Here is a 72,089-nt window from a genome sequence, read left to right as displayed (position 1 = left end):
TTTATTAGCTATTTAAATCTTCTGTTTAATTAAAATTTGGTCAAACTAATCATTATTTAAAAATCACATTCTTACAGGAAAAAGATGAAATCATCATCCCTTTCTATAGTGAATTGTAAGTGAAAAATATTTGGCTTAAACCAGAAAAGAAAAGAAAAGCCTGCCCCATAGACAGCCACCAAGTCTCTTTTCCTCTCCTCTTGGATCATTGTTTTCTGGATGGATATTTAGGAGCAAAGATATAATTAATTGAGGCAGTTGCTAAGGAAATTTTCTGTAACCAAAATTTTAGTGCTGGAAATTTTCCAGAGACCATCTAGCCTAACAGGAACTGAGGCTCAGAGTATTTAAATGATCTACAAGTTTATACATTCAGCTTTTTAAAGAACCAGGAATACAATCCAGGTCTCCTCTAAGTAAAGAATTCTCTCCACTTTTACATTTTCCAGGAGTTAACTGGTATTTCATAGTATGAAGCAACTGCTTGAGCAAAACTTGGCACAGCTCAATTATTGTCTCTTCCTCCTTTTGTAGATCCCAACCTGAATGAAAATACCATCTACCTTGCCAAAGACCTTAAAGTCATCCCAAGCTCCTTCACCCAATAAATCCAACTGGTCTCCATGTCCTGTCAATTCAAACCTGCCCCCTCTTCATGATCCTTCCTGCTGTCAATCTACTTTAGGTCCTAATCATGTTCTACTTTGATTACTATTGTAATTCCCCTACCTCCAGTCCCTCCTCCTTCAATCTAACCTCCCACTTCCTCTAGAATGAACTTTCAAGACTTCAATTCTGATCATTATCTGCCAGTTTGAAGTCCTCCAATGGCTAACCATTGCTTTAAGGATATGCCTAAATTTGTTTGTGTGACATATCAGATCCTACATAATCTAGCCCCGATCTGATCTCCCATCATCATCCGATTTGTGCCCTTCATGCAGCTTTCTGAACATAACATGCTGTCTCTTGTCTCTATGCATGCTGATAGCTCTCCTTAGAATACACCTAGATAATTTATTCTCACCTTTCAAGATACTCCAAAGTGAAACTTCCTCTGGAGAGTCTTTACTAGCATCCCTCCAACACCTGGAGGTGTTAGGTGCCTCACTTCTAAGTTCTCAAAGCACCTTGAGCACAAATCAATCACAAAATTTACCCAACTAAATACAACCATAAATTTACATGTCTGTCTGTGCTGGTTTGGATGCATTATGTCCCCCAAAACGCTATGTTCTTTAATGCAATCTTGTGGGGGCAGACGTATTAGTGTTGATTAGGTTGGAAACCTTTGAGTGTTTCCATGGAGATGTGACCCACCCAACTGTGAGTGGCATCTTTGATTAGGGTGTGACCCCTTGATTGAATGTTTCCATGGAAATTTCGCCTCACCCATTCAGCATGGGTCTTTGATTTAACCACTGGAGTCCTATATGAGAGCTCAGAAAGAAGGAGCTCGTTGATGCAGCCTAGAGAGACACTTTGAAGATGGCCGTAGAAAGCTCACACTGACACTTTGGAGAACACCATTTTGAAACACAACCTAGGAGCAAGCAGACACCAGCCACATGCCTTCCCAGCTAACAAGTTTTCCAGATGCCAATGTCCTCTCTCTGGTGAAGGTACCCTATTGTTGATGCCTTACCTTGGACACTTTATGGCCTTAAGAGTGTAACTGTGTAACCAAATAAACCGCCTTTATAAAAGCCAATCCATTTCAGGTATTTTGCAAAATGGCAGCATTAGCAAACTGGAACACTGTCTCTTCTACTTATTTTTAATTTCTTAAAGGTAGAGCCCTACTTCCATCTCTGCCTCACTAGAATCTAACAATAACTGAAACATTATTTGTCTGCAATAAATATTTGTTGAATAAGTGAAAGAAGTATTAAAAAATTAATAAATTAAAGAATGAAAAATGAATGAATATCTGTAATTCAAATAACACAGAAATAGATATAAGAAGATAACTATTATATGGACAGATACCAGAGAAACAATTTTATTATGCTGGCCCAATAGAGCAAAAAAAAAAAAAAAAGGAAAGATTTGAGTCCATGTATTATCCACTCAAAAATAGAAATACGTATGGATGAGAATCTTTTTGTTTTTAGTAAAACTTCACCTACATTTTAACTGCTTTGATCTTTAGACTAAAAAGCTTTTTCAGAGTGCTGAGGCCCTCAACATAAAAATTTTCAGGTTTTAAACTCATGGCCATGAGATCTCACTTTTACCCTTTTGATCAACTAATGAGATGTTCACTAGGGCCAGACATCTCATGAATAGACAATGTGGAAGCACATCTTCTGTGATTGCTGCTGTAGGCTATCATCAGTGCAAGTGCTGTAAAACTTTGGTATGAACAAATTCTAAGTAATACTAACAGAGTAATAATATATAATCCAATAATGCAATGGAAAAGAGCATTAATCAAAAGAAAAGGATGTGGCCCTCACCATTTCAACCTCTAGCTAAATGTCACAGGAGTTCTTCCTCTGATCTTTTCTTGTAACCTTTTTAAGTACTAATTATTTTTTTAATGTTCTACAAATATAAATACAGGTTTGCATTGCCCTTCCTATGCTGCATTATAAGGCATTAACAAAACAAAATAAATTTGATATTGAAAGTTTAATTAAGCAGCTTTTGCATACTCCTTAATAGGCAATGCAAAACCTCAGCAGGTGTACTATGAGATGAACTGATTTTTCATGAATAATTCATTTTTTTAAAAAAAGCATTTCTGCTAAGATACAATTTGCAATAATGTTTTTCAGGAGATATCAGTGAATATCAGCAGCTGTCATTGCCAATTTGTTTTTGTTCAGATTCAAAAGGTCACCAACTTGACACAATGGAAACTAGAAATACCCTTTTCCTTTTTTCCCATGTCAACATATTATGCTCCATATTTTCTATCTGCAATTTTTTTGAGACCTGAAGAATAAGAAATTTTATTGTACCTAATAAAAATGATTTAGGGAGTGACATCAACATGACAACATAAGACATCCCCTGGAAGAGTATTCCCTCAGAATCAGCTAATAAAAGGGCAAATCCCACTTGTTTAGAAATTTGGAGGATGATAAAGACTGGAGAAGGAATCCACAAATGCTGAATCAAAGAAAAAGAAGAAAAATCTTCAAGAACAGGTAGGACAGTTCCATCCCAGACCCACCAGTCCACAACCCTTGCCCTCACTTGGTCTTGCACAACTTGGGAATCATACCGAGTGTGCCAGTTTGAATGTATTATGTCCCCCCAAACACCATTATCTTTGATGTCATCTTGTGTGGGCAGACGTATTAGTGTTAATTAGATCGTAATTCTTTGAGTGTTTCCATGGAGATGTGCCCCACCCAACTGTGGGTGATGACTCTGATTGGATAATTTCCATGGAGGTGTTGTCCTGCCTATTCAGTGTGGGTCTGAATTAAATTACTGGAGCACTATATGAATCAGACAGAAGGATCAAGCTGCTACAACCAAGAGGAACACTTTGAAGAAAGCACAGGAGCTGCAGATGAGAGATATCTTGAAGATGGCCATTGAAAGCAGACTCTTGTTCCAGAGAAGCTAAGAGAGGACAAATACCCCAAGTGCAACTAAGAGTGACACTTCTGAGGAACTGCAGCCTAGAGAGGAACGTCCTGGGAGAAAGACATTTTGAAACCAGAACTTTGGAGCAGACGCCAGCCACATGCCTTCCCAGCTAACAGAGGTTTTCCAGACACTGTTGGCCATCCTCCAGTGAAGGTACCCGATTGTTAATGACTTACCTTGGACATTTGATGGCCTTAAGACTGTAACTTTGTAACCAAATAAACCCCCTTTATAAAAGCCGATCCATTTCTGCTGCTTTGCACTCCAGCAGCATTAGCAAACTAGGACACCGAGGCAGGCTGGCCCAGGTACCCTCCACCAAGGACACAGGATATAGAGCCACTCACAGAAGCAAATTAGAACCCCACATATATCCAGGCACAGGGACACAAGTCCGCAGAAACCCAGGGCAGAAAACAAGCCGCTGATTCGTGCTGTGTGCTGCATACAAAAGGACCTCCAGGCTGGACCAACTAAATGCAAAACGTCCTTTTCAGACGTGACCCACGTTTTCTAGATTGACCCCTGTTCTAGTTTGCTAATGCTGCAGAATGCAAAACACCAGAGATGGATAGGCTTTTATAAAACGGGGGTTTATTTCACTACACAGTTACAGTCTTAAGGCCACAAAGCATCCAAGGTAACACCTCAGCAATCAGGTACCTTCACCGGAGGATGGCCAATGGCGTCCGGAAAACCTCTGCTAGCTAGGAAGGCAGCTGGTGTCTGCTCCAAAGCTCCGGCCTCAAAACTGCTTTCTCCCAGGACGTTCCTTTCTAGCAAGCTTGCTTCTCTTCAAAACATCACTCCCAGCTGCACTCTCTTCCCTCTCTCTGAGTCAGCTCATTTATATAGCTCCACTGATCAAGGCCCACCCCGAATGGGTGGAGCCACGCCTCCATGGGAACATCTCATCAGAATCATCTCCCACAGCTGAGTGGGGCACATTCCAACAAATCTAACCAGCACCAAAACCTCTGCCCCACACAAGACCACAAAGATAATAGCATTTGGGGGACACAATACATTCAAACCAGCACATTCCACACCCTGGACCCCAAAATGACATTATCTTTCCAAATACAAAATACAGTCATTTCATCACAATATCACAAAAACTTAAATCATTTCAGTAACAAAAGTTAAGTACAAAATCCCATCAAAATCAATTTAGGCGTGGTCAGTCCTAAGGCATAATTCCCCTCTAGCTGTGGATCTGTGAACTTAGAACAAGTTATATGCTTCCAATATACAAAGGAGGGACATTCATAGGATAAACATTTCCATTGCCATAAGGAGATACAGTAAGGAAAACAGGGTTAACAGGAGCAAAACAGTTCCTAAAACCTGCAGGACAAACTCCATTAGATTTCAAAGTCTGAGAGTCATTAACAGAATAACGTTGCATCCTTGGGGCTTGAGAGAGCAGGAGCCTAACCTTCCCAAGGGCCTTTTTGGCAGCTGTTTCCTCTCCAAATGCTTGGGTGAGTGCTCCAACATATCCACACATTGGGGAGACCACCTTCTCGGCCCCACCCTCCTCAAACATTGGGGCAGCTCCCGGATTCCTTTCCATCTCCAAAGCACACACTCAACCCCTTCAGAACAGTGGGGTGGCAGCCAGGCTCTCCCCAATTCCCTGGAAATGTGCTCCAACCTCTTTGGGACCTGAGGTGGCAAAACTCTTCCAGAGCATCGAGGCGGAAAGCCCGCCCTCGACCTCCAGGGCAAACTCACCCTTTCCATACATGTGGGCTGCTCCGCTCTCCCAGCCCGAGACCTCTTGACTCCAGACCTCAACCTCCATGGCTCTGTCTTTAAAGAAATTTTTCCTTTAATTTTTTCCTTGTCTGTCTCCTCCAGTCCAGACCAGCAATGGCTCTGTCTATAAAGATCTCGCAAAAATTCTGTTGGCTTTGCATGAAGCATACAGGGGTCAAAGCCATCAGACAATAGGACTTTCCACAAATCCTTTCTGGATAATTCCATCTCCAATCTTGGCTTGTACTGAAATGGCGGCTGGTTCCATGTTTGGTTACATCCTCACATTGGGCTGTAGCTTCTGGGATTCCACCCCCTGGAAGCTCATAATTTTCCAACTGATCAGCTTCTGGTCTCTTTGAACCCAAGAGTTCAGTTCTAAGTTTATCTCTCTCCGCTCGCATTTTACTATAAGCTGCAAGGAGAAGCCAGGATACATCCTCCACATGTAGTCTGGAGATCTCCTCAGCTAAATATTCCAGGTTATTGCTTTCAAATTCTTCCTTCCATCTGACACCAGGACTCAATTTTGCCAAATTCTCTGCCACTTTAAAACAAGGATGGCCTTTCTTCCAGTTTGCAACAACACATTCATCATTTTGTTCAAGGCCTCGTCAGAAGTACCTTTAGAGTCCATATTTCCACAGTCTCATCAAAGCAGTTTTGGCCTTTTCTATCAAGCTCCTCACAACTCTTCCAGAAACTCCCCATTATCCATTTAAAAAGCTGTTTCAACATGTTTGGTATTTGCAAACTCAGCAGCAAAAGCACCCCACTTCTCTCGGTACCAAAATCTGTTCCAGTTTGCTAAAGCTGCAGAATGCAAAACACCAGAGATGGATAGGCTTTTATAAAACAGGGGTTTATTTCACTACACAGTTACAGTTTTAAGGCCACAAAGCATCCAAGGTAACACCTCAGCAATCGGGTACCTTCACCGGAGGATGGCCAATGGCGTCCGGAAAACCTCTGCTAGCTGGGAAGGCAGCTGGTGTCTGCTCCAAAGCTCCGGCCTCAAAACGGCTTTCTCCCAGGACATTCCTTTTCTAGCAAGCTTGCTTCTCTTCAAAACATCACTCCCAGCTGCACTCTTCTTCCCTCTCTCTGAGTCAGCTCATTTATATAGCTCCACTGATCAAGGCCCACCCCGAATGGGTGGGGCCACGCCTCCATGGGAACATCTCATCAGAATCATCTCCCACAGCTGAGTGGGGCACATTCCAACAAATCTAACCAGCACCAAAACCTCTGCCCCACACAAGACCACAAAGATAATGGCATTTGGGGGACACAATGCATTCAAACTGGCACAACCCCATATCACTCCCTGGGGGCAGATAATCTAATGGGGAAAAAACAAGAGGCAGAAAAGACTCATAGAAAAACAAAGTGGAGGAGGGAAGGTTAAGCTGAACTACCATAAGACAGGAGGGTCCCATAATTTAAAAATGTAAGGCAAAGGGTTATAGAGTAAGGGGGAAATTTTAAGCAAATTATAGAAGCTGGGAAGAAAATTCTAAATAAAAACAAACAGCACAGATCAAGATCCCCAGAGAAGAAACAGAAGAAATGAAACCTTTTCCTGGAAGTGAAAAAATGCACAAAAAGTGCAATCTTAAAAATTGTACCACATATCCAAGGTAAGCACTGTATCCTCAATATACAACTCTGCTTTTTAATTCCTCTATGAGTCAGAAAACAACTGAAAAAGAAAAAGGCATATTTCCTGATAATAGACATGCAAAATATAAAGTGGTAAAGTGGGGCAAAAGCAACATAAAGAGGAGAAACAGAGGGATATGGCAGCAGAGAACATGTATGCTATTAAAGCTAAATTGGTAATTTTTCAAGTTAATAGGTTATAATGTAGGTTGTGTAATAAAAACTCCAAGGTAACCACAAAAAAAAGGTATTTTAAAACATACAGGTTTTGACAAATCAAGTTTAAAAAAAAAAGCATACAGAAACAGAAATGAGAAAAGCATCAGATACATCACAAAAGATCAACTATATAGAAAAGAAGGTTGCAATACAGGAAAAGAGAGACAAAAAAATAAAATAAAAAGATAAGACATATAAAAACCAAAGGATAAAATGACTGAAGTAAGTGCTACTTTACAGTAATAACATTGAATGTTAATAGATTAAACTCTCCGATCAAAAGACAGAGATTGGCAAAATGGATTAAAAAAAAAAAACAGCATGACCCAGGTGTGTGTTGTTTATAAGAGACACCTTAGACCCAAAGACACAAATATGTCAAAAGCGAAACGATGGAAAAAGATATTCCATAAAAACAGTAATCAAAACAGAGCAGAGGCAGCTACATTAACATTGGACAAAATAAGTCAAAAGCTCTTATAAGAGACAATGAAGGACATTATATATTAATAAACAGGGCAATTCATCAAGAAGAAATAACAATCACACATATTTATGCACTTAACCACAGTGCCCCAAAATAGATGAGGCAAACACAGGCAAAACTGAAGGGAGAAATAGACACCTCAATAATAAGAGTTGGAAACTTCAATATGTTACTCTCTTCAACAGAGGATCAATAAGGAAAAGTTGAACTGGAATAGTATGATAAATGAACTAGACCTAACAGACACATACAGAACACTGCACCTCAAAACAGCAGGATATACATTCTTCTCAAGTGCACATGGATCATTCCCTGGGGTAGACCACATGTTAGGTCATGAAACAAGTCTCAATAAATTTAAAATGATTGAAATTATACAAAGCAACTTCTGTGACCATAATGGAATGAAGCTGGAAATCAAAAACAGGCAGACAACTGTAAAATTCACAACTAAGTGGAAGTTAAATAATGCACTCTTAAACAATAAATAGGACAATGAAGAAATTGCAAAGGAAGTAAGAAAATATCTAGAGATGAATGAAAATAAGAACACAACATATCAAAACTTACAGAATGGAAAAAAAGGGAGGGCTGAGAGGGAAATTTATAGCCCTAAATGCTTACATTGAAAGGGAAGAAAGAGCTAAAATCAAAGACCTAACTCTACACCTGGAGGAACTAGAAAAAGAACAGCAAACTAAACCCAAAGCAAGCAGAAGAAAGAAATAACAAAGATTAAAGCAAAAATAAATGAAAATAAGAAGTAAAAAATAATAGAGCACATTAACAAAACCAAAAGTCAGTTCTTCAAAAAGATCAATAAATTTGGCAAACCCTTAGCTATATTGACAAGAAAAAAATAGAGAGAAGATGCAAATAAATAAAATCAGAAATGAGAGGAAGGATATTACTACAGACTGCATGGAAATAAAAAGGATCAAAAAAGGATGCTATGAAGAGATGTATGCCAAAAAATTAGGCAACCTAAATGAAATGGACAGATTCCTAGAAACATACAAACAACCTAAACTGATTCTAGAAGAAGCAGAAGAACTCAATGGATCAATTATAAGTAAAGAGATTCAATCATCAAAAACCTCCCAACAAAGAAAAGTTCAGGACCAGATGGCTTCAGAGGTGAATTCTATCAATAATTCCAAGAGGAATTAATACAAATCCTGCTCAAACTCTTCCAAAAAAATTAAACAGGTGAGAACACAACCTAACTCAGTCTATGAGGCCAACACCACCCTAAAACCAAAGCCAGATAAAAATACTACAAGAAAAGAATATTTCAGACCAGCTTGTCTTATGAATATAGATGCAAAAATCTCAAAAAATGCTTGAAAATCAGATCCAATAGCACATTAAAAGAATTATACACCATGATCAAATGGGTTTTATCGCAGGTATACAAGGGTGGCTCAACATAAGAAAATAAATTCATATAATACACACATTAACTAAATGAAGGAAAAAAACATGATCCTCTTAAATGATGCAGAAAAGGCATTTGTCAAAAACCAACATTCTTTCTTGATAAAAAAATAAATAAAACTCTTTGAAAAATAGGAATAGAGGGAAACTTCCACAGTGTGATAAAGGGCATATATAAAAACCCACAGTTAACATCATAGTCAATGAAGAAAGACTGAAAGCTTTCCCTGTAAGATCAGGAACAAGACATGCAAACCCACTGTCATCACTGTTATTCAACATTGTACTGGAAGTTCTAGCCAGAGCAGTTAGGTAAGAAAAAGAAATTAAAGGCATCAAAACTGGAAAGGAGGAAGTAAAACTTTCACTACTTGCAGATGACATGCTCCTATATATAGAAAGCCCCAAAAAACTGACAGCAAAGCTCCTAGAGCTAATAAAGAAATTCAGCAAAGTGGTGGCATACAAGATCAACATACCAAAATCAGTAGTATTTCTATTCACTAGCAATGTGCAATCTGAGGAGGAAATCAAGAAAAAAAAATTTCCATTTACAATAGCAACTAAAAGAATCAAATATCTAGGGATAAATTGAACCAAGGATGCATAGAAAACTACAAAATATTGCTAAAGAAATCAAATTAGACCTAAATAAATGGGAAGACATTCCATGTCCACAAACTGGAAGACTAAATTTCCTTAAAATGTCAATTCTACCCAAAATGATTCAATGTAATTCCAATCAAAATTCCAACACCCTAATTTTCAGAAATGGAAAAGCCAATTATCAAATTTATTTGGAAGGGTAAGGAGCCCTGAATAGCCAAAAGCATCTTGGAAAAGAATAATGAAGACTTCCTGACTTTAAAGGTTATTACAAGGCTACAGCAGTCAAAACAGCATGGTACTGGCACAAGACTCAATATATCAACCAATGGAATCGAACTGAGTATTCAGAAATAGAACCTTGCATCTATTGCCAATAGATTTTGGACAAGGCTGCCAAGTACACTTAATGGGGAAGGAAAAGTTTCTTCAACAGATGGTGCTGGGAGAATTGGATATCCATATGCAAGAGAATAAAAGAGGACCCTATCTCACACCTATACAAAAATTAACTCAAATGGATCAAAGACTTAAATATAAGAACCAGGACTGTATAACTCCTAGAAGAAAATGTAGGGAAGCACCTTCAGGATCTTGGTTTAGGCAACAGTTTCTTATACTTTATAACCAAAGCACAAGCAATAAAAGAAAAAATAGATAAATGGTACCTCATTGAAACTAAAAACTTTTTTGCACTGAAGGACTTTATCATAAAAGTGAAAAGACAACTTATTTAATGGGAGAAAATATTTGGAAACCACATATTTCCAAATATTTGGAAAATATTTTGGAAACCTTCTACTAAGTATACACCCAAAAGAATTGAAAGCAGGAATTCAAATAGATATTTGCACATGGATATTTATAGTGGCATTGTTCACAACTGCCAAAAGATGGAAGCAACCCAACTGTCCATCAACCAAGAAATGAATAAATAAAATGTGGTATATAAATACAATGGAATATTATTCAGCCATAAAAGTAATGAAGTCCTGATACATGTGACAACATGGATGAACCTTGAAGACATTACACTGAGTGAAATAACACAGACACAAAAGGACAAATATTGTATGATCTCAATGATACAAAATAACTTGAATAAGCAAACTCAGAGTTAGAATCTAGAATATTGGTTATCAGGGGCTGTGTTAAGGATAGAGAATGGGAAGTTAATGCTTAATTTGTGCAGAATTCCTATTTAGGTTGATTGTAAAGTTTTGGAAATAGATGGTGGGGATGGTAGGAAATTATTGCAAGCTTAATTAACAGCACTGAAATACATGTGAATGTGGTTAAAAGAAGAAATTTTAGGTCATATATATGTTACTAGAATAAAAATTACAAGAAAGCATGACTGTGTAACACAGTGAACCCTATTTAAATGATGGACTATAGTTAATAGTTCAAGTATAAAAATGTTGTTCTGTGAATTATAAGACTAATACCTGGTGTTAATAATAGGGTGGTGTGCTGGTTTGAATGTATTATATCTCCCAGAAAAAGCCATATTCTTTAATACAATCTTGTGGGACATATGTATCAGTGCTAATTAGATTGGAATCCTTTGAGTGTTTCCATGGAGATGTGACCAACCCAACTGTAGGTAACTGATGAGACAATTTCCATGGAGGTGTGGCCCCACCCATTCAGTGTGGGCCTTGATTACTGGAGCAGTATATAAGCTCAGACAGAAGGAGCAAGCTTGCTACAGCCAAGAGGAACATTTTGAAGAACGCATAGGAGCTAAGAGTAGCTGCAGCTGAGAGACAGTTTGAAGATGGCTGTTGAAAGCAGACTTTTGCTCCGGAGAAGCCAAGAGAGGAAAACACCCCAAGAGCAACTAAGAGTGACATTTTGGAGAGAAGCTGAAGCCTAGAGAGGAACATCCTGGGAGAAAGCCTTTTTGAAACCAGAACTTGGAGCAGATGCCAGCCATGTGCCTTCCCAGCTAACAGAGGTTTTTTGGATGCCATTGACAATTTTCCAGTGAAAGTACCCTTTGTTGGTGGACACTTTATGGCCTTAAGACTGTAACTGTGTAACTAAATAAACCCCCTTTTATAAAAGCCAATCCATCTCTGGTATTTTGCATTCCAACAGCATTAGCAAACTAGAACAGGTAGTACATGGAAAAAAATACACCTAATGTAACCTATGTACTATAGTTAATAGTACACATTTAATATTCTTTCATCATTGTAACAATGGTACCAAACTAATGCAAAGTGTCAACAATAGGGGGTATATACGAAAGCTGTAACTTTCACATGATTTTTTCTGTAAACTTACAACTTGTCTCATTAAAAATAAATAAATGACTTAGAAAAAAATAAAATTTTATAAAACTTCCCCAATAAATTGATTTTAATAGAGTTCTCTATGAAGGCAGAAATCATCTCAGGATCTCCTGCTGTAAAATATTCAAGATAATTTATATTAAAATGTCATTTTCTCTACCATGGAACACAAAGTTCAAATCATGGCCCTGTACAGACTAACATAAAAAAAAAAAGTCATTTTGTTTTCTCTCAGAGAGAGATAATAGCACCCCATAAGGGCTTTTATTTACATTATGTCATTTCATACCCAATACTGTATAGGGAAACAGAGAAGACAAAAACTTCATTTTATAGATGAAGAAACTGAAGGTATGACAGGTTTGGGAACAACATGCCAAAAGTCACAAACATGAGCTAAGTGGTAAGGTCAAGAACCAGGAATAAAACACCTTTATCATGCATTATGATGGCCCAGGACACCAGAATTACTATACCCATTGTTCTGGTTTGCTAATGCTGCTGTCATGCAAAATATCAGAAATGGATCAGCTTTTATAAAGGGAGTTTATTTGGTTACAAAGTTACAGTCTTAGGCCATAAAGTGTTCAAGGTAAGGCAACAACAATAGGGTACCTTCACTGGAGAAAGGCCATCGGCATCTGGAAAACCTGTTAGCTGGGAAGGCACATGGCTGATGTCTGCTTGCTCTCAGCTTGCATTCCAAAATGGCATTCTCCAAAATGTAAGTGCCAGCTGTCAAAGGCCATCTTCAAAATGTCTATCTCAGCTGCAGCCCTGAGGTCCTTCTGTCTGTGAACTCCTTTATATGACTCCAGTGATCCAATTAACACCCACCCTGAATAGGTGGGGTAATACCTCCATGGAAATTATCCAATCAAACATTTCACTCACAGTCAATTGAGTCACATCTCCATGGAAACACTCAATCAAAGAATTCCAGTCTAATCAACACTAATACATTTGCCCCCACCAGATTACATCAAAGAACACGGCATTTTGGGTGACATAATAAATCCAAACTAGCACACCCATATATATTCTTTATACAAAGCATATTTGAAATACAAGCAATAGATTCCATGTTATATGTTATGCAGTAGGAATATGCTTTATCTAAATTTTAAGTGCCAAAATAAATCAGAATATAAGATATATTCTGAATACATATATTCTGTATTATTGACCTCCAAAATTTGGATGGACTATATTTCTTAACTAATAATAATAGACCAAAAGTGAATAGAGAAGATGGTGGAGTGGTGAGGTGTAGGTTTTAGTTACTCCTCCAGGGCAGCAGGTAGAAAGCCAGGAACTGCGTGGACCGGACACCAGAGAGCAATTTGACTTTGGGCATACTTCATACAATACTCATGAATGCGCAGAATAGCTGAGATCAGTGAAATCTGTAAGTTCTTGTGGCCAGGGGACCTGTGCCCCTCCCTGCCAGGCTCAGTCCCGTGGGAAGAGAGGACGTCGGTGCTGGGAACGAGGAGTGAGAACTGCAATTGCAGCTCTTATTGAAACCTCTGCTGATCCACACTTCAAACACAGACTAAGACCAGACACTGGAGAATCTGGGAGCAATGGGCCCAGCGGAGAGGAGACAAGGCTAGCAAAAACAGCAAAAATGGAGTTCTGGTGAACATAGAACGGAGAAGGGCAGGGCTCAAACAGAGTCAGGCTCATATGCAAATCCAGCAGTCGAGTTTCCTTGTCTGAAAAGCCAGTTTTTCTGCTTACTTGATTGTTCCTTAATGGCCCTGTTCTAGTTTGCTAATGCTGCCAAAACGCAAAACACCAGAGATGGATTGGCTTTTATAAAAGGGGTTTATTTGGTTACACAGTTACAGTCTTAAGGCCATAAAGTGTCCAATGTAACACATCAACAATCGGGTACTTTCACTAGAGGATGGCCAATGGTGTCCGGAAAACCTCTGTTACCTGGGAAGGCATGTGGCTGGCGTCTGCTCCAAAGTTCTGGTTTCAAAATGGCTTTCTCCCAGGACGTTTCTGTCTAGGCTGCAGTTCCTCAAAAATGTCACTCTTAGTTGCACCTGGGGATTTGTCCTCTCTCAGCTTCTCCAGAGCAAGAGTGCTTTCAACGGCCGTCTTCAAGATGTCTCTCATCTGCAGCTCCTGTGCTTTCTTCAAAGTGTCCCTCTTGTCTGTAGCTCCTCTTCAAAACACCACTCACAGCTGCACTGAGTTCCCTCAGCTCATTTATATGGTTCCACTGATCAAGACCCACCCTAAATGGGTGGGGCCATGACTCCATGGAAATATCCAATCAGAGTCATCACCCACAGCTGGGTGGGGCGCATCTCCAAAGAAACACTCAAGGAAATCTAATCAAAACTGATAAAGTCTGCCCACACAAGACTATATCAAAGATAATGGCATTTGGGGGACACAATACATTCAAACTGGCACAGGCCCTAATCTCCTTGTCTCTTAGCATTTCAATAGCCCATTAGATCTGCAAGGAGGGCCCTTCTTTTTCTCTTTTTTTTCAATCTTTTTCGCTTTTTCTAAAACAATTACTCTAAGAAATTCATTACAGAAAGCCTCAAAGACTTGCAATTTGGGCCCAGACAAGAGCAGAGCTAAGAGAGCTCTGAGAAACAAGACAATAAGTCCAGTGGCTGAGAAAATTTGCTAAACACCATAACTTCCCAAGAAAATGGGGGCATCCCCTTACAGCCATCTTCCCAGTGGGCAGGGGATGCTCCAGCCCGGCGCCAGTGCCACAGCCCAGAGCTGGCCCAAACAACCCAGTGTGATGGGAAGTGTTTCCAACAACACATGCACACACTACAATATCAGGCATGGACAATACCGTTTCCCCCACCCTCAGCTAATTGTCCCAGAGCTGGGAAGGTGGCGCTGTATGAAAAGGGGGAAATTAACAAGTCCCATTCAGCCATCCTTTCAGCAGACTGAGAACGCTCCTATACAGCCCTGCAGCCCAGAACTTCCCTTGGGGGATGGTGCTCACCTGTGATGTAGCACAGTCTTTCCTCAGCAGAGGACCTAGAAGTGCATGGCTTGGAAGAGGTATCCACTCGCAAGTTCCAGGGACAATACTCCAATACCAAGGACTTCTGGGTCAGTGGCAGAGTCAAACTGTGGCAAGACTGAACTGAAGGATGAGACTATTGCAACAGCTTTAAATCTCCAGGAACACCTGGGAGATTTGATTATTAAAGCCACCCCCCTCCCTAACCACTCAGACAAACGCCCCATATGCAGGGCTGGCAACACTAACTACACAAACAAGCCTGGTGAACCAACCGGACTCCACAAGACTCACACTCCCACTCACAAAAAAGACAAAGTGGGGGAGAACTGGCTTGAGGAGCATAGGTGGCTCGCGGCTACCACCTGCTGGTTAGTTAGAGAAAAAGCGTACTCAATGAAGCTGTAGATCTGACAAATTAGAGATAAGGGTTTGAATCGCTCTACATATCCTAAAAGAACCCTATCAAGTTAAACAAATGCCAAGAGGCCAAAAACAACAGAAAATTTTAAAGCGTATGGAAAAAACAGATGATATGGATAACCCAAGCCCAAACACCCAAATCAAAAGATCAGAAGAGACACAGTACTTGTAGCAATTAATCAAAGAACTAAAGATAAACAACAAGACCATGGCACAGGATATAAAGGACATGAAGAAGAACATGGCACAGGATATAAAGGACATAAAGACCCTAGAAGAGCATAAAGAAGAAATTGCAACAGTAAATAAAAAAATAGATGATCTTATGGAAATAAAAGAAATTGTTGACCAAATTAAAAAGATTATGGATACTCACAGTAAAAGACTAGAGGAAGTTGAACAGTAAATTAGTGACCTGGAGGACAAAAGAATGGAAAATGAAAGAACAAAAGAAAGAATGGGGGAAAAAATCGAAAAAATTGAAAAGGACCTCAGGGATATGATAGATAATATAAAATGTCCAAGTATAAGACTCATTGGTGTTCCAGAAGGGGAAGAGAAGGGCAAAGGTCTAGGAAGAGTAGCCAAAGAAATTGTTGGGGAAAACTTCCAAAATCTTCTAAACACCATAAATACACAAATCATAAATGCCCAGTGAACTTCAAATAGAATAAATCCAAATAAACCCACTCCACGACATATTCTGATCACACTGTCAAATATGGAAGAGAAGGAGAAAGTTCTGAAAGCAGCAAGAGAAAAGCAACTCACCACATACAAAGGAAACAGCATAAGACTAAGTTGTGACTACTCAGCGGCCACCATGGAGGTGAGAAGGCAGTGGCATAACATATTTAAAATTCTGAGAGAGAAAAATTGTCAACCAAGAATTATCTATCCAGCAAAGCTCTCCTTCAGATTTGAGGAAGAGCTTAAATTTTTCACAGACAAACAAATGCTGAGACAATTTGCTAACAAGAGACCTGCCCTACTGGAGATAATAAAGGGAGACCTACCGACAGAGAAACAAAGAAAGGAGAAAGAGAGATAAAGAAAGGTCCAGTACTAAAGAGATTCAGTATGGGTACATTAAAGGGAAAAAATATATCTGACAAACATAAACCAAAGGATAAGATGGCTGATTCAAGAAATGCCTTCACAGTAATAATGTTGAATGTGAATGGATTAAACTCCCCAATCAAAAGACACAGATTGGCAGAATGGATCAAAAAAAAGGAACCATCAATATGTAGCATACAAGAGACTCATCTCAGACACAGGGACACAAAGAAACTGAAAGTGAAAGATGGAAAAAAATATTTCACACAGGCTAAAGCCAAAAGAAGGCAGGAGTAACAATATTAATCTCAGATAAAATAGACTTTAAATGCAAGGATGTTATGAGAGACAAAGAAGGCCACAACATACTAATAAAAGGGGCAATTCAACAAGAAGAAATAACAATCACAAATGTTTATGCACCCAATCAAGGTGCCACAAAATACATGAGACAAACACTGGCAAAACTAAAGGAAGCAACTGATTCCACAATAATTGTGGGAGACTTCAACACATCACTTTCTCCTATAGATACATCAAACAGACAGAAGACCAATAAGGAAATTGAAAACCTACACAATCTGATAAATGAATTGGATTTAACAGACATATACAGAACATTACATCCCAAATCACCAGGATACACATTCTTCTCTAGTGCCCACGGAACTTTCTCCAGAATAGATCATATACTGTGACATAAAACAAGCCTCGATAAATTTTAAAAAATTGAAATTATTCAAAGCACATTCTCTGACCACAATAGAATACAATTAGAAGTCAATAGCCATTAGAGACTAGAAAATTCACAAATACCTGGAGGTTAAACAACACACTCCTAAACAATCAGTGGGTTAAAGAAGAAATAGCAAGAGAAATTGAAACTGAGAACACAACATACCAAAACCTATGGGATGCAGCAAAAGCGGTACTGAGGGGGAAATTTATAACACTAAATGCATACATTAAAAAGGAAGAAAGAGCCAAAATCAAAGAATTAATGGATCAACTGAAGAAGCTAGAAAATGAACAGCAAACCAATCCTAAACCAAGTGGAAGAAAAGAAATAACAAGGATTAAAGCAGAGATAAATGACATAGAGAACAAAAAACAATAGAGAGAATAAATAACACCAAAAGTTGGTTCTTTGAGAAGATCAACAAGATTGACAAGCCCCTGGCTAGACTGACAAAATCAAAAAGAGAGAAGACCCATATAAACAAAATAATGAATGAAAAAGGTGACATTACTGCAGATCCCAAAGAAATTAAGAAAATTATAAGAGGATACTATAAACAATTGTATGCCAACAAACTGGATAATGTAGAGGAAATGGACAATTTCCTGAAAACATATGAACAACCTAGACTGACCAGAGAAGAAACAGAAGACCTCAACCAACCAATCACCAGCAAAGAGATCCAATCAGTCATCAAAAAGCTTCCCACAAATAAATGCCCAGGGCCAGATGGCTTCACACAGGAATTCTACCAAACTTTCCAGAAAGAACTGACACCAATCTTACTTAAACTCTGTCAAAACATCGAAGAAAATGGAACACTACCCAACTCATTCTACGGAGCTAACATCAATCTAATACCAAAACCAGGTAAAGATGCTACAAAGAAAGGAAAACTACAGGCCTATCTCCCTAATGAATATAGGTGCAAAAATTCTCAACAAAATACTTTCAAATCAAATCCAAAGACACATTAAAAAAAACCATACACCATGACCAAGTGGGGTTCATTCCAGGCATGCAAAGATAGTTTAACATAAGAAAATCAATCAATGTATTACAACACATTAACAAATCAAAAGAGAAAAATCAAATGATCATCTCAACAGATGCTGAAAAAGCATTTGACAAAATCCAACATCCCTTTTTGATAAAAACATTTCAAAAGGTAGGAATTGAAGGAAACTTCCTCAATATGATAAAAAGCATATATGAAAAACCCACAGCCAGCATAGTACTCAATGGTGAGAGACTGAAAGCCTTCCCTCTATGATCAGAAACAAGACAAGGATGCCCGGTGTCACCACTGTTATTCAACATTGTGCTGCAGGTACTAGCCAGGGCAATCCAGCAAGTCAAAGAAATAAAAGGCATCCAAATTGGAAAGGAAGAAGTAGAATTGTCATTGTTTGCAGATGATGTGATCTTATCTCTGGAAAACCCTGCGAAATTGACGATACAGCTACTAGAGCTAATAAACAAATTTAGCAAAGTAGCAGGATACAAGATTAATGCACATAAGTGGGTAATGTTTCTATATACTAGAAATGAACAAGTTGAAGAGACACTCAAAAAAAAGATACCATTTTCAAAAGCAACTAAAAAAATCAAGTACCTAGGAATAAACTTAGCCAAAGATGTAAAAGACCTATACAAAGAAAACTACATAACTCTACTAAAAGAAATAGAAGGGGACCTTAAAAGATGGAAAAATATTCCATGTTCATGGACAGGAAGACTAAATGTCATTAAGATGTCAATTCTACCCAAACTCATCTACAGATTCAATGCAATCCCAATCAAAATTCCAACAACCTACTTTGCAGACTCGGAAAAGCTAGTAATCAAATTTATTTGGAAAGGGAAGATGCCTCGAATTGCTAAAGATACTCTAAAAAAGAAAAACGAAGTGGGAGGACTTACACTTCCTGACTTTGAAGTTTATTATAAAGCTACAGTTGTCAAAACAGCATGGTACTGGCACAAAGATAGACATATTGATCAATGGAATCAAACTGAGAATTTGGAGATAGACCCCCAGATCTATGGCTGACTGATCTTTGATAAGGCCCCCAAAGCCATTTGTTGAAAAGACATAACAGCCTTTTCAACAAATGGGATCCCCTACATCACACCCTACACAAAAATTAACTCAAAGTCGATCAAAGATCTCAGTATAAAAGACAGTACCATAAAACTCCTAGAAGATAATGTAGGGAAACATCTTCAATACCTTGTATTAGGTGGCCACTTCCTAGACTTCACACCCAAAGCACAAGCAACAAAAGAAAAAATAGATAAATGGGAACCCCTCAAGCTTAGAAGTTTCTGTACCTCAAAGGAATTTGTCAAAAAGGTGAACAAGCAGTCAACTCAATGGGAAAAAATTTTTGGAAACCATGTATCTGACAAATTCCGATATCTTGCATATATAAAGAAATCCTACAACTCAATGACAACAGTATAGACAGCCCAATTATAAAATGGGCAAAAGATATGAAAAGACAGTTCTCTGAAGAGGAAATACAAATGGCCAAGAAACACATGAAAAAATGTTCAGTGTCACTAGCTATTAGAGAGATGCAAATTAAGACCACAATGAGATACCATCTCACACCAATTAGAATGACTGCCATTAAACAAACAGGAAACTACAAATGCTGGAGAGGATGTGGAGAAATCTGAACTCATTCATTGTTGGTGGGACTGTATAATGGTTCAGCCACTCTGGAAGTCAGTCTGGCACTTCCTTAGAAAACTAGATACAGAGTTACCCTTCAATCCAGTGATTGCACTTCTCGGTATATACCCAGAAGATCTGAAAGTAGTGACACAAACAGACATCTGTATGCCAATGTTCATAGCAGCATTAGTCACAATTGCCAAGAGATAGAAACAACCCAAGTGTCCTTCAACAGATGAATGGATAAATAAAATGTGGTCTATACACATGATGGAATACTACGCAGCTGTAAGAAGGAACAACATCGTGAAACATATGACAACATGGATGAAACTTGAAGACATAATGCCGAGCTAAATAAGCCAGGCACAAAAAGAGAAATATATGCTACCACTAATGTGAACATTGAAAAATGTAAAACAAATGGTTTACAATGCAGAATTTGGGTAACTAGTGATAGAGAGCAATTAAGGAAGGGGGAATGATAACCCAATAAGAACAGATAAGCTATCGTGCGTAAATTTAACATTCTGGAAATGCCCAGGAATGACTATGGTCTGTTAATTTCTGATGGGTATGGTAGGAACAAATTCACAGAAATGTTGCTATATTAGGTTATTTTCTTGGGGTAGAGTAGGAACATGTTGGAAATAAAGTAGTTATCTTAGGTTAGTTGTCTTTTTCTTACTCCCTTGTTATCGTTTGTTTGAAATGTTTTTGTTTATTGTATTTTTTTTTATTTTTTTCTTATATAGTTGGTTTAAAAAAAAAGTTAATAAAAAAAAAAAAACAATGAAAAAAATATGCAGAGCCCCCTTGAGGAGCTGGTGGAGAATGCAGGATTGTTGGGCTCCCCCACATTGATGGTTGCTGATGTGCTCACAGACATAAGGGATTGGTGGTTTGATGGGCTGAGCCCTCTACCACAGGACTTGCCCTTGGGAAGACTGTAGCTGCAAAGGAGAGGCTAGGCCTCCCTAAAATTGTGCCTAAGAGCCTCCTCCCGAACGCCTTTGTTGCTTAGATGTGGCTCTCTCTCTCTAGCTAAGCCATCTTCAAAGGTGAAATCACTGCCCTCCCCACTACATGGGATCTGACACCCAGGGGAGTGAATCTCCCTGGCAACGTGGAATATGACTCCCGGGGAGGAATCCAGACCCAGCATCGTGGGATGGAGAACATCTTCTTGACCAAAAGAGGGATGTGAAAGGAAATGAAAGAAGCTTCAGTGGCAGAGAGATTCCAAAAGGAGCCAGAGGTCACTCTGGTGGGCACTCTTACGCACAATATAGACAACCCTTTTTAGGTTCTAATGAATTGGAATAGCTAGCAGTAAATACCTGAAACTACCAAACTACAACCCAGAACCCATGAATCTTGAAGACGATTATATAAAAATGTAGCTTATGACGGGTAACAATGTGATCAGGAAGCCATATGGACCACACTTGCCTTCGTCTAGTTTATGGATGGATGAGCAGAAAAAATGGGAGAAGAAAAAAAAAAAAAAGGCACCCAGTGTTCTTTTTTACTTTAATTGTTCTTTTCACTTTAATTTTTATTCTTATTATTTGTGTGTGTGTGGTAACGAAAATGTCAAAAATTAAATTTTGGTGATGAATGCACAACTATATAATGGTACTGTAAACAATTGAATGTATGGTTTGTTTTGTATGACTGCATGGTATGTGAATATATCTCAATAAAATGAATTAAAAAAAGTGAATAGAGGCAAAATACAAAAATAATAATAATAATAGACCACTAATAGCATATATTCCTTATCTAATATTCTTAGAAAATATATATCAATACCTTTCATCTTAGCTATTATTTCATAACAACATAAAATGTATATATAACCCCTAAAGCCAAGCAAAACAGTTATTGTTCAGAGCCCAAAAAGGTGAAGTTTGGCCAAATCCTAAAAAAAAGGTGAAGAGTTCTTTCCAGGTTATCAAAAGTGAGAACTAACATGGAGGACTGAATATCAAAAATAGACCTATTCATCACAAAGAAATTATTTAGGAAGTCAGGTGATCCCAGAATGGAAAACAGACTGTGAAAAGAGACTAACTGTATTACAACTGTATGCAACTACGTCACAGAAGAGGGTGGGGAAAAGGTGCTGACGTAAATACTCTGTAATGAGTGGAGTTCGTAAAATTAAAGGCAAAAGAAATCGTACATATGTACTACTCTAGTTTATAAAGTGCTTCCTAAAGGTTGTGGGTTAGCAATTCTAATACTGCTATGCATACATACTGAAATTGAACAACTAAGTAATTGGATGGAGAATGGTGGGTGCCAAGCTTCTCACTATTAAGAGTGAGAGGCTACAAATAAGCAAAGGGAGGAGACTACAGTATCCATGTGATGATGGATTAGAGTCAGAGACATCAGTATGAGCTGATGTTTAGCTTAATAAACATACAAAGAAATATTTATAGATATACATATATACACGAATTAGTACACACATGTATTTCCTTGCTTGGTCAGCTAAGAGGGCCTAAAAACACCACCATCTGTGATGGTTAGGTTCATATGTCAACTTGGCCTGGTGATGGTACCCAGGGTTCATATGTCAACTTGACCTGGTGATGGTACCCAGGTGTCTGGTCAAGCAAGCACTGGCCTAACCATTACTGCAAGGACATCTGTGGCTAGTTAATAAACCAGAAGGCTGGTTTATTATATCATCAGTCAATTGGTTGCAGCTATGACTGATTACATCCACAAAGGGTGTGTCTTCCACAATGAGAGAATGCAATCAGCTGGATTTAATCCAATCAGTTGAAGACTTATAAGCGAAACAGATAGAAGACCTTCACTTCTTCTTCAGCTGACCAGCAAAGCGTTTCCTGAGGAGTTCATAGAAGTTGCCAGTTTGCTGCCTGAGGAGTTCATCAAACATCTTCATTGAAGTTGCCAGTTTGCTGCCTGCCCTATGGAATTTGGACTCGTGCATACCCACAGTTGTGTGAAACACTTTTATAAACCTTACATTTATAGATATCGCTTGTTGATTCTGTTTCCCTAGAGAACCCTAACTAATATACCATCCCACTAGCAATGAATATAACCAATGCCTAGATCTGGGTTTACAATACCATTCTCCAATGAAAGGAACCAGGACTCTTAAGAGAAATGACTGATTCCAGGACTGGGGCAAGAAATATATAAGATGAGTCTGCAACATCTTGTAGTGCCAGAAAGTAAGGAAATTGCTTTAAAAATTAAACATGCACAATGGTATAGTTATTTCAAAGGGACACAGGAGCCAACTGGAAGAGCTCCCAACAGCCAAAGTTGGAAAACTTCAAGCTAGACAATATATGAAGTAGTATTGGTTTATAATCCAAAGCATAAAATAAATATCCATTAGTCATACTGCTATAAATAAATGATTGAATAAATAAATGGAGAGAAGAAACAAATTGCCCATGCAGAAGAATTCCAAATAATTTACGTAGATTCTCTGCCCTCTGGGAGGTAGAGCATAACTCCTCACTCCTTATGTATGGGCTTCACATAGTGACTTCTTTCCAAAAATACAGTATGGAAAGGGGGAAGAGAGAGTTACCTAACAGTGGAGAAACCTAACAAATTACCCCAACCAGGCAAACAAGGTCAACATCAACAGTGAAAGTCATGTTAATAATATGTCTCCTTGATATGATGTGATAAGAATGGCACTTTACCCCTGCAGTCTTCCCCAACCTATAATCAAGTCTAATAAAGAGAAGAAAATCAAGCAAATCCTGATAGAGGGGCAATACCTGACCAGTGCTCCTCACAATTGACAAAATCATCAAAAACAAGGCAAGTCTGAGAAACCATCACAGTCAAGAGGAGCCTAAGGAGACAATGTAATACGGTATTCTGGGCAGAATCCTGAACAGAAAAGGAACATTAGGTAAACACTAAGGAAATATGAATGAAATATGAATTTTAGCTTATTATTATGTAAAAATATTGGTTCATTAGTTATATACCAAACATACCATACCAAAGTAAGCTGTTACTAATGGGGAAAACTGGGTATAGGATATATGGGAACCCTCCAAACTATCTCTGTACTACCTTTAAAATTTTTCTGTATATCTAAAACTATTCTAAAATAAAATGTTAGTTGTAAAAATTAGTCAACTTAGGACATGATAAGGAAGCATTCATTATCTTGAAAATTTGTAAATATAGACAAGGAATCATGCCCTTGTGTAATTTTGTTGACTTTGTAATGTGTCAGCTTTGGTAGGCTGAACTACATTTCCTGGAGTACCCTTTCCCATATGTTTCTGGTTAGGGTGGGCCATGAGAGTGAATTCAAAGTCCATGCAGTGTGAAGCCTGACATGACCTCCAGGATCCTGGACAGGCAAGGCCCTGTCTTCCCAGAGCCAAGTTGTTTGAGAGTGCAGCCCAAAGCAGACGGTAAAGTGTATTTTCTCTGTGGCAAAATATCAGCACAGGATAACATGGATTTTTAACCAAGTTGAAAGGACCTTTGAAGAGAGAGAGTAAGCAAGAGAGAAATCACTGTCTTTTGTAATCTATTCTAGGAAATGACATTCTATCACTTTTACCATATCCTATTCTTTACAAGCGAGTCCCCAAATTCAGTCCACACTCAACACATAGGGATTACACAAGGGCATGAATACTAGGAAGTGGGGATCATCGGGAGCCACTTATAAACTCCCTACCACAGTTTGCCCTCTGGCTCTCACCGATTTACATCCCTCCCACACCCAAAATACACTCATCCTCTCCCAGAGTCCCCAAAAGCCTCATTCCTTCACAACATCAGCCTAAAGTCCACAATCTCATCCTCTAAATCAGGTCCAAGTGTGGATGAGGTCCCTCAGGTGTAGTAATATTTTTTCTTTTTTAAGAATTAAAGATGTTAAATCACAAATCTAAATCTTAAAAAGATATTACTCTGGAAACTGAAAATGACTGGGGCTTTCTCCACTCAGCCAAAAAAGAAACAGATAGTCCCCTTCAGACCCAGTCCAAGGCGACCCTCCGGCTCTCCCAGTTGTTCCAGGGGGACTACTTAGCTTCCACTCCTCTCTATGCCGCCATCTTGCCCCTCCTCCCAGGAATAAAACGCACCCACAGGGAAACCAGATACTGAATATTTCTTCCCTCTGGGACCTGAGCCTGTTCTGGTCTGGGAAAACCTGAGTTGGATAACCAAGGAAACCATGCCTAGACAACAGAAAATTACAACCTACACTAAGAAAAACAAAGTTATGGCCCAGTCCAAGGAACGAACGTACACTTCAACTGAGATACAGGAATTTAAACAACTAATGCTAAATCAATTCAAAAAGTTTAGAGAAGATATTGCAAAAGAGATAGAGGCTGTAAAGGAAGCACTGGACATGTATACGGCAGAAATCAAAAGTTCAAAAAAACAACTAGTAGAATCTATGGAAATGAAAGGCACAACACAAGAGATGAAAGACACAATGGAAACATACAACAGCAGATCTCAAGAGGCAGAAGAAAACACTCAGGAACTGGAGAACAAAACACCTGAAAGCCTACACGCAAAGGAGCAGATGGAGAAAAGAATGAAAAAATATGAGCAACGTCTCCGGAAACTCAAGGATGAAACAAAGTACAATAATGTACGTATCATTGGTGTCCCAGAAGAAGAGAAGGGAAAGGGGGCAGAAGCAATAATAGAGGAAATAATTAATGAAAATTTCCCATCTCTTATGAAAGACATAAAATTACACATCCAAGAAGCACAGCATACTCCAAACAGAAGAGATATGAATAGACCTATGCCAAGACACTTAATAATCAGATTATCAAATGTCAAAGACAAAGAGAGAATCCTGAAAGCAGCAAGAGAAAAGCGATCCATTACATACAAAGGAAGCTTAATAAGACTATGTGTGGATCTCTCAGCAGAAACAATGGAGGCAAGAAGGAAGTGGTGTGATATATTTAAGATACTGAAAGACAAAAACCACCAACCAAAAATCCTGTATCCAGCAAAGCTGTCCTTCAAATATGAGGGAGAGCTCAAAATATTTTCTGACAAACAATGAGAGACTTTGTGAACAAGACAACTGCCCTACAGGAAATACTAAAGGGAGCACTACAGGGTGATAGAAGACAGGAGTGTGTGGTTTGGAACACAATTTGGGGAGATGGTAGCACAACAATGTAAGTACACTGAACAAAGGTAACTATGAATACGGTTTAGAGAGGAAGGTGGGGAGCATGTGAGACACCACAAGAAAGGAGGAAAGATAAAGACTGGGACTATGTAACTTGGTGAAATCTAGAGTATCCAACAAATGTGATAAAATGTACAAGTATGTTGTTTTACAAGGGAGAACAAGCAAATGTCAACCTTGCAAGGTGTTAAAAATGGGGAGGCATTGGGGGAGGGATGCAATCAGCATAAACTAGAGACTGTAACTAATAGAATCATTGTATTATGCTTCCTTTAATGTAACAAAGGTGATATACCAAGGTGAATGCAGATAAGAGGGGGGGATGGGGAGGCATGTTAGACACTTGACATTGGTGGTATTGTCTGATTCTTTATTCTACTTTGATTTAAGGTTATTTTTCCTTTTGCTGCTTCCTAGCTGTCTTTTTTTTTTTTCCTCTTTCTTTTGCCTCTCTACCTTCTTTGACTCTCCCTCCTGCCTTGCGGAAGAAATGTAGATGCTCTTATATAGATAATGGTGAAGGTGGTGAACACATAAATGTATGACCATGCAGAAAACCATCGATTATTTACTTGGGATGGAATGTATGGTGAGTGAACAAAACCATATTAAAAAAAAATGGGTTGATGACAAAACCTCAAGGGCAATATACTGAGTGAAATAAGCCAGACACATTAGGACAATTATTGCAGGGTCTCACTGATAGGAACTAATTATAATATGTAAACTCTTAGACGTGAAATATAAGGTACCAAGATATAGGACAAGGCTTAAGAATGGGGAGTGGTTGCTTAGTATGAGCAGAATGTTCAATTAGGATGAACTTAAATGTTTGGAAATGAACAGGGGTGTTGGTAGCAAGATATGAGAATAACTAACAGTGCTGAATGGTGTGTGAATGAGGAGGAAAGGGGAAGCTCAGAGTCATATATGTCACCAGAAGGAAAGTTGGAGGTCAAAAGATGGGAATGTATAAAACTGAATCCTATGGTGGGCAATGTCCATGATCAACTGTACAAATACTAGAAATCACTTCCATGAACCAGAACAAATGTATGACAATACAATTAGAAGTTAATTATAGAGGGGCATATAGGGAAGAACTATATACCTATTACAAACTATATACTACAGTTAGCAGTATTTCAACATTTCTTCATAAACAGTAACAAATGTACTATACCAATACTACGAGTCAACAATTGAGGGGGGTTGGTTAGGGATAGGGGAGGATTAGAGTTTCCTTTTCTTTTTTCCTTTTTTCATCTTTCACTTTATTTCTTGTCTGGAGTAATGAAAAGTTTCTAAAAATTGAACAAAAATTAAGTGTGATGGATGCACAGCTGTGTGAGGTTACCCAGGGGCAAGTGATTGTACACTTTGGATCTTTGGATAATTATATGGTATCTGAACAATCTCAATAAAAATGAAAAAAAAAAAAAAGATATTACTAATTTCCCAGGTAAACCCTTTCTGTTATTAGCAAATCTGGCACCATCCATCATACACAAATATATAAATATATATGCCAAAGTGCATATTTAAGAAGTTCTAAAGAGAAGGAGATATTTTAGGATGGCTTCATTAACAATCAGCATGGCCATTGATTAATTTTGACAAATTTCTTTAATAAATGTTAATGAGAATTCAGAAGACTGACAACAATTTCTAAGGTGAGCCAGTAGATTAGGACTCAGATGCTTAATTAATCTTAACTTCTCTCTGTCCTATTTTTGTGTGTAAAAATGTCATTTGAGACATTTTTCAAATGATATCAAGGAAGCAAAATAGTGAAATTTATCATGCTCCCTAAAATAGCTGAAACTCTTTAATTCATAAATGGCAGAAGCTCACCTCAAACCAGTGTAAGTAAAAAAGGAATGAGGAATTTTTAGTTCATTCAACTGGGAAATGTGAGGGTAGAGCTATATTCAGGTGCAAATAGGACCTCAAATGATTCTGTCAGCTCCTCCAGCCTTCCTCTCTCCAGCTATCAGAACCAATTCTCTGAGAGCGTTAGCTGCAAAGTCTCTTCCCTCCACTCACATCAACCCATCAAATGATCACAGAGCAGAGAGTGGCCTCCTCCTTTTGAAAATCAATACACAAAATTCCAGGGAAAGCCTCTGACTGGTTGACCATGGATCACATATCTGTTGCTGGGTAAATACCCAATTAAGAGTCAAGGTGCTGTCATTGCAAACTCATCAGAATTGGAATAGTGTAGAGCCAGTCCCCTAATGGAAAGTTGGGGTGGGAGAGGGGGTGGGATTTTAACAGAAAGAAAGAAATGCTGACAGATTAAAACAACAGAGTTTCATTATATTGTCAAATTCTGAATCTAAATTATTATGTCAGTTATCTAGCCATACCTAAAAGGCACAAAGATACCAACATTTCAGTTCATGACACTTTACCTAGAGCCAAGATGTCCCAGCTCTCAAAAATTAGTAATCCTTATAGTCATTCATATACAGCATATATTTTAGACTTTCACATTGTTGGTATTTAATATTTAAGATCTTAGTTTGAAGACAATGTGTATTTGCTTTTTATCTGAGCAAAGCTTTACATTATATTAGTCTGACTTTGTTGGCTATTGTAGAGAAATGTTAAAATAGTTTTTAATTAAAAAGCTCGCCAATATAATTCTGCCAATGAAAATGGTATACTGCAGACACAGTATATTTTTAAAAGTAATCTATCTCCTCCAAGGAGATGATCCTACTGATATGTTGTTGATCTGCTGTTCAAAATTATATATTCATTTTTTATTTTAAAATAAAATATAGATACAGGAAAACACACAGAACAAATGAATAACTTAATGACTAATTTTTAAATGAACTTACTTATAACTACCACCCAAATCACAAAATAAAATTTTGCAAGCTACCCAGATACCTCTCCATGTAACCCATCCAAATAACAATTCTTCCCCTCCCCCCAAATTAATCACTGTCCTGATATTTATAGTAACCATTTCTTGTGTTTCATTATAGTTCTGTCACCTAAATATCCATTCCAAAACACCTTATTTTTTCTCTTGTCCCCTTTTTAAAAAATTTAATGTAGCATTTAAGTCTCTTTTAATCTATAAGTCCCCCCTTAGTCCTCTTACTCTCTTTACGATTTATCTGTTAAAGAACTCAGGCATTTCATCTGTAGACTATCCCTTAGTCTAATTCTGTCAAGTCTGACCCTTCAGCTCTCCCAGTGATCCAGTGAGTTTGCAAATTACCCTGAATAAATTCTCTTCTATTTAAACTAGTGAAAGTGGGCCCAAGTTCCAGCAACTAAGAACACTTATTATATGATGGGAATAGCTTTTTTTATTACAAAAGTATATATATACATACACACACACACACAATACATACACACACATATATGTATATCAGGATGTAGGAAAGGTATAGAAATTATATGTGACAGAATGCTATAGTAATTTTTCTTATCTAGGCCAAATAAGCAAAGTCATATCACGAGAAATAATATTGCAGCTTAGTTTCACAATGCCAGTTAAATAAGGCAAAAAAAATCTTTCTAAAGGTGTGTATCACTTGTTAGAGATTCATATGGACACCTCTGTCAATGGGATTATAGTAAGGTCATGTATTGATATGGATGAATTCTCCATGCAGAGAATATGCAGAGAGAATTGTGGCAAATTTTAGGTTTAGACTGTTTCCAACAAAATTCAAAATTACCACGTAATTTGAAAAGCAAATATGATTTAGCCTTTAACAAGCATGAGCAATATATAAGATACAGTCAAAAATAAAAGCAGTCATTTATCTTTATATTTGGTTTGAAGTTATATAATTTAAATAAGACAGAAAACAAAGACTTAAAACATGGAAAATACCCTTAACTAAAAGCAAAGTCTGTGAGTATGAAGTGACTTCAAGATTTAATGTAGTAAAGATCAATGAAGTTGCAGAAGTATTAATTGAAGGCAACCAGTAACTAGCAAGTAAAACACTGATAAAATGTCACTTTTCAAATTCAATACTTTTATTATCTTTATCCTATATAAACAAAAGGAAAAACTGGGGAAAAGCCGGGACAATAATTTAATAAACTTACCATGTTTCTTATATGTTTTCCATTCCACCAGGCAAAGGTCCAGAAGTGTAATTACTGCTTTAGCAAAATTTATTTTTGACATCACCCAAAGTAATTGAAAGTTTACGATAACAATGCCTAATAAAAACATAAGAAAATACAGTGCCAACATATATAATATAGAATTGTAATGTGTAAGACATAATATCATAATGACAAAGATATTAACAGATAATGCTAAAGAATGTAAAAATAATATAATGTACATTATAAAGTAATATAAAGAGTGGCCTATTTCAAAATACCTAGCCTGGAACTGATTCATTTTGCTTTCCAGGCATTTACTCGCTCAATTATGTTTTACTTAATAACAAAATTAATTTGCAGTCTCATATGTCTACAGAACTCTGAAAGATGACAGCCTAGAGCAGAAATGACAACTGAGTGGCAGGCATTGTGCTGTTTGTCCCAGCCTCATGTTTAGTCAGATATCCCTATCTGATCATAGTATTTTTTCCTGAGGACCTGGAAAAAACTTCAGAATCCTTCTCAACACAGTGCTCCAGCAGTTACTACTAATTGACTAATTGTACAAACATAACTAATACTTGAGATGAAGTCTATATGCTTTCCCTGGCCTAGAGTAAAGAAGCAGGAGGAAAACCTGATATTTGTTCAGCAAGAGATAACCCAAAAAATAGCCAGTAATAAACATTCGCATCATCAATAATTTCCACACAGGACGATGCTTCATAATGGGAAAGTTATTAAATTAAGTTTTTTAAAAGTTGTATTTCTTCAGTGTGGTATGATAGGCAGTCAAACTATACAAATTCCTTATTACTCAAATATTCTGTCCAGTCTTCAATACTACATAGAGTGCTTACTAATTCTCAAAAGAGTACTATCTCATAAAAAGTATGGTACTGTGAACATCCTTTACAATGCATACTTTTGAAGAAAGCACAAGTGTAATCTAGACTGACCAAGATTCATCGAAGTTTAATATATAAAAGTATATTTCTTTGAAAATATAAATTCAATTTTAAAAAATTATTGAGCTTCTATGAAAGGCACCTTTTGAGATTACTATGTAGTGGCTAAGAATATAAACTCTGGAACCCTAGTGTCTAAGTTCAAATCCTGGCCCCACCACTTACTGGCTGCATGGACCTAGTAATTTTTCTAAGCCCAAGTTTCCCTGTTTGTACAAGTGGGGCAAAAAGTATTACCCATGTTATTGCGAAGTTGTATGAACTAATGAAATTTTACACTGCACCACACATTATAGCATCTACCTTTAGCTAAATAGTCAAAATATCTTAGGTGCCATTACCGTTGTTGTTGTCATTGCTATACAAAGTTCAGTGTGACTCATTTACTATTCTCAAGTCCTGCTTCAAGAGCAGGGAGTAGGAGAGGAGGTAGAGATAAGGAAAGAAGAGCAAATAAAATATATATCACAGAATTATATTGGTTCATTGGTACAAAGATAGTTATGAATTCAACTCCTTTTATAATTCAAATAACAGGTGATAGGATTAAGAAAGCCTTCACCAAAAAAATAAATATGAGAACAGCCCGGAAAGATGAATGTGATTTCAACAGAGAAGGAAAAACAAGAGCAAAGCCAGGAAAAAAACAGAGGACCTGTTTAGAAAATAATAAAACAAATGATATAGTATTGAGTAAGGAAAATATTGAAGATCTAACTTAAAAGGTAGGCTGAGGACGGCAGGCAAAGGCTCCTAGGCTGCGGAAATGGCAGTGGGGAGTAGCCAGGCCCTGGAGACCCTGCTGGGTTCAGTGTGACTTCTATTAGCTGCGTCGAGCAACAGGACCATATATGGGAAGTGCTCCTTCTTCAGTTTGGTGACCATGAAGGATGAAAACATCTGAATGACATGCTACTCAGTGGGCTCCTGGACCCCTGAGGCGCCCACTCATCCTTGTCTGCACCTAAAACATGACTGGATCCTTAACAGAAGTCCTGCCTTGCCTCTCCAGGGTAAGAAGAAGCAGTTTTCTTGGATGCTTAGTGCTTGGACTGTCTGAGAGTGAAAACCCAGAGGAAGATAATTGGTGGCAGAACTACTAACAGTGAGACCAGTGGAATCAGTGACCTTCAATGATGTAGCTATCAACCTTACCAAGGAAGAGTGGGCCATGCTGGACATGAACCAGAGGAAGATGTTCAGAGATGTTATGCTGGAAAATATCAATCATCTGGTGTTCTTGGGGTATCAGGTCTGCATATCAGAAGTGCTTTCACAATCAGAACAAGGAGAACTATGGAGAGAAGGATTAAGGTTTCTCCAAGTACAGAGTCCAGGCAGGGAAACTGACCATAAAAAAGAAGAAATGATAACCATGCAACATATCCCTAAGAAAGACACATCTACCAACCAGACAAAGCAGATTTTTCACACCGAAGAGGATCCCCTTGAAAGTAATGATATGGGAGAATATTTCACTCACTCCACAATGACTGACATGGGAAAGAAAACCAATGTAAACAAACAATTTCAAAGAGTTCTCAATTATTATTCATTCATTGGTCAAAATAAGAAAATGCTAACTGAATGTAAAAAAAAGGTAGGCTGAGCCATAGTTTGAAGGATCATAATGCCATGCTGAAAGTTTGAATTTGAATAAAATGAAATTAGAGCCTCAATATGTATTCTGGAGCTAGAAGTCTGTTCATTATAATAAACCATAATAGAGTTTCTTTGTGGGACCAGGATGACCCCACCTCCAAAAGTCAGTGGCCAGTCAAATGTCCTTTATTATTCTTCTACTTTGAATTATAGCAAATATTTTAAATTAACATTTGAAAATTACAGAGAAAGCCTTATAAAATCTAGTTTTTCTCAGAATTTTTAGAATGTTCTTTTAATCTATCTTTCAACCCTTCAAATAATAATCAATAAATATAGGCCATATAGAAGGATCATGCATAACTGATGTCTTCAAGTGTATTTAGAATACCTGGCTATTAATCTACATTAAAAGCAACAACTTCAAAATCAAAGACAATCTTCTAAAATTTATTCATTGTTATAAGTAATTATTGAGCTCTAAATTCTGTATTCAATTAAATAGCACTGGATTAGGTTTCAGAAAGACTTGAAAAGAGGTATAAAAGCTTCTCTTCACTGAAGGGTATCTATACAAAGAAACAATATACACACATTTAAAAAAAAAACAATAAAGCACCATGTTAAATGGCAAGAAAAAAGTTAAAAGTGGAGGGACCTAACCTTTTTTAAGAGCCATATATTTTATAACCTCTATCCCATTGAATCCACCCAGCAACCTTGTTTTTGCAGTTCAGAGGTTTCAAGAGTCCTTGCTGTAGGTCTGAGTTCAAATTCTAGTGCTGCCTTTTAGGGGCTTTCTGATCTTAGACAGATGAATAAGTCTGGTTAAATCTTGGTTTCTTCATCTTTTAAATGTGGAAAAGTAAGAGTTCTTAATATACACAGATGTTGTGAAAGGAAACTAAGAAAATGTATGTGAAATTATAATGCCCTATACTAGCATTTTCCCAAAGTGCTTTCTGAGGAATCCTAGTCCTGAAAGATTGTTGTGCGAGAAAAGGGATCTGTGCCTTATAGAGTCATACTTGAAAAATCCCATGTATAATTTCTACCTTAGGGAGATTTTTACTGTTCGTTAGAACTCTAAGAAGTCCTGCAGCCAAAAATTAATAAGTCTCTAATTTTACTTAACACATAATTCCTCAAATTTATTTTGCCTTAGAATATTCTTTGTCTCTTCTCCTTTTCCTTACCTCTCCTTCCTTCCTTTCTTCTCTCCTTCCTTGAATCCCTCCTTTCTTTTATTTTTCTTTCTTCCTTCCTTTCTTTCTTTATTTGTTCATTTATTTTTCCATATCTTTTAAAGCCCCATATCCAAAGAAAACCCTCACACAGAACCTCCTGTAGGATGCACTATATGATATAAAAGGTAACTAGCATTCACAGCAAACATGGGAGATTCCAACAATTAGCAACTAAGATGTCCAATTGTAGAGGAGGTGGGTAAGAGATGGAAAAGTCAGAAGAGAACTTACAGAAGTAGATTTAATGCAAAGATGAAAATTTAGACAAACAGAAAGAAAGGGCTTGCTTATACTGAAAGGAAGCATATGATGAGCAGAGCAAACACAGTTCAAATGGAGAGTTTGGAAAGGATCACAATGATGATTGTTCCAGATATGACATACTGAGCACATAACAATTGTCTGGCATCACCTCATTTAGCCAGTGAGATGACTGGTGAAGTAGATTAGGACCAAATTTTGGAAGGTTTTGGGTACCATCTTATATAGTTACCATATAGAAAAAATTGCTGGGGAATTTAAGTGTTCAGTCATTCAGAGAGCATTTATTGAAAACAAAACTCCAAAGCAGCTTGGTTGGTGCTATGTGTGAGACAAGTAGAGTACTGACATGCTGACACCAAACTAGAAGCCAATGAATTGGATGGAGGAGACCATAGGCATAGAGACCAGTTAGCAAGTTAGTATATGAATCCAGATATAAAATGATGAGGACATGGAGACAGGTGGAAGGAACAATCAAGGCAGGAATAAAGAAAAAGATTAGATGAGAAGTCACTTCCAGGTGTCAGTGATAAAACTGAAACTAAGAATGGCTTAGCCCTCTAAAGTAGGATATTGAAACTGCAGATTTTGATACCTTTGGGTTTGCAAAATAAGTTTAATGGATCACAACCAATATTTTATTGCATTGAAAAAAAGTAAAAGAAAATATCAGTGTTCCATATATAATAAGTATTGTTTCATGAAACCTTTATTTCAGAAATGCATAAATAGAGATGTGTGCACTGAGTCACACGTGTTTAAAAAATTTAAGAGCCTATGCAACTAAGGAATGATATAAAGCATCCAAGTCAGGAATAGGAGAAGAACAAAGATCAGTCATAAGGGAAGGAGGAAAACTAGTTGGTGAAGAGTCCTGGAAGCAAACAGAAAGGAGAATTTTAAGGAGAGAATAGCAGCATGTATCAAATACAAAAGAACCAAACACAATGATTTCTTAGAAAAAGCACTTGGATTTTGCAAGTAGTAGGTTAGTCAGAAAAGAGCAGATGCTGGACTACTGAGAAATAATCATGTATTTATGATTTTTCCTCTAGAATATTAACTCAGTTGATCAATATAGCTCAATTACATGTCAACTTTCAATTAGACTAGACTTTTGTTTGTTTTTATTTTTTTTTCTCTGATAGACTTTTTTTCCTTTCAATTAGATGGTTATTTGTAGTTGAAAATAATTCTACAGTTTAAGACCTCCAGGATACATTAAGCAGAAAAGCCTTAATTCATGAAAACATGATCCTTTAAAACCAAAGTGTAAATCACTAGTACTAAAGACATGTAGAAAGGGTCCTTAGTAGCATTAAAGTATGGATCTATTCTCACCAACAGCCTTTGGTAAAACAAAATATATGTTATTCTTCCCAAAAAATTCAACTTGATTTATATATTTTTATTACCCCTTCCATTAAAATATTGCATCAGGTGCAAACTGCTGTGAAATATTAGTTAAAATATTGCTCTATATTAACGCAGGATAAGAGAATTAGCTCCTGTTGTCAGTTGATGGTATATTATTTTGGCATTTATAAAATAAGATCATCTCTGGTTGTCTAGACCCATAGTCAGCATATTTCAATAAATATTAAATTCAAAGAAAATTTACTGGGTTTCTAATATGTAGGGGTTTCAATAAGACCGTTGTTCCTTGCCCACAAGGATCTAAAAATCTTGTAAGAGTTTTAATTATATAATTAACAACAATTAAGGCAGATTATGCCATGTACTGTGTTAGAGATAGATTCCAGGGTCAATGAGATTTCAAATGATGAAAATAACTCTTTCATTCGGATGATTAGTGAAGGTTTTATAAAGAACATGACATTTGAACAAGTTCATGAAAAACAATCGAATTCTGACAAGTTAAAATATGAAGCAGGGATTTGTGATCTAAGGAAAAAAACAATATGAGGAAAAGAGGGACTAAAAACCACAGTTCAACCAGTTCAAATGCAAAAAAGTGTAGAGGATGCTGTGATGAGTTGCCCAGGTTCTTTGCCCTTCAAGAACGAAGGTCCTTTTCCTCCAGCTGCTGGTGAAGCTGCCACTTACAGCCCTTAGATGTCTGCTGTCTCCTGAAACTGCCTTCAGCTGAAGAGAGCAACCAGGACCAAGGTTACCCTCCCTTCCGAGGGCCAGCCCACATACCATGACTGTTTGATGCAGGAGAATAAAGACCCTCACTGTAAGGCAGGACAACTCTGAAGGCCATCTCAGCTTCAAAACCCGCAGTAGAATCAGCTGAGTTCTTCTCTGAGACTGCATCACAGCCCAGCTTCTCCTTCTGCCTTACTGTTTCATTTCCTTCCCTTCCCTTCCATAAAAGTGGATCCCAAGAGCACTCTCTAATAAACTTCCTGCACACTAAAATCCATCACAGAGGCCTTCTTAGAGAAACCAATCTGTGTCAAGACGCATTCACAGGGATTTCTGATTTTTAGGATAGGGAATAGTGATCTTTCTCTCCTTTTCCTCTCTGAGACACCTCCCAAACATCACAGTAGGAAAAGAAATAGAAACATCATATTCAAAAACCTGGGAGATGTCTTCAAACCCAAGATACAGTATAAAGTATATAAAGAAGAATAGACAGAAATTAGTAATGCAATTAGCAGAATGGAGGATGGTGAGACCGCAGAGCTTTCAGAGGAGAATAATAACTGGGAGACATTTTGCCCCACTGATCCATGATGAGGTTCATTAGTTCAACACTTACAGGTGATAGAATTGGATAAGGTGAGCAGGGAGAATGAAAATAGGGACATTGGTGGAAAATCTAGTAAGGAGCAATTAGACATGTAGACCCCACCACCACCATTGCCCCCATATCTACAGGTGAATAACCCTAACTACCCACACCACCACCAGAAACCAGAGATTTATTTTCTGTAATTCATATATATATAATTTATTTTCTGTTATATATGTGTGTGTGTGTATATATATATCCAAAAAGGCAAGAGAGTCATAGACACCAGGCACCATGGTGGGTAGGGGGTAAAGTGTTGGCTGAAAAAATGGTATTTAAATGAAATTATGCTTAATAAACAGTATAACCTACAGCTATCTTGCTTTAGCAGCTCCGTGAAAGCCAATAACCAGGTTTTCATCACCAAGCAGCAAAGTAAGAATCTTCCTCTCAAGAATCTGACTAGCATTACAGATATCTAAATTATCGACACTTTAGAGTTTTCCAATTTAAAAGCCAATAACCTAACAAAGAAACCCACTAATCAAAAAGCTCCACCACTGAACCCAGTATATTCAATCACCTACTTAGTACCTCATGCTTATGGATCATCAGATATTTGAGAAAACACAAAGAAGCTATTAAAATAGGGGAATCCCAAGGAAACATGACACAGAGTGTAGAAGCAAGTTTCAAAGAAATTATCTTTAATATTCTCAAATAGATAAGAGAAGAAATTGTATCAATGAAGCAAGATATGGATTGCTATAAAAAGAACAAAAAAGCACAAATATAAGTACTTGTACATTAAAAACATGACAGATAAAGTTAAAAAAAAAAAAGTGTGTTCAAAAATGTAATTAAGAAAGTTTCCCAGAAAATAGGATGAAAAAAAAAGATGGGCAATAGAAGAGAAAAGAAAATGAAAGGAGCAGTTGAAGAAGGCCAATATCCAACTAAAAGTGAGAGCACGTGACATTGCTCTGGCCAATGAGAAGTAAGTGGAGCTAGTTGAAGGGCCTCTGGAAAAACATTTTATAAGAAGACTTAGCAAGCACATGCCTTCTGCTTTTTCCTTTACCCTTTTTCCTGGCTTAAATATAGAAGAGATGCTGGCAATGAAGAATTCATGTCACAACCTAGATGGATCCACATGAGGAAAAATGCCAAGTGAGAAGAACTGGAAAGCCAGAGAGAGCTTGTATGCCTAATGGCATAGAAGATTCTCTATATCATCTTTGAACTGCCTGTCTCTGGACTTCTTATCATAAGAGCAAAATTGAACCTCTATTTTTTAAGACACCATGTAGTCAAGTTTTCTATTGCTTTTAGCCAAATGCAATCCTATTTCATCATCACGGTACACTATGAACAACATGTACAGAGAACAATATTTTAAATATAATAACAGAAATTCTAAATATTAATTTAACCAAACATTGTAATATAACCAATCACATTGCACATTGAAAAAATGTAGTGTTGCAATATAGCATAAATCTTGATCTATCAAGTTCAAGCTTAAATAAATGTTTCAAATTAATGACTGGAGAAAGAGACTGTTATAAGTATATAATTTTAAAATATGGAGGTAAATATGAAAATGTAGCTAAAAGAGTTACCTCAGAGAGGGGTACTTTGAGGACAAAAAGAGATGCCGCAGGAGACTGTATTTTTAGTTGTAATCCTTTTAGTACTATCAGACTTCATTAAATGCTCTTTGTGGCTTTTTTTTTTTTAATTTAGAAAGTGTTTCAAAATAAGGGAGAGGGGGAGATTCCAGAAGTCCTGAACCATGCCTTTTCCCTCTAGATTTCAGACTTTAAAAAATTTGGTAAAATACACTTTCATTTTCTTATGTGGCCCAAAAGAGTTTTAAGACAGCACTTCAAGTGGCTTCAATTTAAAATCAGAAAAATACCAACTATTTTAAATCTCACAGTACTCCTATAGGATTGCTAGCATTCAAACACCCACATGCTCCACATTTTACCCACCCACTTTCCAGAGATGGAACTCCAGGATTACCACCCCACTGTCCTGGAAATAGACCACATTTACCTACCGACTGTCCTAGCAGTGGGCATCCAGATTTACTTCCCCACTGCCCTGGTGATGGATTCAAGGTTTACCTACTCCCTGGCCCGGTGATACATTCCAGATTTAGCTGGCCATTGTCTTGGAGATGGATTCATCTGCTGTTCTGGTGATAGACTCCAGATTTACCTGCCCACCTTCCCCCTGTTAGGCCTCCAGGTGTACCAACCCACTGACCAGTGATGGACCCCTGGTTTTACCTATCCCCTGTCCACACTGCAGACATCTAGGTTGTCTCCAACTCCTGCCTCCACAAACATTTCTACAAAGAAAATCCTCATACATGTCATCTCTATTCCTCTGACATACATACTGAGAAGTAGAATGGGTAGGGCTATTGAACATACATATTTAATCTGAATAAGTCATGCCAGAGTGCCCTCCACTACCACCAGGAATGCAATAGGATTCTTATGCCTTCACATCTCAGTTGGTATTACCCATCTTTGTAATGTTTGCCAGTCTAATAATTTAAAATCAAAGCTCCCACACCACAAAACTGGGCGTGGACATTAGCCTTCCTTGCAACCTCAGCTGATTGTCCCAGAGTTGGGAAGGTAGACCAGTGTGAATTAACAAAGCCCCATTCAGCCATCATTTCAGCAGACTGGGAGCCTCCCTACACAGCCCAGCAGCCCAGAACTGCCCTGGGGGGACGGCACTCACCTGTGACATAGCACAGTCATCCCTCAACAGAGGACCCGGGGTGCACGGCCTGGAAGAGGGGCCCACTTGCAAGTCTCTGGAGCCATACGCCAATACCAAGGACTTGTGGGTCAGTGGCAGAGACAAACTGTGGCAGGACTGAACTGAAGGATTAGACTATTGCAGCAGCTTTAAAACTCTAGGATCACCAGGGAGATTTGATTGTTAGAGCCACCCCCCCTCCCTGACTGCCCAGAAACACGCCCCATATACAGGGCAGGCAACACCAACTACACATGCAAGCTTGGTACACCAATTGGACCCCACAAGACTCACTCCCCCACTCACCAAAAAGGCTAAGCAGGGGAGAACTGGCTTGTGGAGAACAGGTGGCTCGTGGACGCCACCTGCTGGTTAGTTAGAGAAAGTGTACTCCACGAAGCTGTAGATCTGATAAATTAGAGATAAGCACTTCAATTGGTCTACAAATCCTAAAAGAACCCTATCAAGTTCAGCAAATGCCACGAGGCCAAAAACAACAGAAAATTATAAAGCATATGAAAAAACCAGACGATATGGATAACCCAAGCCCAAGCACCCAAATCAAAAGACCAGAAGAGACACAGCACCTAGAGCAGCTACTCAAAGAACTAAAGATGAACAATGAGACCATAGTACGGGATATGAAGGAAATCAAGAAGACCCTAGAAGAGCATAAAGAAGACATTGCAAGACTAAATAAAAAAATGGATGATCTTATGGAAATTAAAGAAACTGTTGACCAAATTAAAAAGATTCTGGACACTCATAGTACAAGACTAGAGGAAGTTGAACAACGAATCAGTGACCTGGAAGATGACAGAATGGAAAATGAAAGCATAAAAGAAAGAATGGGGAAAAAAATTGAAAAAATCGAAATGGACCTCAGGGATATGATAGATAGTATGAAACGTCCGAATATAAGACTCATTGGTGTCCCAGAAGGGGAAGAAAAGGGTAAAGGTCTAGGAAGAGTATTCAAAGAAATTGTTGGGGAAAACTTCCCAAATCTTCTAAACAACATAAATACACAAATCATAAATGCTCAGCGAACTCCAAATAGAGTAAATCCAAATAAACCCACTCTGAGACATATACTGATCACACTATCAAACACAGAAGAGAAGGAGCAAGTTCTGAAAGCAGCAAGAGAAAAGCAATTCACCACATACAAAGGAAACAGCATAAGACTAAGTAGTGACTACTCAGCAGCCACCATGGAGGCGAGAAGGCAGTGGCACGATATATTTAAAATTCTGAGTGAGAAAAATTTCCAGCCAAGAATACTTTATCCAGCAAAGCTCTCCTTCAAATTTGAGGGAGAGCTTAAATTTTTCACAGACAAACAAATGCTGAGAGAATTTGCTAACAAGAGACCTGCCCTACTGGAGATACTAAAGGGAGCCCTACACACAGAGAAACAAAGACAGGACAGAGAGACCTGGAGAAAGGTTCAGTACTAAAGAGATTCGGTATGGGTACAATAAAGGATATTAATAGACAGAGGGGAAAAATATGACAAATATAAACCAAAGGATAAGATGGCCGATTCAAGAAATGCCTTCACGGTTATAACGTTGAATGTAAATGGATTAAACTCCCCAATTAAAAGATATAGATTCGCAGAATGGATAAAAAAAAATGAACCATCAATATGTTGCATACAAGAGACTCATCTTAGACACAGGGACACAAAGAAACTGAAAGTGAAAGGATGGAAAAAAATATTTCATGCAAGCTACAGCCAAAAGAAAGCAGGTGTAGCAATATTAATCTCAGATAAAATAGACTTCAAATGCAGGGATGTTTTGAGAGACAAAGAAGGCCACTACGTACTAATAAAAGGGGCAATTCAGCAAGAAGAAATAACAATCGTAAATGTCTATGCACCCAATCAAGGTGCCACAAAATACATGAGAGAAACACTGGCAAAACTAAAGGAAGCAATTGATGTTTCCACAATAATTGTGGGAGACTTCAACACATCACTCTCTCCTATAGATAGATCAACCAGACAGAAGACCAATAAGGAAATTGAAAACCTAAACAATCTGATAAATGAATTAGATTTAACAGACATATACAGGACATTACATCCCAAATCACCAGGATACACATACTTTTCTAGTGCTCATGGAACTTTCTCCAGAATAGATTATATACTGGGACATAAAACAAGCCTCAATAAATTTAAAAAGATTGAAATTATTCAAAGCACATTCTCTGACCACAATGGAATACAATTAGAAGTCAATAACCATCAGAGACTTAGAAAATTCACAAATACCTGGAGGTTAAACAACACACTCCTAAACAATCAGTGGGTTAAAGAAGAAATAGCAAGAGAAATTGCTAAATATATAGAGACGAATGAAAATGAGAACACAACATACCAAAACCTATGGGATGCAGCAAAAGCAGTGCTAAGGGGGAAATTTATAGCACTAAACGCATATATTAAAAAGGAAGGAAGAGCCAAAATCAAAGAACTAATGGATCAACTGAAGAAGCTAGAAAATGAACAGCAAACCAATCCTAAACCAAGTAGAAGAAAAGAAATAACAAGGATTAAAGCAGAAATAAATGACATAGAGAACAAAAAAACAATAGAGAGGATAAATATCACCAAAAGTTGGGTCTTTGAGAAGATCAACAAGATTGACAAGCCCCTAGCTAGACTGACAAAATCAAAAAGAGAGAAGACCCATATAAACAAAATAATGAATGAAAAAGGTGACATAACTGCAGATCCTGAAGAAATTTAAAAAATTATAAGAGGATACTATGAACAACTGTATGGCAACAAACTGGATAATGTAGAGGAAATGGACAATTTCCTGGAAACATATGAACAACCTAGACTGACCAGAGATGAAATAGAAGACCTCAACCAACCCATCACAAGCAAAGAGATCCAATCAGTCATCAAAAATCTTCCCACAAATAAATGCCCAGGGCCAGATGGCTTCACAGGGGAATTCTACCAAACTTTCCAGAAAGAACTGACACCAATCTTACTCAAACTCTTTCAAAACATTGAAGAAAATGGAACACTACCTAACTCATTTTATGAAGCTAACATCAATCTAATACCAAAACCAGGCAAAGATGCTACAAAAAAGGAAAACTACCGGCCAATCTCCCTAATGAATATAGATGCAAAAATCCTCAACAAAATACTTGCAAATCGAATCCAAAGACACATTAAAAAAATCATACGCCATGACCAAGTGGGGTTCATTCCAGGCATGCAAGGATGGTTCAACATAAGAAAAACAATCAATGTATTACAACACATTAACAAGTCAAAAGGGGAAAATCAATTGATCATCTCAATAGATGCTGAAAAAGCATTTGACAAAATCCAACATCCCTTTTTGATAAAAACACTTCAAAAGGTAGGAATTGAAGGAAACTTCCTGAACATGATAAAGAGCATATATGAAAAACCCACAGCCAGCATAGTACTCAATGGTGAGAGACTGAAAGCCTTCCCTCTAAGATCAGGAACAAGACAAGGATGCCCGCTGTCACCACTGTTATTCAACATTGTGCTGGAAGTGCTAGCCAGGGCAATCCGGCAAGACAAAGAAATAAAAGGCATCCAAATTGGAAAAGAAGAAGTAAAACTGTCATTGTTTGCAGATGATATGATCTTATATCTAGAAAACCCTGAGAAATCAACAATACACCTACTAGAGCTAATAAACAAATTTAGCAAAGTAGTGGGATACAAGATTAATGCACATAAGTCAGTAATGTTTCTATATGCTAGAAATGAAGAAACTGAAGAGACACTCAAGAAAAAGATACCATTTTCAATAGCAACTAAAAAAATCAAGTACCTAGGAATAAACTTAACCAAAGATGTAAAAGACCTATACAAAGAAAACTACATAACTCTACTAAAAGAAATAGAAGGGGACCTTAAAAGATGGAAAAATATTCCATGTTCATGGATAGGAAGGCTAAATGTCATTAAGATGTCAATTCTACCCAAACTCATCTACAGATTCAATGCAATCCCAATCAAAATTCCAACAACCTACTTTGCAGACTTGGAAAAGCTAGTTATCAAATTTATTTGGAAAGGGAAGATGCCTCGAATTGCTAAAGACACTCTAAAAAAGAAAAACGAAGTGGGAGGACTTACACTCCCTGACTTTGAAGCTTATTATAAAGCCACAGTTGCCAAAACAGCATGGTACTGGCACAAAGATAGACATATAGATCAATGGAATCGAATTGAGAATTCAGAGATAGACCCTCAGATCTATGGCCGACTGATCTTTGATAAGGCCTCCAAAGTCACCGAACTGAGTCATAATGGTCTTTTCAACAAATGGGGCTGGGAGAGTTGGATATCCATATCCAAAAGAATGAAAGAGGACCCCTACCTCACCCCCTACACAAAAATTAACTCAAAATGGACCAAAGATCTCAATATAAAAGAAAGTACCATAAAACTCCTAGAAGATAATGTAGGAAAACATCTTCAAGACCTTGTATTAGGAGGCCACTTCCTAGACTTTACACCCAAAGCACAAGCAACAAAAGAGAAAATAGATAAATGGGAACTCCTCAAGCTTAGAAGTTTCTGCACCTCAAAGGAATTTCTCAAAAAGGTAAAGAGGCAGCCAACTCAATGGGAAAAAATTTTTGGAAACCATGTATCTGACAAAAGACTGATATCTTGCATATACAAAGAAATCCTACAACTCAATGACAATAGTACAGACAGCCCAATTATAAAATGGGCAAAAGATATGAAAAGACAGTTCTCTGAAGACGAAATACAAATGGCCAAGAAACACATGAAAAAATGTTCAGCTTCACTAGCTATTAGAGAGATGCAAATTAAGACCACAATGAGATACCATCTAACACCGGTTAGAATGGCTGCCATGAAACAAACAGGAAACTACAAATGCTGGAGGGGATGTGGAGAAATTGGAACTCTTATTCATTGTTGGTGGGACTGTATAATGGTTCAGCCACTCTGGAAGTCAGTCTGGCAGTTCCTTAAAAAACTAGATATAGAGCTACCATTCGATCCAGCGATTGCACTTCTCGGTATATACCCGGAAGATCGGAAAGCAGTGACACGAACAGATATCTGCACGCCAATGTTCATAGCAGCATTATTCACAATTGCCAAGAGATGGAAACAACCCAAATGTCCTTCAACAGATGAGTGGATAAATAAAATGTGGTATATACACACGATGGAATACTACGCGGCAGTAAGAAGGAACGATCTGGTGAAACATATGACAACATGGATGAACCTTGAAGACATAATGCTGAGCGAAATAAGCCAGGCACAAAAAGAGAAATATTATATGCTACCATTAATGTGAACTTTGAAAAATGTAAAACAAATGGTTTATAATGTAGAATGTAGGGGAACTAGCAGTAGAGAGCAATTAAGGAAGGGGGAACAATAATCCAAGAAGAACAGATAAGCTATTTAACGTTCTGGGGATGCCCAGAAATGACTATGGTCTGTTAATTTCTGATGGATGTAGTAGGAACAAGTTCACTGAAATGTTGCTATATTATGTAACTTTCTTGGGGTAAAGTAGGAACATGTTGGAAGTTAAGCAGTTATCTTAGGTTAGTTGTCTTTTTCTTACTCCCTTGTTATGGTCTCTTTGAAATGTTCTTTTATTGTATGTTTGTTTTCTTTTTAACTTTTTTTTCCATACAGTTGATTTAAAAAAGAAGGAAAAGTTAAAAAAAAAAAAAGAAAGAAAAAAGACAAACAAGGAAAAAAAAAAAAAAAAGATGTAGTGCCCCCTTGAGGAGCCTGTGGAGAATGCAGGGGTATTCGCCTACCCCACCTCCATGGTTGCTAACATGACCACAGACATAGGGGACTGGTGGTTTGATGAGTTGAGCCCTCTACCATAAGTTTTACCCTTGGGAAGACGGTTGCTGCAAAGGAGAGGCTAGGCCTCCCTGTATTTGTGCCTAAGAGTCTCCTCCTGAATGCCTCTTTGTTGCTCAGATGTGGCCCTCTCTCTCTGGCTAAGCCAACTTGAAAGGTGAAATCACTGCCCTCCCCCCTACGTGGGATCAGACACCCAGGGAAGTGAATCTCCCTGGCAACGTGGAATATGACTCCCGGGGAGGAATGTAGACCCGGCATCGTGGGATGGAGAACATCTTCTTGACCAAAAGGGGGATGTGAAAGGAAATGAAATAAGCTTCAGTGGCAGAGAGATTCCAAAATGAGCCGAGAGATCACTCTGGTGGGCACTCTTATGCACACTTTAGACAACCTTTTTTAGGTTCTAAAGAATTGGGGTAGCTGGTGGTAGATACCTGAAACTATTAAACTACAACCCAGAACCCATGAATCTCAAAGACAGTTGTATAAAAATGTAGCTTATGAGGGGTGACAGTGGGATTGGGAATGCCATAAGGACCAAACTCCACTTTGTCTAGTTTATGGATGGATGTGTAGAAAAGTAGGGGAAGGAAACAAACAGACAAAGGTACCCAGTGTTCTTTTTTACTTCAATTGCTCTTTTTCACTCTAATTATTATTCTTGTTATTTTTGTGTGTGTGCTAATGAAGGTGTCAGGGATTGATTTAGGTGATGAATGTACAACTATGTAATGGTACTGTAAACAATCGAAAGTACAAAAAAAAAAAAAAAAGGTAAAGAGGCAGCCAACTCAATGGGAAAAAATTTTTGGAAACCATGTATCTGACAAAAGACTGATATCTTGCATATATAAAGAAATCCTACAACTCAATGACAATAGTACAGTCGGCCCAATTATAAAATGGGCAAAAGATATGAAAAGACAGTTCTCTGAAGAGGAAATACAAATGGCCAAGAAACACATGAAAAAATGTTCAGCTTCACTAGCTATTAGAGAGATGCAAATTAAGACCACAATGAGATACCATCTAACACCGATTAGAATGGCTGCCATTAAACAAACAGGAAACTACAAATGCTGGAGGGGATGTGGAGAAATTGGAACTCTTATTCACTGTTGGTGGGACTGTATAATGGTTCAGCCACTCTGGAAGTCAGTCTGGCAGTTCCTTAGAAAACTAGATATAGAGTTACCATTCGATCCAGCGATTGCACTTCTCGGTATACACCCGGAAGATAGGAAAGCAGTGACACGAACAGATATCTGCACGCCAATGTTCATAGCAGCATTATTCACAATTGCCAAAAGATGGAAACAACCCAAATGTCCTTCAACAGATGAGTGGGTAAATAAAATGTTGTATATACACACGATGGAATACTACGCGGCAGTAAGAAGGAACGATCTCGTGAAACATATGACAACATGGATGAACCTTGAAGACATAATGCTAAGCGAAATAAGCAAGGCACACAAAGAGAAATATTATATGCTACCACTAATGTGAACTTTGAAAAATGTAAAACAAATGGCTTATAATGTAGAATGTAGGGGAACTAGCAATAGAGAGCAATTAAGGAAGGGGGAACAATAATCCAAGAAGAACAGATAAGCTATTTAACGTTCTGGGGATGCCCAGGAATGACTATGGTCTGTTAATTTCTGATGGATATAGTAGGAGCAAGTTCACAGAAATGTTGCTATATTAGGTAACTTTCTTGGGGTAAAGTAGGAACATGGAAGTTAAGCAGTTATCTTAGGTTAGTTGTCTTTTTCTTACTCCCTTGTTATGGTCTCTTTGAAATGTTCTTTTATTGTATGTTTGTTTTCTTTTTAACTTTTTTTTCATACAGTTGATTTAAAAAAGAAGGGAACGTTAAAAAAAAAAAAAAAAAAAAAAAAAACAAGGAAAAAAAAAAAGATGCAGTGCCCCCTTGAGGAGCCTGTGGAGAATGCAGGGGTATTCGCCTACCCCACCTCCATGGTTGCTAACATGACCACAGACATAGGGGACTGGTGGTTTGATGGGTTGAGCCCTCTACCACAGGTTTTACCCTTGGGAAGACGGTTGCTGCAAAGGAGAGGCTAGGCCTCCCTATGGTTGTGCCTAAGAGCCTCCACCCGAATGCCTCTTTGTTGCTCAGATGTGGCCCTGTCTCTCTAGCTAAGCCAACTTGAAAGGTGAAATCACTGCCCTCCCCCCTACGTGGGATCAGACACCCAGGGGAGTGAATCTCCCTGGCAACGTGGAATATGACTCCCGAGGAGGAATGTAGACCTGGCATCGTGGGACGGAGAACATCTTGACCAAAAGGGGGAGGTGAAAGGAAATGAAATAAGCTTCAGTGGCAGAGAGAATCCAAAAGGAGCCGAGAGGTCATTCTGGTGGGCACTCTTACGCACACTTTAGACAACCCTTTTTAGGTTCTAAAGAATTGGGGTAGCTGGTGGTGGATACCTGAAACTATCAAACTACAACCCAGAACCCATGAATCTCGAATACAGTTGTATAAAAATGTAGCTTATGAGGGGTGACAAGGGGATTAGGAAAGCCATAAGGACCACACTCCACTTTGTCTAGTTTATGGATGGATGAGTAGAAAAATAGGGGAAGGAAACAAACAGACAAAGGTACCCAGTGTTCTTTTTTACTTCAATTGCTCTTTTTCACTCTAATTATTATTCTTGTTATTCTTGTGTGTGTGCTAATGAAGGTGTCAGGGATTGATTTGGGTGATGAATGTACAACTATGTAATGGTACTGTGAACAATCGAAAGTACGATTTGTTTTGTATGACTGCGTGGTATATGAATATATCTCAATGAAATGAAGATTAAAAAAAAAAAAAAAAAAAAAAAAGAAATAATGCTGAGCAAAATAAGCCAGGCACAAAAAGAGAGAGATTGTATGTTACCACTAATGTGAATTCTGTGAAAAATGTACAATGTTTTATACTGTAGAATGTAGGGGACCTAGAGATACCAATTAGTGGAGGAGGAATGATAATCTAATAAGAACAGATAAACTATGGAGGGTAATCTCAATGTTATGGGAATGCTCAGGAATGATTATGGTTTGTAAACTTTCTTGGATATAATAAGATCATGTTGGAAGCAATAGAGTTATTTTAGGTTTTTTTTTTTCTCTTATTCCTTTGTTTTCTTAGGGGTTGTTAATTTTCTTGGGGTATGGTAGGAACATGTTGGAAGCAATGTAGTTATTTTAGATTATTTGTTTTTCTTACTCCTCTGTTTGGACAGGGTTTATTAATTTTCTTGGGGTATGGTAGGAACATATTGGAAGCAAAGTAGTTATTTTAGGTTATTTGTTTTCCTTAATCCATTGCTTTGTTTGAAATGTTGTGGGGTTTTCTTGGTTGTTGTTTGCCTGTTTGTTTTTAATTTTTTGATAAACAAAGTTAAAAAAATTGAAAAAAAATCAGTAGAAAAATGGGAGTAAAAACTAAATGACAAATAGGGTGGGATGGGGGGATGGTTTGGGTATTCTCTTTTCACTTTTATTTTTTATTCTTATTCTGATTCTTTCTGATGTAAGGAAAATGTTCAGAAATAGATTGTGGTGATGAACGCATAACTATATGATCATACTGTGAACAGTTGATTGTATACCATGGATGACTGTATGGTTTGTGAATATATTTCAATAAAACTGAATTAAAAAAAAAAAATCAAAGCTCTATGTTGCTTTAATTCACATGTCTTAAATTATTCATCATTGTGACCATCTTGCCACATGCCTCTTCCATAAATTTCATTTTCATCTATTTTGGTCTTTTTCATGGAGTGGCTTGTTCTAGTTGATTTGCAGAAGTCATTTGTGTATTTTAGATATTAAGCTCTTGTTGTGGTTAGATTTTGCAACTATGTTTTCACTTCTAGTCAGTTAACACTGTCCATGAGAAGAATATTTAATTTTGAGGCATTGTTAGAAATTTGTGCTTTTTAAATTTAAGAAGTCCTTCAGAGTCCTTTGACACACACTGTGCAATGATATGCAGCAGTTAGAAGCTGTATTCTGTATACAATAGAAACATGAAAGATCTCAGAAAGAGTGCTCAATTTTAAATATAAGAAACAGAATAAGTTATATAACAATACTACTTATGTAAATTAAGAATGTATGCACATTTAACAGTATACATTTGGAGGAACATATTCAAATTAAAATAAATAAATTGAAAACATAAAAATGGTTTCTAATTGGAGGAAAATGGAAGTGAGGTATGAGAAATAAAAGAGTAACAAGGAAAGGAAGGACAAGGGGAGGAGATTTTGTATAGACCAATGAGGAGAATAAGCCACGGATGGAAGAATGATTAGTTCAATTAACTGCACCTGAATTTTTTTAATTTTGCTATATAGTTATACAATCATTACCAACAATTAAGGCTACTGTATTATAGTTCAACAACTTCAGGTGTTCCCTTCTGTCTATTCTAAAACACTAGACACTAGAAAGAAATATCTATGTATTGAGTCAATAGTCATGGTCATTTGTGAAATCCTAATTTCTAAGTTACACCTCCTCCCTCTCATTTGATCTTTCTCTCAATCTTCAGGGCTATTTAGGTACTGACCATTTTTAACTTCTTTGTGCTAGAAAGCATTGATAATGTTATGGGGTAGAAGAATGAAACTGATTGATGTTCTTGGAGAGACTGGTACCTCTGGGTTTCAGGGCTTATCCAGCATAGGATCAATCTGGAGGTCTTAAGTTTCTGAAAAAAAGAAACTAAGAAAACTTTTATAGAGACTAAGAGCCCAGGGCACTCCCTAGGGTTTTCAGGAATACTTTTGGTTGGGGCTTGGCAGACTGTAGTAGTTTGCAGTAACTGGCTAAAGCTTGCATATGAGTAATCTCCAGAATGACCTCTCAATTCTATTTGAAATCTCAGCCACTGAAACTTTAATTGTTCCATTTCTTTTCCCCCTTTTGGTCCAGAAGGCACTCTCAATCCCACAATGCCAGGGGCATGCTCAACCTCGGAGTTGTGTCCAACGCTGCCAGGGAGACGTACACCCCTGGTAGTCATGTCCCACACAGGGGGGAGGGCAGTGAGTTTACCTGCAGAGTTGGCTTAGAGATAGAAGCCACATCTGAGCAACAAAAGAGGCTCTCTGGGGGTGATTCTTAGGCACAATTACAAGTTGGCCTACTTCTCCCTTACAGAAATAAGTTCCTTAAGGGCAAGCCTCAAGATCAAGGTCTTAACTTATTGAATTGTGAGTTCCTAGTGCCTGAGAGAATATCAGGAACTCCCCAGGTGGCGAAGTTTAATTGTTCTAAATTTTTCCCCAGTCCCTCAAGGAGACTTTGCAAATACTTTTTTTGTTTTCTGCCCAAAATACTCCAGAATGTATCTAGGTATTACATTAACCTGTACAGAATAATAGGATCTCATTCCCTATTCTAGGGTTCATATATTTAGGTTGTTTTAAATAAACTGACCTGGCAGGTTAGATTAGATAGTGTGCTACAGAAAGTTTAAATTTTGGACCAAATAAATATCTCTTCCTTTGTTCTCACACAGAAGTTGAAGTTTTAAAATACAGACAATATCATCCTTTATGCTGTATTCTGATTTACTTTAGTCCTAATCAGGGCACCTGAATTTTTTTTTAAGTGTTGTTCATAGGATTGAAATAAGGAGGACTGATTAAAATTTACATTGGTACAATGGACCAATTCCTCTACGTTAGGTTATTTACAGTAAAGGAAGAATCCATAATAACCTAGAATCAAAATAGAACATTTATTTTCAAATGGATGAATTTCTTTTCTGTCACAATGTCAGTTATCTTTTGGTAAGCTTTTTAGTGTTTTTTTCTCCTTATTATTAAGAATTTTGAAGAACTGAGTATTAATTGAATTAGTAGTTCTCAGATCTATAAATTTGACTGACTGATGAAATTCCAAAATTAGGTATTTAGGGATCTGATAGAATGTTGAAGACTTTTTATTTCACCAAATAAGTATATCTCATAAATCAAACTGCCAACAACTATCTATTATCACCATGATTTCTAAGATAAAGTATAATATAAACTCCCATAACTAAGAAAAGTATAATCTCAGAATAAAGGACACTCCATAAAATTAAATACATCCAGTTTTAGGCAAAACATACAATATTATTCTTATTTTGAAATAAGGATAATGTTATCATGGGTGCAATGGCATTTAGGAAATACTGAATTAGATAATATAAATAATATCAAACACTCTAAGAATGCAATTCTAAATTGTGCAATATACACCAAAGTATAAATCAAAAATATGCAGTAATCTTAATATTAAAAGTCAAACTTGTGAAGTTGAATTTATAGGTGACCTACATTCTGCAGTCAACCCAGTCTGTATGACTTGTCACAATGCAGAATGACAGTGTTATTCTCATATCTGAGCACTTTATATTCAACACTGATAAAATTGAAAGAAATAGACTGCTAAGGATATCTCACTCTAAAGGAGTGTCAATTTGGGGAAAATATTTTATAATAATCATGGTATTATATTACTTTGGTTCCATTTTAATTGGCGCTAATTACTAAATCAGAGATGGAATTCTATTTAAGAACTTTGATGACAAGTAGACGAATTCTTAAACCTTCCCATGAAACTTCTCTACTCCAGATTATATCATGTCTCACCTGCAATTGCCCCTCCTCCTCCCCCACCCCCCACTTTAGTCTTTATTCATCAATGTTTGCCCTTTGTCTATACCCCACACGCAACCATGGTACCCAGAATGACATTTGTGAAATGCAAACCAGATGTATCTCCTTGAATTAGAAGTCTTCAACAATTTTCCATCACCCTTAGTTAAGATAAATCTAAAATTATTCACGTTTTTAGCCACATGTTTTTGTCCTATCTGCTTCTAAAGCATTGTAATGATTAATTTTATATGTCAACTCAGCTAGGTTGTTTGGTCAAACACTGACCTAGGTGTTGCTTTGGAGGTACTGTGTGGACAGGATTAGCTTCTATGATAAATGTGGGTGACCTTCATCCAATCAGTCAGAGGCTTTAAAAGCAAAGAACTGAAGATTCCAGAAAGAAGAAATTCTGCCTCAAAGAATACACCATCTACTCCTCTTTGAGCTTCCTGCTTGCTGACCTCCCCTATAGATTTCAGCCTCAAAAGAGCAACATAAACTCCTACTGGCTTCCCCTGCGGGTTTCTGAATAAGGACTGCAACCTCACTCTGACCAGAATTTCCAAGCTGCCAGCCTGCCTATGAATCTCAGACTTGCCAGCCCCCATTATCATGTGAGCCAATTTCTTAAAACAAATCTCTGAGCAAATATATATTTACACATATGCTGTTTGTTCTGTTTCTCTGGAGAACTCTGGGTGACATGAGCTTCTTCCCCAGCTGCTCTCCCTCTCATTTCCACACCCAGCCATACTGGCCTTCCTAAATTCCTCAAACACACACTGCTCCTTCGGGTACCAGGGTACTGCACATGCTGATGCTCCTGTCTGGAGGGCTCTCGTCTCTCCTCCTCCCTCTAGCTCACTCCTAGCCATGCTTGTGTCTCGGGTCAAGCTGCACTTCCTCAGGAATGCTTTTCCCCAATTTCCAGTCTGTGAAAGATTCCCTGTTATAGAAACCCAGATTTCCCTGAAATTCTCATTCATGGTACTCATCATTGCCATTTCTTCCTGATGTCGACCTACTCAACAAAATTGTGAATGCAGAAGGGCCGGGACTATGCCTAAATTGTTCACCATTTCTTACCCCAGTATTTTCCATGGAATAGACAGATGCTCAATGAATGTCTTCAGGGTCAATAATTAAATGCAAATAATTAGGATTTCACACATAACTAAGACTTTATATAATAAATGAAAGGGTAAACAATAATAGACAAAATCACTTAAGTCAGTTATTTCGTTAAAATTTTTAATAATATTGATAAATTTCTAACAATTGATTAAGTAAATTACCAACATCAAAATGAAAAAGGGTCATCATTACAGATACCACAGACATTAAAGAGATAATAAAAAGATGCTATGAACAACTTTATGCCAATTAATTTGACAACATAAATGAAATGGACACATTCCTTGGAAACAAGAAATAGGAAATCTAAATAGTTCTATATCAAGTTAAAAAATTGAATTTGTAATTTAAAAGAACCTTCCTTTAAAGAAAAGTACAGGTCTACATTGCTTAACCAGGGAATTCTGTTAAAATATTAAATGAACAAGTATTTCTAAACTTACATAAACACAAAGAATACAGAAGAGTGAACAATTTCCAATCCTCTTATGAGGACAACATAACCTTGATACCAAAACCTGATAAGGACATTGAAAGAAAAGATAACTACAAACCAAAAAAATGCTATGAATGTAGATGCAATAACAAAATATTAGTAAATTGAATCCAGCAATATATAAACATACAGCATGCCCAAGTGGGATTTATCCCAAGAATTTAAGACAGTAAATCAATGCAATTAACCACATTAACAGAATAAAGGAAGAAATGCATATGATCATCTCAATAAATACAGAAAAATAATTTGACAAAATAAATCATCCATTCATGATCAAACTAAACCCTCAGTAACTACGAATATAATGTAACTCTCTCAATCTAATAAAGGACATCTATGAAAAACTTACAGCTAACATCATACTTAATGGTAAAACATTGAGCCTTTTTTTTTCTAAAACTGAGAACGAGGCAAAGATGTCTACTCTGACCAATTAAGTATTGCATTGAAAGTTGTAACTCATACAAAAAAATAAGAAAAAGGAGTAAAGGAAAGCTCAAAGTTTGGAAAAGAAGTAACCATTATACACAGATGACATAACTGTATATATAGAAACCCCTATGTAGTCTACAAAAGAAAATTCTAGAACTAATTTAGCAAAGCCACAGAAACAAAGACACTCAATATACACAAAATCAATTAAATTTCTATATACCAGCAATAAACAATTGTAAAATAAAATTTAAAAAAAACATTTACAATAACAAAATAAAACATTAAATCCTAAAATTAAATCAAACTAAATATACATAAGACCTCTACATTGAAAACTACAAAATATTGCTGAGAAAAATTAAAGACCTAAATGAAGATATATACCATGTTCATGAATTTTAAAACTCATTATTGTTAAGATGTCAGTTGTCCCCAGGTCAACTTATAGATCCATTGCAAACCCAATCAAAAAGCCAAGAGGCTAGTTTTTATGAAGTAGTTGAAAAACTGATTCTAATATTTAGATGAGAATACAAAGGACCTAGAAGAAGCAAAAACATTTTGGGAAAAAAAAGAACAAGATTGGGATATTTATATTACTTGACTTTAAGGCTTACTATAAAACTATAATAATCAAGAAACATACCAAATAATCAGTGCAATAGATTAGGGAGCCCAGAAATAGACTCCCAAGTATAGTCAACTGATCTTGGCCAAGACTCCGTGTTCTCAATAAAAGAGGGAAGGAAAGTCTTTTTAGCAAATAGTCTTAGGACAACTGGATTCTTATATAGAACAAAATTAACTTATACCTCTACCCAATGCCATGTGAAATTGTTAATTTGAGATAGATTATAACCTAAATGTAAAAGCCAGAGCCATAAAGCTTCCAGAAGAAAATATAGGAAAACATCTTCATGACCTGAAGTAGGTAGAGTTTTTTAAGATGCAGAAAGCACTAACCATTTGTTGGGGAAGTCATGGATGCACTCAGCAGCCATCCCCAAACCCTTGCCTATACCCCTCCTTTTCCTCTCTTGCTTTTTTTGCTTGCAGATATTTGGTATGCTTCCATTTGTGCTTGCTTGCATGCAAGTATTCAGTATGTTTCCACCTCACGAGAGATGGAAGGCAGCATGGGAGAGACATTTAATCTTAACCAGCCTCAGCTGCTTGCCAGGGCACAGAGGTTGCTGGATGAATGTTTTTTGCTCATTGGTGGGGAGCTCCCTCCCCCTGGGAGGGGTGTATAAAACCCAACCACTTAGGTAGCACAAGTATCCCTCAGCTCCAACTCAAAGCAGGGTGTGTTGAGCTGTGGACCCTGACCCCGCAACTGGCTTTCCCAGGGTTTTGGCCATGATTAGATCCCTTCTCCTGCTCTTTTGGACCCTCTGTGCTGTGTAAGTAATGAAGTGGTCATTTGCTGAAAATCTGTTGTGCTTACACTTGTGTTCCTACTACACACAGTGTATCAACTTGCTCCACACCATTTAAAAATATTATAAATTGGACTTCATAAAAATCAAAGAATTTTGCTTATCAAAAGATACCATTAAAAACATGAATAGGTGAGTTAGAACATGTAAAGACTATCTACAAATCAATAATATAAAGACAAACAGCCCAATATTTTCAATAGCCAAAAGACTTGCAAAAGAAGAATGCAGATGGTCTAGGAGCACATGGAAAGCTGTTTGATGACATTAATCGTAATAGAAATGCGTATTAAATACACAATATACTACTTCATACCCAATAGAATGGCTAAAACCCAAAAATGCTAATGAGGCTGTGGAACAACTGGAACTTCCATACATTGTTAATGGGAGCATAAAATAGGAAAAACACTTTGGAAAACTTTTTGGCAGTTTCTTATAAAGTTGAACAATCACCTACTCTAGGACCCAATGATTCCACTTCCGGGTATTTACTCAAGAAAAATGAAAACATATGTCCACAAAAAGTCTTGTGGCACAATATTCACAGCAGACTATTTCTTAATAGCCAAAAACTCTCAAACAACCCAAATGTCTCTTAACAAGAGAATGATAAACAAATTGTGGTATGTTGATACAAAGTAATACTACTTAGCGATGTAAAAGAAGGAACTATTGATACCCAAAACATGGATAAATCTCAGAAACATGTTGAGTGGATGAAGGCACTCACAAAAGAAAACACACTGAATATTCTATCAATAAAAAGAAAAAGGCAAAAATATTCTATGGAGAGAAGAACTGTGGTTGTCTTTAGGTGGGTTGGGGTAGTATTGACTGGAAAGAGAAAAGAGGGAACTTTCTAGGAAAGCCTTTTCCAACTGGGCACTGTAAGAGAATTTAGCCTTACAGAAAATTATTTCAGTGAATATTTTCTTAATTCTCCTAATAATGATACATATTAGTACAACTCTGGATGCACACGGTTTAAGTTAATCCATTAGAAACAGGGTATGTCTTTGGGTATTAGGGTTTAATTCTCTCCTAGAGTACCTGTTGGCAAGGACAATCAAGGGCTGCACTGTCCCATACTGTGGTCACTAGCAACACGTAGACATAGGAATTTAAATTTAAAATATGAAAATTAAATAAAATTTCAAATTTAGTTCTTTAATAAGACTTGATATTGCAAATGCTCCAAAGTCAAATGTGGCTAGTGGTTATTATATTGAACAGCACAGATACAGAACATTATCATCATAGAAAGTTCTACTGAACAGTGCTGGTCCATGGTTGGGTGATGGTTACTTGGGTACTTAAAACTGTCAAAGCTCATTGTCTGTCATCCAAATATATGTCAATTTTACCTCAATTTAAAAAAATAAAAAGCTATTATAAACCAGTTTATATTATATATGACTGAGGTTTTAAAGTGATGGTAGCAGGTATTGTGCCTCATGAAACATGGAAAACAAAAAGCATTTTCCTACTTTCTTTTGTCAGTTTTCATAATAAAACAAATCTACTAGACTATAGCATTTCATATGATTATGAATCTTGAATAATTGTAATCCATGAAAACGGCAATTTGGAAATGTATATTTTAGCTGGAGTTCATTTTAAGATATAATTAATACCCTCAGGGCTGATCAGATTTGTACTACATTCATTTCACCCAGTTTGTCTTGAAAGGATTACAGGACCAGGGTATATTGCAGCAATACATGGATAACATGCTTCATGTTCAAGATAGGGTTTAACACAGCACAGCTGGTTAAAAAAAAAAAAAATCACCACCAATACAAACAATAAATCACCTTCTATATTAACCTAGCTAAACATATCAGCAGTTTCCATGAAGTAAAACAATCAAACAGGCTTCATGTTATAAAATCAAAAAAACACTGTTAATTGACCTCTAAAATGAGTGTGCTAAATTAGTATTTCAATGATTTAAAATTAAGCAAAATACAGATTTTCAAGTGCCATTTGTTTAGACCAAATGTCTTAGAAGAAAAAAATAGTTCTCAATAGTTGTCAACAGTAAATATTCAACTTACAGTAAAATACTAATTTATTCCAAATATCCAAACAAGAAAAGAAAATGAAAAAGTGGCTCTGATTCCTGGAATATACTATAGTTAATTTTCTATCAAGAGAGCATTTACCTCAGAGTCTCAGCCAAACAAAATGTAACAGTTGATTTATAGTTTTAAGGTCTAGTGAATACATAACAAACTAGACTGTCCTTAAGTTTCAGGCAGTCCAGAAATGTTCAACTGATATTGCAAAGATTCATTCTAATTTCCATAGCTCAGACACAGTGGTGTTCAGAGCCAGCTCACATTGGCTCCCGGGAGCTTATTATACACAACTCTTCCCAATTCCACTGTCATGCTGGTAGCTTAAATTAGACCATGGTAGGAGCTCTTGTTTAAACAGTGAAATGATCTAAGTAACAGTGTACTGAAAAATGATAATAATTTGAAGTAGGTCCTATATTAGGAGCATGTCTTTTGATTTATGTCTGTGTTGTCCATGGCTGTTGTGCCTGCACCCTTCATTTCTTATTTAATGACATCGCCAACCTCTGGGTGCTCAGGCAAAAAAATTTAGGATTCTTCCCCTTCTTTCTCTTATGCCCCTTTCTTCATCTATCAGGAAGTTCAGTTGACTCTATCTTCAAAATATATCCAGAATTCAGTTGCCTCCCACGTTTCACCGCTTCTGATCTAGGGGGAGCCACCAGCAGCTCCTCCCTGCTTTTAACTGCCACTCCAGTCCTCTATGTCTAGTCTCAAAACAGCAGCCCCAGAAACCCTGTTAGAAGCTAAATGTTACTCCTTTCCTCAAAATGCTGCAATGGCTTCCCATCTTATTCAGAGAAAATAACCAAGTCTTTACAGTGGCCAATGTGATCTGACCCGTTGCTCTTCTGAACACAACTCAAGCAACTTTTCCTCTAGCTCTCTCTACTCCCATCACATTGGTCTCTTGAACATGCCAGGAAAGCTCCCACTTCAGTGCCATTGCATGAACTGTCCCAGTAGTTAGAATGCTCTGAGCCAGCTACCTCTTTCAGCTCTTTCCAGTCTTTGCTCAACTGTCATCTTCTTAATAAGGCCTACCTGGATCAAATTCCAACGTCCTCTTGATCCATCATCCCTCCGATCCCCTCAGCATTCTCACTTGCCCTCACCCTGCTCTACTTTCTCTTTGTTTCCATACCACTTATCAACTTCTAACACAATATAAAGTTTACTTATTTTATGTAAATAAGGATAAGTAAGGGTCAGTTTATGAAGGCAAGTCCCTTTGTCTATTTTATCGTCTGATATATCCCAAACCCTTGAAATAGTATTTGGCACATTATAGGTGCTCAAGAAATACTTATTAATGAATTAAGTATTAATTAGAGTTTGAATGGCTATTCCAAACTCTAAAAAGTGTTGAATGACTTCATCTTTCCTCCCTTGATCTTAGGATGTTTGACACCAGGATAACTAGATCTGAAAGACACCCAACTGTGCTGTGGGCCTGAAAATGTTCAAAATTATTTAATCATATCTGTGATTCTATTATGTAAACTAAAATCTGTCAGAAATCTAATGCCAAAATTGTTATTGCAATTTTCTTGCTCACTGCATCACTTCCAAGAGTATTTTATATAATTTTCGTAGACCCTCAAGGTTATAAATATACAACTGCTTCTTGACTGCTAAAGAGACTTTTTTAATTTTTAGTTTCGTAAAAAGACTTTAAACAGACCTCAGGAGACATAACTGGATTGAGCACTAAAGTTAACCTCTGGCTTTACAGGGACAAAGAAACAAATAATTTTAGCATCCAGTAAGATTTTATAATTGAATATTACATTATTCCCTATCTGCACATAAAACTACTTTCCATTTTCTCTACTAGACACTATCTATCAAGGTGCAAATAACAACTCAAAATTTGTGAATGTGGAATTTTTTCTTTCTATTGTTTAAATAGTATAGGGCAGGGCAGGGGTGAGAGAACAAATATCATTGCATTGAGTATTCCAATTCCAAAATTTTATGAAATGGTCAAACTTTTTATGGTAATGATTACATGTTTCTAAAATGGCCCCCAGACATAATCCCTTCATATCCATGTAGGAATATGGAGCAACAATTAGCCTACATTTATTTAAAAATGTGTTTCAATTAAATATGCTTAACATATACTTAGAGCATTTAAAAGTCATTGCTATCAGCAACAAGCATGACTGACAGGTTTAGCATAAGCTAAAGGAGTAGAAAATAATTTTTTAACACCATTATGAGTTCCTGGATGAGAAAGGATATTAACATCCCCACACGCCTAGGGTGAGAGTGGTGGTGGGTGTGATTTATTCCTTTGTTTTCTGCCATCATTTAGAAAATAAAGAGATAGCACAGGAGCTGTTTTCCTGTCAGCTTTGACAGAAATATCTAAAGAAAACGGTGCAGAAAGCAGCTTTGGTTCCTTCTGTGGTAGCTGAGATAATCAAAGCCATATTGTGGAATGGTGACAAATGAAATGGAATCACTGTGGCATTCAAAACCCACAAGCCCAAGAGTATAAGTGTATTTGCAGAGACCCCCAAAGAACTGGGGTAAGAAATGCAGAAATGTTGGACTTCCCCAGCTGGACTATTGCTGATTTTCCCGCAAACACTGAGGACTGCCAATTTACTGGGCCGAGCCCTCAATCTGGGGGCTTTCCCTTGTGAGGCTAGTTGTTGCAAGGGAGGGGCTAAGCCCACTTATAATTGTGCCTAGGCGTCCCCCCCAGAGAGCATCTTTGTTGCTCAGATGTGGCCCCCTCTCTCACCAAGCCCACTTGGCAGGTGAACTCATTGCCCTCCCTCCTACATGGGACATGACTCCCAGGGGTGTGAATCCCCCTGGCAATGTGGGAAATAACTCCTGGAGATGAGCCTGGACCCAGCACTGTGGGATTGAGAGGATCTTCTTGACCAAAAAGGGGAAGAGAAATGAAACAAAATAAGGTTCCAGTGGCTGAGAGATTTCAAATGGAGTTGAGAGGTCACTCTGGGGGGTATTCTTATGCGCTATATAGATATCATTTTTAGTTTTTAGTGTGTTGGAGTGGCTAGAGGGAAATACCTAAAGCTGTCAAATTGCAACCCCGTGAGTGACCCTGATTCTTGAAGACGATTGTATAACTATGTAGCTTGCATAGTGTGACTGTGTGACTGTGACAACCTTGTCATTCACACTCCCTTTATCCAGTGTATGCACAGATGAGTAGAAAAATGGGGACAAAAATTAGATGAAGAATAGGGTGGGGTGGAGGGGATGGAAAGATTTAGGTATTCTTTTTTGCTTTTATTTTTACTTTGGATTAAGGAAAATGTTCAAAAATTGATTCTGGTGATGAATGCACACTGTATGATGGTGCTGTGAAGAACTGTACACTGTAGATGACTGTAGTGTGTGTGAATATATCTCAATTAAGCTGTACTTAAAACTAGTAAATGAACAATGGGGGTGGAGGGGAATGAGATGTTTTGGATGTTCTTTTTTATTTTAATTTTTATTTTATTTTTTGGAGTAATGAAAATGTTCCAAGTTTGATTGTGGTGATGAAAGCACAACTATATGATGATAATATGAACAACTGATGATACACTTTGAATGACTGTACGTTATGTGATTATATCTCAGTAAAATTGCATTTAAAAAAAAACCCATAACCCCTACTGCATTCATCCATATGTAATTCAATGGGCACTGCTCCCTGCATGAAATAAGCAGCCCCACAATTCAGGCGACAAAAAGATACAGCAGGACTACCGGCTTCAACGTGAATGAACCCCAACAGTTTGAAAGTTCAAGCCGGAAGCAAGCCAGCTGAAGAGTTAGTGTCATGAGGCAATAATGCATGTAAACATGGTGCTGTTGTTGAACAAATTCTCAAGCACTGACTAAATTTTCTTGTTGTTCTATATCCCAGCCAAGGAAAAACCTAGACCTCACTTGCCTCTAGAATCTTTTTTCACTCTAAACAATATTTTTTATTTAAATATCTAATCTAAATATCTAAACAAGATATGGAAATGTCCAGTTTTGCTGTGTCTTTCATTTAAGTCACAAATATCTTGTAAGTACCTACCATTTGCCAGACACATGGTGGGAATACAACAATGAACAAGACAGGGATGCTTGGAAGATGTGTGAAGGAGCAGTAAACATGTGACCTCAATCTGGGATCCGACGGATCAATGTATACACCCATTGTATTATGGAGAAAAGAACATGAATATATTTAAAGCCAGATATTACTGTGAAAGCAGAATTTTAAAAATTAAACAACCTAAGTTTTTTTCATAAAACATAGCAAGGGGGGAGGAAAAGGCAGGCAAACTTAACATTTTCAATTCCATTTTACACCCAGTACTTGAGGATGAGATTTATTTCCATAACGAATTTTAATGTAAACCTCTTTTTTTATATAGTCTGCACTACCCCACCAACATACTAAAAATGTAATCTAGGAACTAAGTGTTCAGATATACTTGCATCCTTGTGAAAATAGTCAAGCACAAAGATGTCTACTAAAATATTACTTGAAATTTTAAAATAACAGAAATAACCTAAATGCCTAAAAATAAGGGACTAAGTAAATAATGATACATCTGTATAATTGGGTATTAAGTAGCTATTAAAAAGAATATGTCCAATCTATATACATAGACATAGAATGATAACTTGAACTTCCGTGAAGTAAAAAATAAAAATAAGAATAAAAAAGTAGCACTGAATTTATGTTTTAAAAACTTATATACATATACACTTTAAGAGTATAATCTATACCTTTGTATATAAGTAAATAAAATGTAGAAGGATACCTTCCAAGCTTATCAGTAACAGGCAATGGTTTCAAATTTGCACTCTGTATTAGTTTCTTGTGGCTGCCGTAACAAATTACCACAAATTTAGTGGCTTAAAACAACAGTTATTTATTCTTTTAGAGTTCTGGAGGCCAGAAGCACAAAATCATTTTCACTGGACTGAAATAAGGTGTTCGCAGGGCCAAGCCCCTCTGGGGAATCCAGGGAGAAGCCATTCCTTCCCTCTTCTAGCTTCTGTTGGCTGCTGAGATTCCTTGGCTTGTGACCTCATCACTTCAATCTCTGCCTCCATGGTCACAATGCCTTTTCCTGTTCTGTCTGTATGAAATCTCCTTCTGCCACTCACCTTATAAGAACACTTATAATTGCATTTGTAGCCCACGGGATGATGCAGAATAATTTCCCCATCACAAGATCCTTAATTTAATCATGTCTATGATTTTCCTTTTTCCCAAATAGGGTAACATTTACAGGTTCCATGGATTAGGACCCGATATCTTTTGAGAACATTATTCAGCCTCCTACAGTCCACTCCTGACTCCCAAGATTCACATCCACCCCACAGGCAAATTACATTCACTCCATCCAAACATCCCACAAATACCACAGTCTGAAATCTCAACTAAATATCATCAGATCAAAAAACCAAATCTCATCATCTAAATCATCTAGATCAGGTCTGGGTTACGTTCTATCCTGGGGCAAAATTTCTCTCTATCTGTGGACCTGTGAAACTAGGAAAAAAGTTAACTGTCCTAAAATACAATGGCGCAACAAGCATAGTACAATTTATAGATACTCCCATTCCAAAGGGAGAAAACGGAAGGAAGAAAGGGTACCCAGTCCCAAACAACTTTGAAATCCAGGAAAGCAGATTCCATTAGATTTCAAGGCCTGAGAATAATCCTCTGTGGCCTGAGGCTGTGCCCTTGGAGTCATTCTCCCTTTCTCTTCAAGGGTAGCATGTTTGCAGCTGAGTAGTTTTATCAGCCTGTTTCCTGCCCTTTAGAATTTTGGAAGTATGACAGTCTTTATCATTTCATCCTGTCTCATTTCCTTTCAGTCCAAGCTGCCAGTGTTTCTGCTGATATAACATTCCTGAAAACCTTGGAGGCATCCCACGTATATCAGGGGGATTTGTGCATTAAGTAATAGGGTCCAACACAGATTTTTCTCAGTTAATTCCATCCCTGCTCCTAGCTTCTGCTGAGATGGTTGATGGGATCCATGAGTTACATGCCTAAACTTTTCAGCACTAGCAAAATGTTGTCTAACCACATTCTTGGACTTCTGTCTAGAAAATGCTTTCTTAACAGTGAATCTCCTAATTTTAGTGTCTTTTACAATCTGGATAGGTTGAGAATTTTCCAAATCATGAAGTCCCAGTTCATTTTTGCTTAACAGTTCTTCCCTCAGTTTATCTCTTTCTTATCACATTATATCACACCTTCAATATTTTGCTTGGAAATCTCAGCTACATGTCCAAGTTCATTTATAAGTTCTGCTTTCCATACAACTGTAGGACACAACGCAGCTAAGTTTTCTGCCATTTTATAACAAGCTATCACCTTTCCTCCAGTTTCAAATAATATGTTCTTCATTTTCTTCTGAGACCCCACAAGAAGCATCTTTAACTACCATATTTCTATCAATAGTCTATAGGAAATAAAGGATTTTCCTATCATGCTCCAGAAAATTCTTCCAGCCTCTACCCTTCACCCATTCCAAAGTCATTTCACATTGTTCAGTATTTGTTACTGTAGCATCCCACTTGCTGGTACCAAAATCTGCATTTATTTCCTGTGGCTACAGTAACAAATTACCACAAACTTTGGTGGCTTTGCAATTCTGGAGGTCAGAAGTCCAAAAATGAATTTTACTGGGTTGAAATAAACATGCTGGCAGGGCCAAACTCCCTCCAAAGGCTCTAAGAGAGTATCTATCCATTCTTAGCTTTTCCAGCTTCTGGAGGCTGCTGGCACTCCTTGGTTTGTGGCCATACCAATCCAACATCTGTCTCTGTGACCGCATTGTCTCTTCCTTTTCTGTCTGTGCCAAATCTCCCTCTGCCTCTCTCTTTTATAAAGACACTTGTACTTGCATTTATGGCCCACCCAGATAATCCAGGATAATCGCCCCATTTTAAGATTCTTACCTTAATCCCATCTTCAAAGGTCCTATTCCCAAATAAGGTAACATTTACAAGTTCCAGCAATTAGAACCTGATATATATGGAGCCATTATACAGTCCATTGCATACATTTTTGTACTGTTTGCACCATTTAAATAAATAAATTGCTTTCCTAATAAAAATAAAATTTTCCATTAGTTAGCTTTCTCCAGTCTTCTGCCAAACACTTAAAAGAAGGCTTATGATCCTAGCAAAATGGAACTTAGAAAGAGAGCAATTATAAAATAAAAATAGGGAAGGCACAAAGAATATTTGCTTTGGTACAAGCCCAAACCCAGTGTCCTATGCTGTGTCTTATCCTGTGCCCTATGCTTAATACACACATATACAAGACTGACAGTGTCATTTTAATGCACAAGTTGGCATACGATCCTTTCCATTGACCTAATAAGTAAGCCTTCATAAATAGGGAAACTGGCTCCCAATTTAAGAGAACTAATGAGGAAGCGACTTTAGCAGAAGATAAAGAACTGAGACATAGGTAGTGTAATGTTTTTTATCTCTCAAATCCACTTGTGATATTAACCAGAGTTGTGATGGCAACACCAAACTCAACTCTTCATTTTGACTGAAGTCTAGTCAAGAACTTATGATACTTTAACTCTTGTAACTCCCTTGCTAATGGTTGTGAGGGTCACTTTGAGTCTTTCAGTTCTGCAGAAATTGTTAAAATGGCCCTCCTAAAGAAACTGATTGGAATCACCAATTCAGAACTCTAGATCTGCAAGTGACTTCACCAACCAAGAAGCAGTCTCTGAATTCAAATACCTAATCCATGACGCTGTGTAAAGAAACAAAAGAGAGAATATCATGGGCTCAGTTTTCAATTCTACATGAAAACATGATTAAAACAGTTTTCATAAATCTAAAACATTCTTATTTATTGGGTTTTTATTTATTTAACAAATATTTATTGAGCAACTAATCTCTGCTAAGAATATCCTAGAAAGACAAAAACCTTGGCACCACTTTGCACCTTCTCACTCTCTCTCACTCGCCACATCCAATTAGTTAAGAAATCCTGTTGTCTCTACCTTTAAAACAAATCCAGAATCATGAGGAGTTAATGCTTAATTTCTACAGAATTTCTATTTAGGTTGATTGTAAAGTTTTAGAAATGGAAGGTGGTGACAGTAGCACAACCTTGTGAGAGAAATTAACAGTACTGAATTATGTAAGCAAATGTGGTTAAAGTGGAAATTTTAGGTATTATATACGTTACTAGAATTAAAATTAAAAAATAAAACATGGGATGGTACAACACAGTGAACCCTATTGTAAACGATGGACTATAGTTAATAGTACAAATATAAAAATGTTCTTTCATGAATTATAACAAATGTACCACACGAATGCAAGGTGTTAATAACAGGATGGTATGTGGAGAAAAATACTATAGTTAATAGTACAATTACACTGTCCTTTCGTCAACTGTAACAAAGATATCATACTAATGCAAAGAATTAATAATGGAGGAGGGATGGTATATGGGAATGCTGTATTATTTATATGATATATCTATAAACCTACAACTTCTCTAATTAAAAAAAAATTCAAATCCAGAATTACCACTACCACTGTTACCTCCTTATTTTGAGGTACCATCTCTCACTATTCTCTTTGTTTCTACCATTGCCCCCCTCTTTCTTGCAGCAGACAGAGAGGCCAGTAAAACCTACCTCAGACCATACCGCTTGTCTCAAAGTCCTCTCATACTTCCTTCCCTCCCCCCACATAGGCTTCTTTAGTATTCCTCAAGTAAGGCAGCTGCTTCCACCTTTCTTTTTTGTACTCTATTCCCTCTGCCAGCAGTGCTCTTGCCTCTGGTAACAGCAGGACTAATTCCCTCACCACTTTCAAGCATTTGCTCAAACATCACCTTATTAATGAAGTCTATCCTGAGTAGCCTTCAAAAAATTGCCAAGCATACCTCCCCTTTGCACTCCCAATCCCCCTTACCCTACCTTTATTTTTCCTTTTTCCTCAGCATTTTCACCTTCTAACTTACTATATATGATTGTGTTTATTGTCTATCTTGTACTACTAGAAAGTAAGCTCCAAGCAGGCAGATATTTTGTTATCTTTTGTTCACCCCAGCACTTAAGACAGTACCTAACACATGGTAGACACTCAAGTACTACTTGATGAATGAATGCATCAATTCCCCTCCCTCTCTTGTAAAATCATATTATTCCCAGCTACAAGCAAAAATGGAAATGATCTTGAATTTTTATTCTAAATGTGATAGGAAGTCATTGAGGTGTTTTAAGTAGGGGCATGATGTGAGCTGATACAAGTTTTAAATAGATTACTCTCACTTCTTAACAGAGATGGGAGGATAAGGAGGCTGGAGTGGGAACGGGAAGACGAAGTCTGGAAACTTATTAAAATAAACAGCAGAATTACATAGAACCAAAAAGCATTTGGAGGATATACTGACAAAAGAGAAGGCATAACAAACATGACTGGTTGCTTTTACTGGTGTTTAGTATTATTTTATTGGTATTTAATATTATGCCAAGGCTTAAAAATCTTTAACAATAATGATAGTACTACATGTTAATACTGTATCTGGCCACAATGATAAACCTAATGCTCATGATAAATGAGCATGTGGCCACATATATCCTCCTCCGTACATTTCTTTCCAAAAAGTAAATTAATTCCAAATGGATAAAGTTAAAAATGGGACACATGTTACTCTCATAGTTACTGACAAAATGTTTTTTCATTCATATTGGTGGTATATTACATGCTCATATGTCATTTTCAATCTAAGCAGAAATATTATTCATCATTTAATAAAATGATCATCTAAAATTTCCTAGCCTCAAAAATGTTGAAAATAATTGCAAAAGAACAAAATGTATTAAATTTTATTTCATAATAACAATTCATGAATCCACTACCTAAAAGGAATGCATCAGTATTTTACAACACAGGTACCTTAGGCATATCTTAGAAGTTAGTCCTAATACTAAAAATAAAAATTATAATATTGAGAAGCTATTTAAAAAATAAAATTATCCCACCTTTTCCAAAAGCTTGCCTTTTAAAAAACTTCTTGAAAATGAAGAAACAAGAGTAAGGAGCCAATTATGCATTTTTTTCCCAATTTCTTCTTTATTTTATCTCTTTTCAGAGTACAGGCTTAATCAGGCATTTTAACATGCTAAATTATTCCAGCATAAGGGGATCAATATCATTTTTTTAAATTTTCCTAATTGCTTATTATAAAAGAGTGATAAGGAATACTATATACACAGGGAATTTGAACTGTTATTCTATTGTTGCGGTATCAAAAGAATTCCACAGGATGGAGGAGGGAGGGGAGGGTTTCACATACCAGGATGTGATTTTCCTAGTTCATTTACTTGACTGACCTACACTCAAAACCAATGACAAGAGAAAACAAAGGTGGAAATAGCCCTAGGGACATAAGTAGCCTGAAAATAAAACTCCTGCATGATCTTTAGATATGCAAGTAACTTTGAAGCTGCAAACACAAGAAGAATAATAAAACATTCCCTGTGCAACTATATTATTTAACTGTTAGGCACACATATGCCTGATTCACCTGAGCAAAACAGACAAGAGCATCTAGAAGGAATGACTGATGGGAGCTTATTATAAAGGAAGCACTTCATAGAGGAGCTCCAATTTGGAAAAATAAAATTTATGGTGAGATCAGAATCTTGTTAGGTGACTAAGATCAGTCTTTTATTACAAAATAAGTCATTATGTAAATCATACATGCTTGAAAAAAATGAAAGTATATACAAGTCTGTATCTGCCATGATTACATATGATTTAAATAGATATGGGTGCTATTGTCATTTTTTTTTCTTTATTAGAGAGGTTGTGGGTTTATAGAACAATCATGCATTAAATTCAGGACTCCTATATACCACCCTATTATTAACGCCTTGCATTGCTGTGGAACATTTGTTACAATTGATGACAGCACAGTACTATAAACTATAATCCATGGTTTAACTTAGGGTTCACTGCTTGTGTAGGATAGTTCCATGAATGTAATTTTTTTAATTTTTATTCTGTTACTATATATACAGTCTAACATTTCCCCTTTTAATAACATTTCAGTGTTGTTAATTTCATTCACAATGTTGTGCTACCATCGCCAGCATGCATAACCAAAACAGTTCCATCATTCCAAAAAGGGCTAATGTCATTTTAAATACTAAGCTAATTTAAAATGAATTAAAAAAAGCAACCAAGCTATGTTTTTATATTTTTTAAAACCCATGTATACAGAATTTTTTTTATATACAATGAGGAGCTGTATTTAAACTTACAAGTTTGAAGAGGGTTAAACCTAAAATCTTATTAACAACTTAGGACTTGGTTCTGTGCTTATCTTTGTAACTTTGTTTTTGTGTGTTTGTTTACAGATGATTCATGCAAAGATTTTTCTGTCAAAGGTAAGATGCACTTTCAAAAGAGGGGCAACATTAAGAAGTGCATTTACACATCAAGGCTCACAAGTAAATATATGGTCTACTCTAGAAGCAAAATGAGGCCCTCATTGTCTCTTACCTCTAATATTACGAAGTAAATGTATTGGTCTCCCTGATTTTGATCTCTCATCCTGCCAATGCATATTTCATATTACCTTTCAAAATCAGTCCATTCCATACTAATCAACAATATATTAAAATTATGCCCCCATTGATGCCTAATTCACTAAGCTATGTTCTGAATAAGGCATATAGAATGTGAAATTTGATTTCCTTGAAAATGCTGGGTAAAAATGAAAGTCATGTCAAAATAGACAGGAGATTAGCAGAAAATGAATTCATGGAAAGAAAACAAGAAGAGATTTTAATAAACGTATATCTGGAAGAAAAATATAAATGTAAAAGTAAAACATCAAAGTCTTCCCCTTCCTAGGTGATCAATTGCTATTAATACATATCCAACAAAACACATGATGGTGTAGCCCAGAAACAAAGCATCAACATTAAGCGTACCCAAATTTAATCAATTTTTGCCATATTTTTCTCCAATTAGAAGGAAAAAGAAATGTTGAGTTTTTAAAGGAATATTTTATCTTAAAATAGCCTAATGATCACTACTAATATCATCAAGATTAATGAATAAAATTACCAATGCATAAATATATAATCCTATGATTTTTTAGAATTTATGCCCAGGTGTTCTAATTTTCTATTTGCTATTTGCATTTCAGGTATAGGTTGATAATGTGTGTCTCCTGATGTATACTCAAACTTCATCCAATAATTATCTCTAACAATTTTCATTCATAAAGAGTGACTAAATTACAAATGCCATCTTATATATACTTCTAAGTGGAATGTAATAATTTAATGTGGATCTTTTCCTCTTTGTAGATTAGAGTTATTTCAAGGATAATGATGTAGAAGATAAAAATTGGCCATATAGAGCAACATAAAATTTTGATTTGTCAATCTTGCTTGAACTAAGCTATTTATGGTGATAGTCAAGTGTTTTTATATACCTTTTTAACCATCAAAGTAAAAATTACTCCACCCAAATAGCAGAGTATCATTTTTAAATGAGTTGGTTCTTTCTAAATGGCATCTAATTCTAGCCATTACCCTCAACAAAAAAAGTGCAAAAATAGTGATTCAAATGTCTCTTCTATTCATCTCCTCAATTTACCCTAAAAATGTCCACATTTAGTATTTCTCAGGTGAGATATTGCAATAATTTCTCAACTTTCATGTAATCTCTTTCCTTTCTAATGTACTATACCAATGAGGCTTAATTAAATTTCTAAAATGCCTTGTATTGAACATACCCCTCCAAGGTTTAAACCAACTTCTACTTTTTTTCAACACCTTTAGAATAAAGGTCTAAGTTTCATAAAAGACATGCAAAGCCTTGGAAATCTATTCAAATTTGGCTTCCAGCCATCATCTTCTCACTAAATCTCTGAACTCCAATAATATGTATCATTTTCCAAACACATTCTGCCCTACTACTATCTCAGCATTTTTGCACAAGTGGATTCATTCATGTAATTCACCTGGCTGTTTTTTAATCTACAAGGCCCCATGCAGTCTCCATCCCATCTCCATTCCACCCCATTTAGGCCCATGGAAAACCTATCCATCTTTCTTGGCTCAAAGCCACCTTTCCCAAGAAGAATACCCTAATATGGATTAGTCTTTCCTTCTATTTTAACATACCTTTTTGTTTATTTTACATATGTATATTTTTATCATATTCTGCTTCTTAGAGGTACATAACACACTGAAATTTTGGTTTGTGATAAAATGAACTATAGTGTTTTTTATAAAGTAGACTCTGAATAAATGTACGTGGAATTAATTATGCAGACTTGTAATGGTTCATATGCCCTAAAGAGAGCAGTGCCCATCCAAAATTTTGATATTATAGAGGCTGGTAATTCTAATAAAAAACTGCGACCTTCATCTACCTTTTAAAAAAATCCATAGAAAAGGAATTATTTGATTCTATTTTATGTTTAATTTAGGAATGATAATTAATTATGCATAAAATATATATACATTTAACCATGCCAAGGTATTGAACTAATAAAACAGGTGACAAAACACATTCTCTCTTTTTGCCCTAGCAGTCCTTTACTTTAAAAAAAAAAATGTTTTTAAAAATTTCAAACACACATAAAAGTAGAGAGAAGAGTATAATAAATCTTCATATACCCATCACGCATATAAATAGTTATAAAGATTTTGCTATACTTGCTTTAGCTAAATTCCTTTTTCTCCCCTTTTAAAATGTATTTGACAGGTGTAATATTGCCTACCCCTGGATTAAACTATAGCAGACCCCTTGAGTTCTCAGCTCATTCTTAAGTAATGGATGGTTCTACAGTTGCAAACAGTTTCAATTAGCTTCAATTCAGGAAATAGAATGTCACTTCCAATGTATTAATCAAAATTCTGACCACAGTTGTACCTGAAATCTCCCCTTCCCTGACTCTGTTCTGCTCTAGAGTCAGCAGTACAGACGTGGGTGGGGCCCTTTCCTCTTTTCTTCCAGGCTGCTTTCTCCAACTCAGCAACCACTGCTGCAGCC

This window comes from Choloepus didactylus, chromosome 13, assembly GCF_015220235.1.
Source record: "Choloepus didactylus isolate mChoDid1 chromosome 13, mChoDid1.pri, whole genome shotgun sequence".
NCBI lineage: Eukaryota > Metazoa > Chordata > Mammalia > Pilosa > Megalonychidae > Choloepus > Choloepus didactylus.
This window is presented reverse-complemented; position numbering follows the sequence as displayed.